This window comes from Haliotis cracherodii, unplaced genomic scaffold, assembly GCF_022045235.1.
Source record: "Haliotis cracherodii isolate W230 unplaced genomic scaffold, xgHalCrac1.p SCAF_25, whole genome shotgun sequence".
Lineage (NCBI taxonomy): Eukaryota > Metazoa > Mollusca > Gastropoda > Lepetellida > Haliotidae > Haliotis > Haliotis cracherodii.
In genome coordinates, this window is record NW_027266281.1 from 732052 (window position 1) to 804140 (window position 72089).

General features: G+C 42.9%; 2 protein-coding genes across 2 annotated transcripts; both read right to left on the reverse strand.

The window, feature by feature from the left end:
• Nucleotides 1-17180: 17180 nt before the first annotated feature.
• On the reverse strand, nt 17181-31059 carry LOC139472731 (uncharacterized). The gene is made up of 5 exons (XM_071255183.1): nt 30566-31059; nt 24904-24976; nt 18816-18875; nt 18279-18344; nt 17181-17723 (listed from the first exon to the last, which is right to left on the reverse strand). Exons 1-5 carry the CDS (start codon nt 31043-31045, stop codon nt 17323-17325), a joined length of 1080 nt encoding a protein of 359 aa, XP_071111284.1. The 5' UTR covers nt 31046-31059; the 3' UTR covers nt 17181-17322.
• A 40034-nt stretch (nt 31060-71093) lies between these two features.
• LOC139472592 (uncharacterized) lies at nt 71094-71720 on the reverse strand. The gene has a single exon (XM_071255055.1). The coding sequence runs from the start codon at nt 71718-71720 to the stop codon at nt 71094-71096; it is 627 nt and encodes a 208-aa protein (XP_071111156.1).
• Nucleotides 71721-72089: the final 369 nt, after the last annotated feature.

Below are 72089 nucleotides of genomic sequence, written 5' to 3' on the forward strand. Positions count from 1 at the left end.
GGTTCCATTGTTGGTTCGCCACGCATGGTTAGCGCAATTTAGTTTAGGTAGACAGGAACCAAGTCTGATGATTTCATGTTAGTCTGCAATCTCGGTCGAATCTGATTAAACAAAGAAAAAGGTAAATTCCGGAGCTCTAGATGAGCTGTGTATTTGCGACTCATCACTCCTCATCACTGACACACCATTTCCCATCACTGTTCCACCAGTCCCCATCACTGGCCCACCACTCTCAATAGTTGACCAACCACTTCCCATCACTAACCAATTACACCCCATGACTGACCCACCACTCCCCATGACTGACTCACCTCTCCCCATCAGTGACCCATAAGTCCCCATCACTGACCCACCACTCCTCATCTCTGACCCACCACTCCCTATCAATGACCCACCACTCCCCATAACTGACCAACAACTCCCCATCACTGACCCACAACTCCCCATCACTGACCCACCACTCCCCATCACTGACCCACAACTCCTCATCACTGAACCACAACTCCCCATCACTGACCCACCACTCCCCATCACTGACCAACAACTCCTTATCACTGACCCACAACTCCCCATCACTGACCCACCACTCCCCATCACTGACCCACAACTCCTCATCACTGACCCACCACTCCCCATCACTGACCCACAACTCTTTACCACTGACCAACAACTCCCCAGCACCGACTGATCTCTCCCCATCACTGACCTACCACTCCCCATAACTGACCCACAACTCCCCATCACTGACCCACCGCTCCTCATCACTGACCCACCACTGACCCACCACTCCCCATCACTGACCCACCACTCCCCATCACTGAACCACCAGTACCCATCACTGACCCACCACTCCTCATCACTGACCCACCACTCCTCATCACTGACCCACAAATCCTCATCACTGACCCACAACTCCCCATCACTGACCCACCACTCCCCATCACTGACCCACCAGTCCCCATCACTGACCCACCAGTCCCCATCACTGACCCACCACTCCTCATCACTGACCCACCACTCCTCATCACTGACCCACCACTCCTCATCACTGACCCACAACTCCCCATCACTGACCCACCACTCCCCATCACTGACCCACAACTCCTCATCACTGACCCACCACTCCCCATCACTGACCCACAACTCCTTACCACTGACCAACAACTCCCCAGCACCGACTGATCTCTCCCCATCACTGACCTACCACTCCCCATAACTGACCCACAACTCCCATTCACTGACCCACCACTCCCCATCACTGACCCACCAGTCCCCATCACTGACACACCAGTCCCCATCACTGACCCACCAGTCCCCATCACTGACCCACCACTCCTCATCACTGACCCACCACTCCTCATCACTGACCCACCACTCCCCATCACTGACCCACCACTCCCCATCACTGACCCACAACTCCTCATCACTGACCCACCACTCCCCATCACTGACCCACAACTCCCCATCACTGACCCACCGCTCCTCATCACTGACCCACCACTCCCCTTCACTGACCCACCACTCCCCATCACTGACCCACCACTCCCCATCACTGACCCACAACTCCCCATCACTGACCCACCACTCCCCATCACTGACCCACCAGTCCCCATCACTGACACACCAGTCCCCATCACTGACCCACCAGTCCCCATCACTGACCCACCACTCCCCATCACTGACCCACCACTCCCCATCACTGACCCACCACTCCTCACCACTGACCCACCACTCCTCATCACTGACCCACAAATCCTTATCACTGACCGACGACTCCCCAGCACCAACTGATCTCTCCCCATCACTGACTCAGCACTCCACATCACTTACCCGACCCCGACACTTCCCATCACTGGCCCCCAACTCTCTATCACTGAGGGGGATATAGAAATGGGCTCCGTCCGTGTGTGCGTATGTGCGTGCGTGTGTGCGTGTGTGCGTCCCGAAATCGTTTCCGGATCGTAACTCAAAAACCGTTAAATAACTTCTTACAACATGTTTACTAGACACATACTGAACTGGTGCCTTCTGCTATTAAGGAGTTTTATATATCTTTATGTTTTACGTTTCCATGGCAACAAGTTGGACTTAGGTTCTATAAGGGTGCTGTTCGTTTCCGGAGCGTAACTCAAAAACATTTTAATACTTTCTTAAAAAACTTTGCATGTCTACTAGGCACATACTAAACTGGTGCCTTTTGCTATTTAGGAATTTTATAAATGTTTATTTTTTACGTTTCCATGGCAACAAGTTGGACTTAGGTTCTATAAGGGTGCTGTTCGTTTCCGGATCGTAACTCAAAAACCGTTAAATAACTTCTTACAACATGTTTACCAGACACATACTGAACTGGTGCCTTCTGCTATTAAGGAGTTTTATATATCTTTATGTTTTACGTTTCCATGGCAACAAGTTGGACTTAGGTTCTATAAGGGTGCTGTTCGTTTCCGGAGCGTAACTCAAAAACATTTTAATACTTTCTTAAAAAACTTTGCATGTCTACTAGGCACATACTAAACTGGTGCCTTTTGCTATTTAGGAATTTTATAAATGTTTATTTTTTACGTTTCCATGGCAACAAGTTGGACTTAGGTTCTATAAGGGTGCTGTTCGTTTCCGGACCGTAACTCAAAAACCGTTAAATAATTTCTTACAAAACTTTGCATGTTTACCAGGCACATACTGAACTGGTGCTATTTGATATTAAGGATTTTTATAAATGTTTATTTTAGAATTTCCATTGCAGCTATTTTGACATGGCCTAAGATAAATGTTTGGTCAGTTACCTGGTTTGGGATCATAACGTGTTAAAATGGCGGGGGATATAGATGACTTCGTCGACTATACGCTTGTTTTGTGATTGGAATGCAATTTTCTCTTTGCTATCGCTGGCACCATTCTAAGCTCCCCACTGTGATAGGTGACCACAACCATGCTTGGAGTTCAACTCGCAACCGACTGACCATTTTGTTTATAAGCAAGTGACGACTTCCGTGACGCAGAATATACACTTACCCCAGCTAATAATTATTGCTTTGTCAATTTGAATTCTATTTCGAATCAACTATCATATCATACAATAAACGACAATTAAAAAACACAGGAACATTCAACATTCAAAGGAGGTACATTATAAGAATTTTATTTAAAAAACAAGTGTATTATAATGATATGGAAACAATATGAGAATTGAGCAACACTATGGTAATGTTGTACATACATGTACAAGGAATTTGTTTGTAATTGTTGATATGTTAACAGATCTTGGAAGTTGTTTCTGGATAACTGTTGGTAAACTTATTAAGAATCTGCCCCTTTCAACAGAGTGTACCAAATTCTTTATCATGATTGGGGATTATTTGTGATTCTCTTTCTTGATTGTATTATGTAAGACAGTGCGTAATGTTAACGTTGTTCATCTTCTGAGACATCACATGTTTCACAGAGACGATGTTCAAATGGGGTTGGTGTTTTTGTATATCTACAATTGTTTCAATTTTTAGTTTGTGATTACTTAAACGAAGTTTTGAGAAAAGTGACCTATGGCCTTTGTTTTTACAATATGTAAGATAATTCTCAATATTTATAGATAACGTGACCAAACTGTATGTTCCTAACTTGCTGCTAGATAAATGGGAGTCCATTAATGATTGCGTGAATTTTTACATTTGAACTGACGTATATTTAGAGTGGATCCATTTCATTTTTTGTGTTTACTATTTTAAAAGTTTGCTTTATTTAACCCAACCAACATTTTGACCAGAAATATTGATATTTGCTGCAAAAGCAAGCTTTAGAATGACATTTGTTGTTATCTATATAGGATTTTTTTTATTGGTACTAATAGTGGGTATATATCAAGTTTTGCCAGACAGGCCCAGTTTTCTTGCCTGGGTTTTCTTTGTGCTGACCAATTAAAGACACTGTTTCTTTTATTGTGCTTTCCAAAGAAGTACATTAATAACAACCAATTTGTACTTAACACAAATTCTCTCCTCCCATAGCTTACACTTCCTTCCTCTGCACATAACATTATATGGCGGGGAGCTATTGATGCTCTGTAGCAATCTCTACTTGTTGGTACAGTTGGAATGTAAGGGGCAAGTTTGGTGATTTTATTAAACTGGTTCCATTGTTGGTTCGCCACGCATGGTTAGCGCAATTTAGTTTAGGTAGACAGGAACCAAGTCTGATGATTTCATGTTAGTCTGCAATCTCGGTCGAATCTGATTAAACAAAGAAAAAGGTAAATTCCGGAGCTCTAGATGAGCTGTGTATTTGCGACTCATCACTCCTCATCACTGACACACCATTTCCCATCACTGTTCCACCAGTCCCCATCACTGGCCCACCACTCTCAATAGTTGACCAACCACTTCCCATCACTAACCAATTACACCCCATGACTGACCCACCACTCCCCATGACTGACTCACCTCTCCCCATCAGTGACCCATAAGTCCCCATCACTGACCCACCACTCCTCATCTCTGACCCACCACTCCCTATCAATGACCCACCACTCCCCATAACTGACCAACAACTCCCCATCACTGACCCACAACTCCCCATCACTGACCCACCACTCCCCATCACTGACCCACAACTCCTCATCACTGAACCACAACTCCCCATCACTGACCCACCACTCCCCATCACTGACCAACAACTCCTTATCACTGACCCACAACTCCCCATCACTGACCCACCACTCCCCATCACTGACCCACAACTCCTCATCACTGACCCACCACTCCCCATCACTGACCCACAACTCTTTACCACTGACCAACAACTCCCCAGCACCGACTGATCTCTCCCCATCACTGACCTACCACTCCCCATAACTGACCCACAACTCCCCATCACTGACCCACCGCTCCTCATCACTGACCCACCACTGACCCACCACTCCCCATCACTGAACCACCAGTCCCCATCACTGACCCACCACTCCTCATCACTGACCCACCACTCCTCATCACTGACCCACAAATCCTCATCACTGACCCACAACTCCCCATCACTGACCCACCACTCCCCATCACTGACCCACCAGTCCCCATCACTGACCCACCAGTCCCCATCACTGACCCACCACTCCCCATCACTGACCCACCACTCCTCATCACTGACCCACCACTCCTCATCACTGACCCACAACTCCCCATCACTGACCCACCACTCCCCATCACTGACCCACAACTCCTCATCACTGACCCACCACTCCCCATCACTGACCCACAACTCCTTACCACTGACCAACAACTCCCCAGCACCGACTGATCTCTCCCCATCACTGACCTACCACTCCCCATAACTGACCCACAACTCCCCATCACTGACCCACCACTCCCCATCACTGACCCACCAGTCCCCATCACTGACACACCAGTCCCCATCACTGACCCACCAGTCCCCATCACTGACCCACCACTCCTCATCACTGACCCACCACTCCTCATCACTGACCCACCACTCCCCATCACTGACCCACCACTCCCCATCACTGACCCACAACTCCTCATCACTGACCCACCACTCCCCATCACTGACCCACAACTCCTCATCACTGACCCACCGCTCCTCATCACTGACCCACCACTCCCCTTCACTGACCCACCACTCCCCATCACTGACCCACCACTCCCCATCACTGACCCACCACTCCTCACCACTGACCCACCACTCCTCATCACTGACCCACAAATCCTTATCACTGACCGACGACTCCCCAGCACCAACTGATCTCTCCCCATCACTGACTCAGCACTCCACATCACTTACCCGACCCCGACACTTCCCATCACTGGCCCCCAACTCTCTATCACTGAGGGGGATATAGAAATGGGCTCCGTCCGTGTGTGCGTATGTGCGTGCGTGTGTGCGTGTGTGCGTCCCGAAATCGTTTCCGGATCGTAACTCAAAAACCGTTAAATAACTTCTTACAACATGTTTACTAGACACATACTGAACTGGTGCCTTCTGCTATTAAGGAGTTTTATATATCTTTATGTTTTACGTTTCCATGGCAACAAGTTGGACTTAGGTTCTATAAGGGTGCTGTTCGTTTCCGGAGCGTAACTCAAAAACATTTTAATACTTTCTTAAAAAACTTTGCATGTCTACTAGGCACATACTAAACTGGTGCCTTTTGCTATTTAGGAATTTTATAAATGTTTATTTTTTACGTTTCCATGGCAACAAGTTGGACTTAGGTTCTATAAGGGTGCTGTTCGTTTCCGGACCGTAACTCAAAAACCGTTAAATAATTTCTTACAAAACTTTGCATGTTTACCAGGCACATACTGAACTGGTGCTATTTGATATTAAGGATTTTTATAAATGTTTATTTTAGAATTTCCATTGCAGCTATTTTGACATGGCCTAAGATAAATGTTTGGTCAGTTACCTGGTTTGGGATCATAACGTGTTAAAATGGCGGGGGATATAGATGACTTCGTCGACTATACGCTTGTTTTGTGATTGGAATGCAATTTTCTCTTTGCTATCGCTGGCACCATTCTAAGCTCCCCACTGTGACAGGTGACCACAACCATGCTTGGAGTTCAACTCGCAACCGACTGACCATTTTGTTTATAAGCAAGTGACGACTTCCGTGACGCAGAATATACACTTACCCCAGCTAATAATTATTGCTTTGTCAATTTGAATTCTATTTCGAATCAACTATCATATCATACAATAAACGACAATTAAAAAACACAGGAACATTCAACATTCAAAGGAGGTACATTATAAGAATTTTATTTAAAAAACAAGTGTATTATAATGATATGGAAACAATATGAGAATTGAGCAACACTATGGTAATGTTGTACATACATGTACAAGGAATTTGTTTGTAATTGTTGATATGTTAACAGATCTTGGAAGTTGTTTCTGGATAACTGTTGGTAAACTTATTAAGAATCTGCCCCTTTCAACAGAGTGTACCAAATTCTTTATCATGATTGGGGATTATTTGTGATTCTCTTTCTTGATTGTATTATGTAAGACAGTGCGTAATGTTAACGTTGTTCATCTTCTGAGACATCACATGTTTCACAGAGACGATGTTCAAATGGGGTTGGTGTTTTTGTATATCTACAATTGTTTCAATTTTTAGTTTGTGATTACTTAAACGAAGTTTTGAGAAAAGTGACCTATGGCCTTTGTTTTTACAATATGTAAGATAATTCTCAATATTTATAGATAACGTGACCAAACTGTATGTTCCTAACTTGCTGCTAGATAAATGGGAGTCCATTAATGATTGCGTGAATTTTTACATTTGAACTGACGTATATTTAGAGTGGATCCATTTCATTTTTTGTGTTTACTATTTTAAAAGTTTGCTTTATTTAACCCAACCAACATTTTGACCAGAAATATTGATATTTGCTGCAAAAGCAAGCTTTAGAATGACATTTGTTGTTATCTATATAGGATTTTTTTTATTGGTACTAATAGTGGGTATATATCAAGTTTTGCCAGACAGGCCCAGTTTTCTTGCCTGGGTTTTCTTTGTGCTGACCAATTAAAGACACTGTTTCTTTTATTGTGCTTTCCAAAGAAGTACATTAATAACAACCAATTTGTACTTAACACAAATTCTCTCCTCCCATAGCTTACACTTCCTTCCTCTGCACATAACATTATATGGCGGGGAGCTATTGATGCTCTGTAGCAATCTCTACTTGTTGGTACAGTTGGAATGTAAGGGGCAAGTTTGGTGATTTTATTAAACTGGTTCCATTGTTGGTTCGCCACGCATGGTTAGCGCAATTTAGTTTAGGTAGACAGGAACCAAGTCTGATGATTTCATGTTAGTCTGCAATCTCGGTCGAATCTGATTAAACAAAGAAAAAGGTAAATTCCGGAGCTCTAGATGAGCTGTGTATTTGCGACTCATCACTCCTCATCACTGACACACCATTTCCCATCACTGTTCCACCAGTCCCCATCACTGGCCCACCACTCTCAATAGTTGACCAACCACTTCCCATCACTAACCAATTACACCCCATGACTGACCCACCACTCCCCATGACTGACTCACCTCTCCCCATCAGTGACCCATAAGTCCCCATCACTGACCCACCACTCCTCATCTCTGACCCACCACTCCCTATCAATGACCCACCACTCCCCATAACTGACCAACAACTCCCCATCACTGACCCACAACTCCCCATCACTGACCCACCACTCCCCATCACTGACCCACAACTCCTCATCACTGAACCACAACTCCCCATCACTGACCCACCACTCCCCATCACTGACCAACAACTCCTTATCACTGACCCACAACTCCCCATCACTGACCCACCACTCCCCATCACTGACCCACAACTCCTCATCACTGACCCACCACTCCCCATCACTGACCCACAACTCTTTACCACTGACCAACAACTCCCCAGCACCGACTGATCTCTCCCCATCACTGACCTACCACTCCCCATAACTGACCCACAACTCCCCATCACTGACCCACCGCTCCTCATCACTGACCCACCACTGACCCACCACTCCCCATCACTGAACCACCAGTCCCCATCACTGACCCACCACTCCTCATCACTGACCCACCACTCCTCATCACTGACCCACAAATCCTCATCACTGACCCACAACTCCCCATCACTGACCCACCACTCCCCATCACTGACCCACCAGTCCCCATCACTGACCCACCAGTCCCCATCACTGACCCACCACTCCCCATCACTGACCCACCACTCCTCATCACTGACCCACCACTCCTCATCACTGACCCACAACTCCCCATCACTGACCCACCACTCCCCATCACTGACCCACAACTCCTCATCACTGACCCACCACTCCCCATCACTGACCCACAACTCCTTACCACTGACCAACAACTCCCCAGCACCGACTGATCTCTCCCCATCACTGACCTACCACTCCCCATAACTGACCCACAACTCCCCATCACTGACCCACCACTCCCCATCACTGACCCACCAGTCCCCATCACTGACACACCAGTCCCCATCACTGACCCACCAGTCCCCATCACTGACCCACCACTCCTCATCACTGACCCACCACTCCTCATCACTGACCCACCACTCCCCATCACTGACCCACCACTCCCCATCACTGACCCACAACTCCTCATCACTGACCCACCACTCCCCATCACTGACCCACAACTCCTCATCACTGACCCACCGCTCCTCATCACTGACCCACCACTCCCCTTCACTGACCCACCACTCCCCATCACTGACCCACCACTCCCCATCACTGACCCACCACTCCTCACCACTGACCCACCACTCCTCATCACTGACCCACAAATCCTTATCACTGACCGACGACTCCCCAGCACCAACTGATCTCTCCCCATCACTGACTCAGCACTCCACATCACTTACCCGACCCCGACACTTCCCATCACTGGCCCCCAACTCTCTATCACTGAGGGGGATATAGAAATGGGCTCCGTCCGTGTGTGCGTATGTGCGTGCGTGTGTGCGTGTGTGCGTCCCGAAATCGTTTCCGGATCGTAACTCAAAAACCGTTAAATAACTTCTTACAACATGTTTACTAGACACATACTGAACTGGTGCCTTCTGCTATTAAGGAGTTTTATATATCTTTATGTTTTACGTTTCCATGGCAACAAGTTGGACTTAGGTTCTATAAGGGTGCTGTTCGTTTCCGGAGCGTAACTCAAAAACATTTTAATACTTTCTTAAAAAACTTTGCATGTCTACTAGGCACATACTAAACTGGTGCCTTTTGCTATTTAGGAATTTTATAAATGTTTATTTTTTACGTTTCCATGGCAACAAGTTGGACTTAGGTTCTATAAGGGTGCTGTTCGTTTCCGGACCGTAACTCAAAAACCGTTAAATAATTTCTTACAAAACTTTGCATGTTTACCAGGCACATACTGAACTGGTGCTATTTGATATTAAGGATTTTTATAAATGTTTATTTTAGAATTTCCATTGCAGCTATTTTGACATGGCCTAAGATAAATGTTTGGTCAGTTACCTGGTTTGGGATCATAACGTGTTAAAATGGCGGGGGATATAGATGACTTCGTCGACTATACGCTTGTTTTGTGATTGGAATGCAATTTTCTCTTTGCTATCGCTGGCACCATTCTAAGCTCCCCACTGTGATAGGTGACCACAACCATGCTTGGAGTTCAACTCGCAACCGACTGACCATTTTGTTTATAAGCAAGTGACGACTTCCGTGACGCAGAATATACACTTACCCCAGCTAATAATTATTGCTTTGTCAATTTGAATTCTATTTCGAATCAACTATCATATCATACAATAAACGACAATTAAAAAACACAGGAACATTCAACATTCAAAGGAGGTACATTATAAGAATTTTATTTAAAAAACAAGTGTATTATAATGATATGGAAACAATATGAGAATTGAGCAACACTATGGTAATGTTGTACATACATGTACAAGGAATTTGTTTGTAATTGTTGATATGTTAACAGATCTTGGAAGTTGTTTCTGGATAACTGTTGGTAAACTTATTAAGAATCTGCCCCTTTCAACAGAGTGTACCAAATTCTTTATCATGATTGGGGATTATTTGTGATTCTCTTTCTTGATTGTATTATGTAAGACAGTGCGTAATGTTAACGTTGTTCATCTTCTGAGACATCACATGTTTCACAGAGACGATGTTCAAATGGGGTTGGTGTTTTTGTATATCTACAATTGTTTCAATTTTTAGTTTGTGATTACTTAAACGAAGTTTTGAGAAAAGTGACCTATGGCCTTTGTTTTTACAATATGTAAGATAATTCTCAATATTTATAGATAACGTGACCAAACTGTATGTTCCTAACTTGCTGCTAGATAAATGGGAGTCCATTAATGATTGCGTGAATTTTTACATTTGAACTGACGTATATTTAGAGTGGATCCATTTCATTTTTTGTGTTTACTATTTTAAAAGTTTGCTTTATTTAACCCAACCAACATTTTGACCAGAAATATTGATATTTGCTGCAAAAGCAAGCTTTAGAATGACATTTGTTGTTATCTATATAGGATTTTTTTTATTGGTACTAATAGTGGGTATATATCAAGTTTTGCCAGACAGGCCCAGTTTTCTTGCCTGGGTTTTCTTTGTGCTGACCAATTAAAGACACTGTTTCTTTTATTGTGCTTTCCAAAGAAGTACATTAATAACAACCAATTTGTACTTAACACAAATTCTCTCCTCCCATAGCTTACACTTCCTTCCTCTGCACATAACATTATATGGCGGGGAGCTATTGATGCTCTGTAGCAATCTCTACTTGTTGGTACAGTAGGAATGTAAGGGGCAAGTTTGGTGATTTTATTAAACTGGTTCCATTGTTGGTTCGCCACGCATGGTTAGCGCAATTTAGTTTAGGTAGACAGGAACCAAGTCTGATGATTTCATGTTAGTCTGCAATCTCGGTCGAATCTGATTAAACAAAGAAAAAGGTAAATTCCGGAGCTCTAGATGAGCTGTGTATTTGCGTAAAATACGCATTAAATAAACTGAACTACGCGGACAAATCCAATCCTTGCGTATCAAATACGCAACAAAAACTAAAATTTTTGCTCTTTAAATAAAATTTATGCTTATATTATAACTACTAGATAAAACGATTGTATATATTACAACTGTTTGATAACATGATTGTGTATCAGCCGATCGCCAAATTCACTTAACGTCAGTTACAATTGGAAAAGCGTTTGCCACAAACAAACTGATAGATGCCAAATGAAAAGCACACTGTGCCTCGTCAGTATACATTATACATATTGCGTCTTAAAACATGGGAAACGCAATCAAAATTAACCCGCTAGATGCCGAGTTTTTTTCTGACGCACATTTTCCTAAGATCGGAAAAGTGAAGGCTGTGCGACAATTGCGCTTATGCGGGACTGGATCTACCTCCAGCTATATAATTACGCAGAGTATTAAATTTCCTATCTGATGGTGTAAATCTAACTGCAGATATTAATCCGGTTTGAACAAAAGATACTGCCAAGTGTTGTCCGAAAACGTATTCAGGAAATTTCGCCGCTTTTTATCGTACACTGGTAGAAGTACTGTGCGACGATTATATTTTATTTAGCAGCTTTACGGAAACTGTGAGTAAACAAAATTCTGCCTTATATCTGAACGACATAAATATATATCAAATGGAGTTATATGCGTGTGTATAACGACATACATTCAATGCAAAAAATAGCCTGCCGTAAATGACGAAAACTGATTTTTATCCCCCGCCGGGCCAGAATGGCGAATGGGGATTATGTCGTGGCGCAGTCCGTCCGTCCGTCCCACAGAGGGTACTAGGCTTGTGAAATCTACTCCTACGGTTTCCAGAGAATATCCCTGACACTCTACACACAAGATGTCGACATGTTGATGATACGCATATCGCAGTCCCATTTCATTTCGACAAATTTTGACAGAGTTACTGCCCCAGTTTTACGGAGCTTCATGAAATCTACTCCTCCAGTTTCCAGAGAATATCACAATATCTAACTATAACTATAACTATAGTTAGTTTCCTTGTATAAGGCTTTTGTGGGTGAGCTACATCCTTATGGCATTAGCATTCAGACTAGATTACACCCAAAAAAATGTTCTGCACAATTTGTTTCAAATGTTCAGTGCCATCTACTGTTGTTATTTCATAAAATGCAAAGAAAATATGAACTCGTTGAAAAAATTCATGCGGGGGATGTTGTGCTCTAAGAACACTCTTATTCTCTATGACGTCAAAAGGCGGCAGAGAGGTTACACACGTAAAAAGAAAAGGGGGCATAACTCAACTATGCTTAGCTCCAGTTTATTTAAACTCAGCTAGGTCACTTGGTGAGAATTAGCTGTGGGCAAGGACAGTATATTTTCGTGGTATTTTGTTCACGAGTAACCAAACTATTCCAACACAAATATCGATATTGAAACTGTATACTCCCTTATTTTACCGTAAGAAATGATGAAATCGTACTTCATAAGTAATAGCGAAATGAATGGCCCTATCTAAGCTGAAAATTAGTCCTTAGATTACAACATTCTTCTGACTGTGCAAGTGATATTGGCTTATGTTGCACCATTATTAATGGAGCACTAGCCTTGTGATCAAATGTAATGAATTACTAAATAAATAACACCATTCTATTTGAGGGCATGGCTGGTTTTATGTCTTTGACAACGTCGGAAAAAGACGACACTGGTATTTTGATTAATATATATATACCTCCCCTAATTACTTTTTACAATTCTTGGAGAAAGAAAGTAAACAGTTTAATATCATGTGATCACAATATTTAGAAAAAGATGAACCCTTTGATTATATAATGCAAAACGAGAGGAATAATTCGTAAATCGTTTGTGACAAGCGCACCTGCGAATCGTTAGATATCACTGTTATGTATATCAAACGACCTAAAAAATAAATTTCCAAGACCAAGACCATTCTCCTGGAAATGTGTGCGTATATTTTAACGAATAATATTATCCATTTGGTTAAAGTAATATATTCAGTTTTAAAATAAAATGAAACGGCTATTCATGGAAATTGTTTATATGAACTTATGATATTGACTATTACACTCCCCCAAAAATACGTACATGTTGCAGTTACATTTACATTTCATCTCCAAAGGAAAGACATATCGTATAGGACACTATATATATATATATATATATATATATATATATATATATATATATATATATATATATATATATATATATAAACTTATCAATTTCTTATGTAAACAATGTTCAAACAAACACGAGATAATCGAAGGTTCATTCATACATGTCGTGGCCTATATTTACGTATGTCAATTGAACACTGACAAATATCCAAAGTGAAATTAATTGTGTGAAAATATGTACAAGAGATATGCAAAATCTACATCACACTTGAAACTGTAAACAGCAGGATACAATGATCGTGTGTGCTTTCATTCAAGGACATTCACCTTAAAGAAATTACCAAACATGTACAACAATTTTGACTTATGACCTCACTACCGATGACTGACTTTTACAAAATGACGTGTTCATTGTCAACAGTATGCGGGATTGTACGAGGTGACTCACGGATCGTATATATACTAGCCACATAAAGAAACTGTGCACGGAGAAAATATATTATGGATTGAAATACAACACAGCAAGAACAAAATGATGCAGACGCTGTAGCAGCTGAATGATCGGACCATAAGAAAATTTCACCGGGACCTGAACAACATCTGTTACGATGACGTCAGAAGATCAAAATGGAGTAGGGGGTCATACGACAAAGTCACAAAGTCAATAACGGGTATGACCACCCTGTGCGTGAATCACAGCAGTGCATCGGCGACGCATGGAGTCCACCAAATGGGCATGGAAGGCCTGGGGAATGGCCTGCCATATCCTCCTCAAATCCTGTGCCAAGTCACGGACGTTATCTGGAGGATGTGGAAGACGACGCAGACGGCGCTCCATTTCATCCCATACATGCTCTATTAGGGAGAGATATGGAGAAACTGCAGGCCATGGCAGTAACATGACATTGTTATGGTGAAGGAAATCCACTGCGACCCTAGCCGTGTGAGGACGAGCGTTGTCCTGTTGAAATGTCAATCCCGGGCCATGACGTTGCAGGAAAGGAATGACCACAGGCCTCAGAATCTGATCTCTGTAGCCAACACCGGTGAGATTGCCCTGAACAACCACCAAAGGGGTTCGGTGCCGTGCTGTTATCCCACCCCAAATCATCACAGAGCCACCTCCAAAACGATTCCTCCCCACAATACAGTTGCGTGCATAACGTTCTCCCAAACGCCGGTAGACACGTTGGCGCCCGTCACTGTGGGAAATGTTGAACCTCGATTCATCTGTAAAGACAACATTTCTCCACCATATTCGAGGTTGGCGAACATGATTTCGACACCATCTTAGACGGTTGACTCGATGACGGTGTGTCAGGATGGGACGTATGGCAGGGCGTCGTGGTCGAATCCCGTACTGACGTAAACGATTCCTGACAGTGTTGGGATGGATACGGCGCAGTCCAGGAATTGTCTGGGACGTCGTTACTGCCGTTTGGAACCTGTGTCGGAGATGTGTAACTCGAATCCATCTGTCCTGTCTTGTCGTCGTTACTCGGGGACGTCCTGAACGTGGGTGGTCGGCAACGTCATTTGTGTTCTGATAACTCCTCACCAATGCCGATATCGTGTTACGATGGCATTGGAAATGTGTTGCCACCTGTTGTTGCCTCATTCCCACTCGGATCATTCCAATGGCTTCATGACGCTGTGCAGGTGTCAATCTTGGCATGATTTGCTTGTGATATGCTTGTGTCTGCGCCTTAGAAGTTTTGAATTTTTGAATGACCACAGATCATGCTTTCCAAAGTGACAGCAAATTTTGAGTTGCACATGCTGTGTACAGCTGCACAGGATGCACGTGCAGTAACACATTGCACGTCCATAGGCCCCCATCAATGACGTCATATCGCATGGCACGTGCATGAGCGTTTGAATATCTCCAATAATTGCTGTGTTCAAACCTATATTTTATATATGGACGGTGTGCCCTTATATCTATATTTTCTCCGTGCACAGTTTCTTAATGTGGCTAGTATACATAAATGTGACATGTAAGTAATCAGAAACATTCTGACAATCTGTTTACTGTTATTTGTTGTAATATTGAAACAAACGGAAATAGTCAGAAATTCCGATAAATACCGTTGTCGTTGTGCGTGATTTTGCGTCAGTCATGGCGTCACACAGGACGGTAGCTTTGACAATTTCTGTTGAAAATATCAAATCATAGCAATATATCTATTTTTAATTCCCTAATTCTTCCTATCATTCTCTCTCCATGCATATTCTGAACGAATAGACGAATGGATAGCTCAAAATAGGGGGAAATGCTACACTGTAAAATCTGTATTTTGTAACACTGTAAAAAGTGCAGTTTTTCGAGCACAGCGTTCGTTTTCACACCTATCGATATCTTATTTTGCTTGCTTTTATCTAGGCACTTTGTATAGCTGACAGAGACCATGTGACATTTGATTCTAAAATGTATGAGGAATTCAAGGATGTATGTATCGCAGCTGAGTTTGAAATACACGTAATTTTACAGGCGTCTCGTTACCGGCACACGTGAAACGTGATTTTGTAAACACTTTCTAATATGGCGGAAAGTTCACTTTGGCGTTCGTGTTTGCGTATTTTCCAAAACATTCTAAACGATTCTAGGGTTATCGGCGACGTTTTGGATTGATCTTTGGTGGTTTGACAAAAGACATACCTGTGATCACTAAGATGCCAGTGGATGATATCACAGAACAGGGAATTTCTCAGAGTATACAAAACTGTGAAGTGTATCTGCGTGTCTGATGTATTTTGAATTTTATTCGACTTCCAAGTGAGGTTTGAAGAGGAGAGACATATATGTCCCTCTGGCATCCTGCCCCTGAGGGTGAAAAACAACAACAAATAACCCAGAGCCTATCTATAGCTCTGAATTCATCTGGGGAATCTGGTCAGTCGTGAGACGAGAGTGTAAAGGTGTCACGCGCTGGGAAGTAGCTTGATTGAAATGGTGAAATGGGAGAGAGAAAATAAATATCTCGCCAATCAGAAATATTTCTTTTTAAATTTCAGCAGCAATAATATGCAACACATCTCCGTTTGCTAAACTATATCGCCCACATGAGGCCTGTGCTGTACTTGCATATGCCGTGAAGCCAGCATTTAGCAGCCCTGTGAATTACCGATATCGTATTTAGCAGAGAAAACAGCCGGCAGCTTTAGTGTTTAGACCTAAGCTGGAATGCCGTGACGTCATCGACAGTGTGACGTCACTGTCATTGTACATTTGGCGCCACGTCAGCTGGGCGAACCTCGCCTCGGTCTGACGTCACCGAGTGCAGTGAGATGTAAACAAACAGGTTTGTTTGTGTTTTTCATGATTAATTACAAACTTATGGCGTAAAACTAACACAGAAATATATGACGGCATGCATGAACATATCACGAGGTGCGGTGCTTACATACCAATCACACATCGTCTCTATTTACACTCAGTTAACAATTTTCTTACCTGATCATGAGAACTTCCAAACACAACAAATGTCAAAATGTCTGACAAAGTTTTTACAAGTTTTATTCACATCCAAAGACAACAAACAGTTTCACGTAAATAAAGACATATGTACACACGACGACGTGAACGGCACACCACGTCACTGTCAGGTCTCCCCCCACCGTCCACACAAACACGACACTGACGTCACTGAGCGCCGCGGGACACGAGGAGATCCAACACTCGCGTCTGTCCCCTGAGTCTCGCCCAGTCCGCCGCCGTCCGCCCGTCGTTGTTCCTGGCGTCGATGTCCACCACGTGCAGAGACAGCACAAACTTCACCGTCTCCATGTCTCCTCCAATACAGGCGTAGTGAAGGGTGTTGTCACCGTCCACGTCCACCAGTGACACATCGGCCCCTTCACCCACCAGGAGCTCCACCACGTCTCTGTGTCCCCACCTTGCTGCCCACATCACCGGTGTCATGCTCCCCCACACCCTCCTACAGTTGACGTCCACGCCCCGAGACAGGAGCCGCTTCACCTCCTCCAGGTTCCCGGCATAGCTGGCGCCACTGAGGTCCTCGCAGTCTGCTGGTGATGGAGTCGCTGTAACACAAAGTAAACTCTGTACACTTCCAGACATCTTCGTCATACATCTACATGGTTCACACCTCAACGTGGTGACACGTGACACGGTACGTCATCAACCACTTCCAACATGGCTGACAACACAAGGATCAAGGGGAAGGACGACAGCTGGTTCATGTAATCAAGGATTATGTGGTCAATGTTTAGAATCTTTCTGTTACATCCAGTTGTTGTAACATTATTCTGTGTGTGGCTGGAGAGTGTCAACGTTTGATGAACTGAGCTTTATGAGATGATACTGTCAGTACAGTTGTTTGGAAATATCAGATAGATCTTATAAAACATGACATTGGAGTTTGTCAGTCTGTTTGTTTGCAGTAGTCCAGCAATAAGATGGCGGAGTCTGGTACAGAGAGACAGTCCAATGGTTGACAACATGAGCACCGATCGACAAACTGGAATACGATGACATGCAAGACGCAAGTCAGAACCCCCACGGGTCTATACCCCAGCTTGTTAATTGTTGGAGGGATTAAAGTGTGGGCTTTCTGCCTGCTGGGTTCTCCCACCTTCCCTGTGTAGCAGGCTTTTTTGTGGTCGTCACTGGTGTCCTCGTGGTCCGACTCGGGTCGCTCGAGGCTGAAACACAGAACATGCTGTTCAGAAAACAATACAAACCACATAAGCATTATACATATCAGATATTCGGCAAAGTTTAGGTTTTTATAATTGTGACTGATGAATACAATTTCAAAACCATTCATCTTAGTAGAGGTATTATTATGAGGTAGTCTAGTGACTAATAAATCACTCAAACGCCTATCATAAATATACAACACAAAAATTGAGATTGCTGTTCCTCTGAGCCGCGCGTCTGTACAGGCTTGTTGGATTGAGTCTTATGGTGGTACTGGCAATACAATTGACTTGTTTCAAATTATTAGAATAATAAGAGACTACATTTATCAGCTTGTTATTGTAGAGACTGTTCATATGAATGTTTTTGGAGTGAACTTTCAGGCTTATATTTGTTACATGTTGATGTGACCTCATCTCGTACAAAAGTTGGACAGTGACAGTATCTACCACCTGCTGGGTTCTCCCACCTACCGTGGGTCGTCACTGTCGTCATCTGTGCAGCCCTTTCTCTGTGGCTCGAGTCGTTCGAGGCTGAAACACAAAATATGCTGTTCAGTTGGGTTGGGTTTTACAGGTTCTTAGCAATATTCCTGCAATATCTGGGCGGGGAACACTAGGCATAGGCTTCACACATTGTAGCCATGTGGGGGAATCGATCTCGTGAAGAGCGAATGCTTTATTCACTAGACTACCCACCACCCCCATATATGCTGTTCAGAAAACTATATATTGCAGGTAAACATTACAACTACTGGCCTAAGAGAAGCTTTTGCCTTTCAACAAATGTGTGACTTTCAAATTTATTCACTGATAAACATGATATATAATACATTTGTTGTAGTAGAGGTATTATTGATATACCGTAGCATGGTGACTGACAAATTGTATTTATTAGATTTAGATTGCTGGAAAAAACACTCCCTGAATATATATAAATCTAAACTGCACACTGCCTCTGTGCTACCTGCTGAGATATATCTCTTCTCTTGGTTGAAGTTGCAGGAACTGAATAGATTGTTATTTTGTTGTCATAATAATATAATCATACACCATACAACATAAATGAACGTACATTACTACACCAGCGATAGAAATCGTCCTATAGTCCTTGCCAAACATCCCAATAGTTCAGATATCATAACGACTAGGCTAGTAGACATATGTCATTTTAAGGGTTTGATATGTTACCATTATGAGGACTAAGGACTAAACATGTTAGTTTATATTGCTGTACACAAGAAAGACCAGATCTCAAATAAATTGAAACACAGAATATGTGCATTTATCATATTGGAACATTACAACGTGGTATTACATCAGCTACCTACCTATTAGTATTTTAGTCTTCGTTAGTTGTGGGTGGAATTGTTATGACAATGAAACAGTCCCCGCAAGTTTGTGCGTTGTTGCACAATATCAATAACAATAACAAGTTGTTGTTTGAGTATCAATACTGTGAAGAGCAAATCTACATAATACATACAAATACTGAACATTGTTTTCTAATTTTCATTGCCTGCTATGTTATTACTGTATATTTAAATTATTCTCAGGTATTTGTTGTCAGTGAGAACCAATGCACATCGTTATATATATTTTGACCAGGATATGACGCCCACCAGTGTAATTCTGGAGGAAAATATATTTTTCGTGCATTTCAACGTCTGTGGATACATCGTCAAATAGACAACTGTCTTGATGGTTTCTCTGTGTCCATATTGCTTTTTGCTAAATGATGATAACAGGCTACTAAATGTAGAGTGCTGCGACCTATCGTAAATTATTTGTTGTTCCGAGTGACTTTGCTTGATGTTTTAGTCCCCAAACTCCCCGATACAAACACTCTCTTAACTAGACTCTGAAACTGGTGCAATTTACGTCGTTTGATGTCTCGGACTACACAGTATTACAAACAACGATATACGAAATGCTACAGAATAATATTTCAGTTATAAACTTTTCATGATGATGCAATAAATGTAAAAGAGCAACAGGTCTACATGACTCAGCGCGTGTGCAACACTGTGGTAATTCAGTGTCAGGAAAATTCTTTGCAACACTGTCATAATTCAGCATTCCGAGCGATGGCGGCAGTACATCCATCACAGATCAGCTTACTAGATTCTATCTGAGGCAGAAACTGTCGCCGGCACTACAAGATGTTTGATACGGTGTTTGGTTGTGTAAAGAAGGAAATAAACACGTACGTTTTAAGATTGAAATGCCGATTGCCAGTGTGCCAAGCGCCAAATTGTTTTCGCATTTAACGTCCGTTCTAACTTAGTCATAAAATAATGAGAATCATGCACATTTGCCCTTATATATTCTACATTTCCTTGCCATCCTTCAAAAAACTATGTGGGTGCCCTGCAAAAATACATTTATTCCACATAAGATATTCCGGATTAGAAGGACAAAGCTGAGTGTTAAAATAATGAGGCTGATACATTTAGCCCTGGTCTGTAGTGGGGATGTATTTCAGTAGATTTCTGCCATTATATGATGCAGAACAACGTATTAAAACATATGAGCGAAAAAACATAGCAGACACTATGACTGAACAGATTTAGAAAAAATCTCATATCATCTAGTCTTCAGTCTCAGTTGTAAATAGTTCTTATTAGTTCAGAGGATAAAACTTACAAGCATATTTTTGCAATATACTGATTAAAATAGAACAAACAAGCTTTTCAGTTGAAACGAGGTATGAATGTTTCCATCCAGACGTTTGTTTATCCCCGGTGGCAGGCTAAACAAACGTCTGGGTGTAAACATTGTGTGAAGCAAGCACCTGGTTCCTTCAAAATGTATTCTGTTGTACATCAATCTTACTATATTTACAATGTCTGTTTCATTTAATATCCTAACAAAATTCTGAACTACGAACTGAAAACTTACCCACCGTTTACGTCCTAACACGAGCGACACATCTCACTGCCAGTGAAGAAACGCCTTGACTAGCGAAGGGGCGAGCTATGACGTCAGTGTGACGTGTCTGGTTAGGAGCATGTCATAGTTTGGCGCTCGGCTGCTTGTGCCGATCACGTTAAGATAATACAGTGTGGAGTGATACTAGATCTACAAGTCTTACTACAGTCTTACCTTATTTCGTTTCAGATTGCATGTTGAGGTAAAAAATTAAGCCTACTTCATTGGTTAAATAAATCTACCTCATCATCATGCATAAAATATGTCTTTATTTTTATTCTAAGATGCTTCGCTAAAAGATCAAAGGCACCGACTATACTTTATCCTGCGACAAAGCATTGTTTCCGCGTGAAGATCCGGAGTAGAATAAGGTCTTGAGCAACCCATGCTTGGCGTAAAAGGCGACTATGCTTGGCGTAAGAATCGAGGACGGGTTGTCAGGCTCGTTTACTTGGTTGATGCATGTCATCGATCCCAATTGCGTGGATCGATGTTCATATAAATTAATCACTGGATTGTCTGGTCCAGACTCGATTTTTTACAGACTGCCGTCATTTAGCTGGAATATTGCTGAGTGCGGCGTTAAACAACAAACCAACCAAATAAACCATGCGACAACAGTCACAAAATTGTTCGATGCGGGCGTTGGTGCCCTACGAATTAAGTATGTCTTCAGCATGGATCGATGCTCATGACATCAATCACTGTAACGACTCGATCTATTGACTGTAACGACTCGATCTAGTGACTGTACCGACTCGATCTAGTGACTGTACCGACTCGATCTAGTGACTGCAAGCCTGCTCTTCTCACTTTACCATGGGAACATATTTTTAAACTGGTCGAGCCCGACTTGCCTGGCCCTTGCCCTGCCTGCATGAGACATCATTCTGGTTTGTTAAGAACCATCAGACCATGAACTCATGTTTGTGTTTTGATCGGAAAAATACCAAGAACTACTGACCAGTTCCTCAACCTTATCACAAACAAACATAGCATCGAAGCTATCGCGACGGTAGCCACCATGATGAATGTTGTATTTGTAAAACATGTCGGCCGCTGACATAGTGATGAAGTACGTGTTGCCTTGTCGCTGTTACATTTCGTATTGCTTATTTTAAATTTTTTTACTGGACATGAAATTTGATTGTAGATGAATGCGCCCAGGTATTTAACTCAGTCACGGCAATAACACATGTGCATACTTAAGTCCGTTAAGTAGGAACTAAATCTGTGGGTTAAAAGGTCGTTGGTTATCTGACATACTAGTAATTTATCGATAAAGGATCGTCAAAAAGGATACCCTGAATGACTATTATTTCGCGCCGCTCTTAACAGTATTTCGGTTATACCACGGTGTGTCAGCTTGATGTGGGAGGAAAATACGAAATATTGTATAGTGCTGGGATTCGAATCTACGATTATAGATTTCTTGCACGCCTAGGGGACGCAACCCTCCACGGCGAATTGTGCCGCATAAAACGACTTGGTCAACCGTGTCTGTCTGTCTGTCTGTCCCTTTGTATAAATAAGATAACTATATTTAAGGGACTAAATTTTACTCAACTGGACTCTCCTGAAAGTGTCAATACACGGGTGACACGGGTGGCCCAGTCGTCTATAGGGCGCGATTGTGGGTTCGAATCCCTGTTTCCCGATCACGTTTCTAGGTTTGTCAGCACCATACCCGTGCTCGTGGGTTTCACAGAAGTGGTAGACGTCTGAGACCTGCATCACTTTGGGCTTACCTCCCACATTAAGCTGACACGCCGTGATATAACTTGAATAATGTTTAAAGCGGCGTTAAAACCAACTCACCCACCACATGTGCGGCGGAAGGATATTTGCTGATCAATTTCCGTCTATGACTTGTCACAGATTCTTGTTACTTCGCGTGCCTCGCCGTGATATTGCTGGAATAATGCTAAAAGCATACTCACTCACTCACTAACTTTGCGTGAGATACCTTTCACAGATATGCCAGGCACCTTTATCACTCTAACGTCGGATTCATAATCAATTGATAACATTTTCATTTATGCTTCAAAATATTTTTCTACTTTAATGTTTTGACAAGGGGGGTTCCACCGCCACTGAAACCCTCTGCGCTGTCTGTGTAAGAAAATACGGATCTGCAGACAGCGTTCGGCTTCGACCGTAATAAAGAACTGCGCATGCGTGGAACGTCTTTCAGCATTCAACAACTTCCCTACAAACATAAAAACGTTCGTTCCGGTCTGGGGACCCCACTACTGACATCTACGCCTATGTCTGTATTCCAGTGTTACTATTCGGGCGCTTTTAAAGCTGAATGTATTTGGTGATAAATGTCACCGTTTAGCAAAATGTCTATATTAATGGCAAACCAAATCAACGCCAAATGAAAATGGCAGCCAACATTCCATGCAACTAGGCCTTGCGTATTTAGCACGAAAACAAAACTATTGTGTCTATATCATAAGCCTCCAGGGGACATTTGCCATCTCAAGGAACCACCTGTCATTGTGTACTATAGATCAGCTTTTACGTTGTGTTTTTCCACATTTACACGAACGATCAAGCTGATCGAGGTAAGGCCAAGTGATGAAACTAGACTCGTGACTGTAAATAGATAAGATCTAGATTATCCGCCGAAACAGATTCCATTTTGTGTAGAGGTCAAAATAGCGGTAAAAAGTATGTGAATGACCACTGAAAATCAGTGATGACACCAGGTGTTCGCGAAAATGATAATCATGTCCTGACCTACGGCTAGCGCCCACACAATATGATGACATATGCTCTTACCGCAATAAAATTTTCTCCCTTGAACAGTTTGTTTTTTCAACTGTATGTAATAGTTTTCTGAAAAATCTATGGAATGTGTTGGTAATGGAAATAATGCCTTATGGGTAATTGAGTAGAAAGTACATGCATTTCTATTTCTTTATACAATTGCCAATAACATGTCACATTTAGTCTGGAAGATTTTTAATTTTCGACTTTTGTAAGCTGTTCAACCCTGAAATGCATGACATTTGTAAGAAAGTTTACCGCAATAATGAGCGCGAGACAGTGAGATCATCGTCCTGTAGAAATATTTTGACATGCAGGTAAAAATTGTCCCTTGGAAATAGCTGAGTTAATAGTAACAGGGCATCCCTTAATCCTTTAATAGGGTGTGCCTTCACGAAAAGGACAGATTGTGAATGAATGATAAAAGAAACAAAACGATACGGTTTTGTGCGCTTCCCGCCGCCATTAGAAACACAGGACTGGTGTATCATGTCTACTGTACAGTGTTAGAAGTGTTAATGACGCTTCTCGCTGCCTTTAGAAACACGGGACTGGTGTATCATGTCTATATTCCATCAGCTCCAGCCTTTGGTTTTTACATTTCACAATTTTTGAAGCATGCTCTTTCTGCCAAGATCTCAAAGACCGTAATCTGACTCTTGTTGTTTAGTCAGGGTTTCAGGTTCGAAAAGCCTAATGGTAAACGTGAAGGACATTTCCAAATTTGACACGTCAGTGACACAAATGATGTCCGACACAATTCCCTCATTTGACCCTTTTGGCAAAGACCTGGTATCATCACATGCTGATGATAAAGACAGTTTACAATGTTGCCAACAGATTATAGAAATCCAACCTTTCTGTTTTTGTTCCGTCAAGTCTTGGATGTGTTTCTCACGCAGCGCATCACGTTTCTCAAGTTCCTGTATCTGTAATGATGAAAGCTCAGTTTAGTCTGGTAGATCAATTTATCGACAAACTCAAACCAATAACACAAACACAAAGACAATATTATGACGAAATCAGTAGAACTGGGAGTGAGTGGGTGAGGTTTAACGCCTATTTTAACAATATTCCAGCAATATCACGGCGGGGGACACCACAAATTGGCTTCACACATTGTCCCCATGTCGCGAATCGAACCCGGTCTTCGGTGTGACGAGCGAATGTTTTAACCACTAGGCTACCGGACTGCCCCCGCAAAACTGGGACAACGGTCCAGTATGTCATTAGGCGTGGTCACCATGGCAACTGAAACTTAGTCACAACGTTTATAAAATTCGAAAATTCGAAAGATTAAAAAAACAAAGTAACCTGAGTATTTATCTGACAGGTTGAGTATATACAGGAGTATTTACCTGACAGTTTGAGTATAAACAGGAGTATTTAACTGACAGTTTGAGTATAAACAGGAGTATTTAACTGACAGTTTGAGTATATACAGGAGTATTTACCTTACAGTTTGAGTATATACAGGAGTATTTAGCTGACAGTTTGGGTATATACAGGAGTATTTAGCTGACAGTTTGGGTATATACAGGTGTATTTAGCTGACAGTTTGAGTATATACAGGAGTATCTATCTGACAGTTTGAGTATATACAGGAGTATATTCCTGACATTTTTTTTAATCTTGAAGTGTGGTTACGTGGGTTTTTTTCGCACATGTCGCACATATTTACACCAAGTACAACTTAGCCTGTGTGATAATGTACTGTGTTCTCACAGGTACAGATAAGATATCCGGAACCATGCTTCCTATTCAAATAGGAGTAAAATATCCATTGTTAATGGTGGTGCAAGGTCTCTGATTGGTTGTGTTATATGGCAATGTTGTTAATGGTGGTGCAAGGTCTCTAATTGGTTGTGTTATGTGGCAATGCTGTTAATGGTGATGCAAGGTCATTGTTGCAGCTGGGTGAATATTATTATCGCTGACTTTATTGCTATTACCATTGCTATCAATTTTATATTTTGTACTGCCATTACTGCAGCTTGGTGAATATTATTATCTCTGACTTATATTGCTGTTACCATTGCTATCAATTTGATATTTTGTACTGCCATTGTTGAAACTTGGTGAATATTACTATCTCTGACTTTATTACTGTTACCATTGCTATTAATTTGATATTTCATACTGTCATTGAATCTCACTAGGTTTTTGGCAGTATGTTTTACAGATTTGTAAACCTAGTAGACATTTTCCTGTAGAAATTGTGAATGGCACATTTCTTTGTTACTTGCTGGCTTCACACTTTTATGTACACATTTCTGGTTTAACTTTTTGTTCTAATCTGAAATCGACACTAAACAGTGGTTATGTTGAAACACTCTCGAGTAGTACCTTTTATCGATATTGCAGTGTAAACAGGGAACTAATTGTATGTAAACTAGTAAACCCTACGTCGACATGCCCAGTAGACCCTACGGCGACATGCCCTGTAGACCCTACGTCGACGTGCCCTGTAGACCCTACGGCGACGTGCCCTGTAGACCCTACGGCGACGTGCCCAGTAGACCCTACGGCGACGTGCCCAGTAGACCCTACGTCGACGTGCCCAGTAGACCCTACGGCGACATGCCCTGTAGACCCTACGTCGACGTGCCCAGTAGACCCTACGGCGACGTGCCCTGTAGACCCTACGTCGACGTGCCCAGTAGACCCTACGGCGACGTGCCCTGTAGACCCTACGTCGACGTGCCCAGTAGACCCTACGGCGACGTGCCCTGTAGACCCTACGTCGACGTGCCCTGTAGACCCTACGGCGACGTGCCCTGTAGACCCTACGGCGACGTGCCCAGTAGACCCTACGGCGACGTGCCCTGTAGACCCTACGGCGACGTGCCCTGTAGACCCTACGGCGACGTGCCCTGTAGACCCTACGGCGACGTGCCCAGTAGACCCTACGGCGACGTGCCCTGTAGACCCTACGGCGACGTGCCCTGTAGACCCTACGGCGACGTGCCCTGTAGACCCTACGTCGACGTGCCCTGTAGACCCTACGTCGACGTGCCCTGTAGACCCTACGTCGACGTGCCCTGTAGACCCTACGTCGACGTGCCCTGTAGACCCTACGGCGACGTGCCCTGTAGACCCTACGTCGACGTGCCCTGTAGACCCTACGTCGACGTGCCCAGTAGACCCTACGGCGACGTGCCCTGTAGACCCTACGTCGACGTGCCCTGTATACCCTACGGCGACGTGCCCTGTAGACCCTACGGCGACGTGCCCTGTAGACCCTACGTCGACGTGCCCTGTAGACCCTACGGCGACGTGCCCTGTAGACCCTACGGCGACGTGCCCTGTAGACCCTACGGCGACGTGCCCTGTAGACCCTACGGCGACGTGCCCTGTAGACCCTACGTCGACGTGCCCTGTAGACCCTACGGCGACGTGCCCTGTAGACCCTACGTCGACGTGCCCTGTAGACCCTACGGCGACGTGCCCTGTAGACCCTACGTCGACGTGCCCTGTAGACCCTACGTCGACGTGCCCTGTAGACCCTACGGCGACGTGCCCTGTAGACCCTACGTCGACGTGCCCTGTAGACCCTACGGCGACGTGCCCTGTAGACCCTACGGCGACGTGCCCTGTAGACCCTACGGCGACGTGCCCTGTAGACCCTACGGCGACGTGCCCTGTAGACCCTACGTCGACGTGCCCAGTAGACCCTACGTCGACGTGCCCAGTAGACCCTACGGCGACGTGCCCCCTGTAGACCCTACGGCGACGTGCCCTGTAGACCCTACGGCGACGTGCCCTGTAGACCCTACGGCGACGTGCATGTAGACCCTACGGCGACGTGCCCTGTAGACCCTACGTCGACGTGCCCTGTAGACCCTACGGCGACGTGCCCTGTAGACCCTACGGCGACGTGCCCTGTAGACCCTACGGCGACGTGCCCTGTAGACCCTACGGCGACGTGCCCTGTAGACCCTACGGCGACGTGCATGTAGACCCTACGGCGACGTGCCCTGTAGACCCTACGGCGACGTGCCCTGTAGACCCTACGGCGACGTGCCCAGTAGACCCTACGGCGACGTGCCCTGTAGACCCTACGGCGACGTGCCCTGTAGACCCTACGGCGACGTGCCCTGTAGACCCTACGGCGACGTGCCCAGTAGACCCTACGGCGACGTGCCCTGTAGACCCTACGGCGACGTGCCCTGTAGACCCTACGGCGACGTGCCCTGTAGACCCTACGTCGACGTGCCCTGTAGACCCTACGTCGACGTGCCCTGTAGACCCTACGTCGACGTGCCCTGTAGACCCTACGTCGACGTGCCCTGTAGACCCTACGTCGACGTGCCCTGTAGACCCTACGGCGACGTGCCCTGTAGACCCTACGTCGACGTGCCCTGTAGACCCTACGTCGACGTGCCCAGTAGACCCTACGGCGACGTGCCCTGTAGACCCTACGTCGACGTGCCCTGTATACCCTACGGCGACGTGCCCTGTAGACCCTACGGCGACGTGCCCTGTAGACCCTACGTCGACGTGCCCTGTAGACCCTACGGCGACGTGCCCTGTAGACCCTACGGCGACGTGCCCTGTAGACCCTACGGCGACGTGCCCTGTAGACCCTACGGCGACGTGCCCTGTAGACCCTACGGCGACGTGCCCTGTAGACCCTACGTCGACGTGCCCTGTAGACCCTACGGCGACGTGCCCTGTAGACCCTACGGCGACGTGCCCTGTAGACCCTACGGCGACGTGCCCTGTAGACCCTACGTCGACGTGCCCTGTAGACCCTACGTCGACGTGCCCTGTAGACCCTACGGCGACGTGCCCTGTAGACCCTACGTCGACGTGCCCTGTAGACCCTACGGCGACGTGCCCTGTAGACCCTACGGCGACGTGCCCTGTAGACCCTACGGCGACGTGCCCTGTAGACCCTACGGCGACGTGCCCTGTAGACCCTACGTCGACGTGCCCAGTAGACCCTACGTCGACGTGCCCAGTAGACCCTACGGCGACGTGCCCCCTGTAGACCCTACGGCGACGTGCCCTGTAGACCCTACGGCGACGTGCCCTGTAGACCCTACGGCGACGTGCATGTAGACCCTACGGCGACGTGCCCTGTAGACCCTACGTCGACGTGCCCTGTAGACCCTACGGCGACGTGCCCTGTAGACCCTACGGCGACGTGCCCTGTAGACCCTACGGCGACGTGCCCTGTAGACCCTACGTCGACGTGCCCAGTAGACCCTACGTCGACGTGCCCTGTAGACCCTACGTCGACGTGCCCTGTAGACCCTACGTCGACGTGCCCAGTAGACCCTACGGCGACGTGCCCTGTAGACCCTACGGCGACGTGCCCTGTAGACCCTACGGCGACGTGCCCTGTAGACCCTACGTCGACGTGCCCTGTAGACCCTACGGCGACGTGCCCTGTAGACATGCCCTGTAGAGCCTATGGTGACATGCCCTGTAGACCCTATGGTGACATGCCACACACGGGTATAAAGATCCTGCGCCGCAGACGGACCGTCGCGGGATGGTCCAAGTTGGCATTAAACGGAACTGTGGTGAACGTTAAAATGACGTGCAACGGGTGATTGTTCAGCCTCTAGTTGTTCAAGGGCACAAAATCTTGGCATATCGAATGACACAAAAAGGTGAAAGCTATGTTCTATGGTGTCATCCCTGTACACCCCTCGTCTTGGAGCAGAACTTCCCAAATGTTCACGTGCATCACGCTTTGTGATCCTTTTCCACTTCATGCAATTGGAAAATGGCCTGTTTAGGGTTAATGTTTCATCAGGTGGTGTGTTTTAGTGGTTGGTTGATTTGCGGTGGAAACCAATTATTTCATAGTTTCAATTTACATGAACTAAATTCAACATTTCACCTGTGCGTTTCTTTTTTGGGAGAGTATATTTACTTTGTTAAAACCGTATATAACTCTTTTTTTCCCATGGTTTCAAATGAAAAATAGAACGGCATGATCTTAAGGCATGTAATTGCTCGGCTAAATAGCCTATTGAATGTCTGTTGAGTAGCCTGTTGAGTAAATGGAATTAAGCAAGGCTAGCTGCTGCTTTCGAAACATGTTTTCCAAACAGTCGACAACTTCTTTGCTTCATTACATCAACACCATATGCATTGCTACTACAAGCATTCCTGTCAGTGTGAGTCATAGCTCCATCGTAAAACGCACTACCTTATATGGAATTCATTATCATCCGTTGTTTTCAGTGGAAAACGAACAAATTTATGGATAACAACTTCTGGTTTATTGCATATAGCAACGTTTCGATGTATATTCTAACACCGTTATCAAGCTGAAGCGACAACAACCGAGCGATGAGATATATATATGCATGACATCGTGTGATAAGCAGCAGATTAACATTGACAACAACAAGTGATAGATAACAAATACACACAGGCTTATGAATATTCATAGAGCACCTTGTGGTAGGTTCCTTGCTTATTAAATAGACTGGTTCTGATTAATAATACCAGGCTCTGATATAGGTGAAGGTGTAAAGTGTGTGAGTGCTTGTACTCACCCTTTGCTGTATTCCCTGAAAGTCTTTGGTCAGCTCGACACGTAATTTGCCAAGACTCTCTTTGTAAGAGTCTCTTTCCTGTGTTACTTGTCTTAACTGGCGTTTAACTGATCGAAGTTGTGACTTTGTATAATGAATACTGGACTTAAGACTGTTAACCTCATCAAGAACACGTCCGCGGACAATGTTCCCTATGTATTCTTCTTTGAGGATGCCAGTAATCGATTGCTGCACTAGAGACGTTATCAAGGCAGGGATGAACGTGTTAGTTAGTTCTTCTTTCAGTGATAACTCCAGCATGTCAAAGTTGTTATTCGTTTCAATCCCCAAATCAGCAACTGTGCCTTTCCACGATTTGATCTCTCTGTCAAGCATGTTTAGTTTTCTAGAGAAGGCTGCCAAATTGGTATCAGCATGTACGTCTCTGACACCACACAACGACACAAGAAAGATGAATACAACGCTTGTTAGTTCCATCATGTAGGGATGTTGTACAGCTCGCCACAGTTATGAGATTACTGCGTTGGTGCTGGATAAATATACCCCAGCCTGACTCACGTGTTTGACAAAAAGCCAACTCAGGAATGCTCTGACAGAAAATTTCTGTGCGTACACTTGGCACCACAGCAGCAAATAAGGCGGGCAACTTCATCAGACTATCGTGTTTCATACCAAGTAGGTTGCTACAATAGTCTCGTGTTGAGAGTATCATTACTATTAAGTAACTTTAAAAATATTAGATTTCTTGTTTACTGTAACTAATCTCGATCTAACCCCATTAACATTAATAATGTGCGTAAATTACTTCTCTTTGTCTCACGCTGCGGAACTTACTTATTACCCATCCCTGACACCAAGGTCTAAATGTCCAATAGACAACATATGCCTTTGATCCACCCGTAGCAGACACCCAGGTATCTATGCCACATGCAGTCTCACGTATACCTTTCTCCTCCAATCCCCCACCCCCAAAAACCCCTCCCTCTTTCACCATGGCTAACAATCATTCTGTTTCTATTTGGATACAAGTTCGTTTGATAAGGCTAATACATATGCTGATTCCTAATGATCGAAGTTACAGATCATGAACCAATCAAATTGGTATGTCCAGATCTGTTCATGGCCATTGTGGGGAGGTGAAATGTGACACGTTTGCGCAGTGGAGCTCTTCTGGTGGAATGTGTGAGGACTCTGAACTATTGCCGGGACAAAAATCAAGTTTAGTCTGTCAAACGTGTTACCAGAAAGGATGATAAATCTACTACTGTTCAAACGAACACATATTTATTCACTTTTGCCCGTTGACCTTTTCCCAATTCAATTAAAGCTGGTTATGTCAACATTGGAGTTGAGGTGTATGTCCCCAATACACTCCGATGCTTTAAATGTAAAAAAAGTGGACATGGTTCGAAAACCTGCACACATCCCATGGTTTGTCATCGTTATGGTGACAACCATGAAAGTGCAGATTGTCCTCAAGATGTGAAATATTCAGAATGTGATGGGCAACACATATCCACCTCCAAGTTCTGCCCTGTTTATCAAACAGAAATCAAAATTCTTAAACTAAACAAGAACGAAACATCAGCTTTACCGTCGCCAGGCAGCTTAATTCTTCTTCTGCTGTAGCCACTGCTGCTAAAACCTCTTCATCTGTTCTGTGCCAGACTGAGTTGACATGGGTCAAGTCTGATCAACCTGCCGTAGTTTCGTCTGTCTCTCAGTCAGAAAAAGCTGACAATCAATCTGAATCAACATTTTCTCCCTTTCAGACTGATACTGAGATATTTCATGTCGAACCAGCAAATGCAGAACAAAAGTTATCAAAAAAAGAAAGAAAAGGGTGAAATACAAATTAAATGTCCATCAAACACCCAATACCCTCTCATCCTCGGAGATTTTGTCTCCACAACCGCTTTGGTGCTCATGTTCATATGAAAGATTACCATTTGAGCCACCAAGGCCCCAGCATCAAGTATAATACAATGGAACTGTAGAGATCTTAGGAATAAATATAATGACTTACAACTCTTAATTCAAGATTTCAAACCAGGTGCAATTTGTTTACAAGAAACATACTATTAAGACACTGATATTATCAACTATTTCTCAACTCCTGAAGCATTTACCAGACCCATGTTTAGAATCCCTTTTTGTTTTTTTTTATGACATATGGACATCAGGTAAGTTTCTTTCCTCATGATGTCAAAGCTATCAAAAAAGAAAGAACAAGGTGAAACAAAAATTAAACCTTTCTGTCACACCTTAATTACTTAAAAAATAAATGCCTGAAGCCACTTGCTCCATTGAAAGTCGTTTCTGATTCAAAGCGGGCAGGGGATCAGAAAAAAACCTGCTCCAACTGTAGAGCGCTCTAAACTTGATTAAATCAAATATGGTGGAAGTTGTAAACGTGAGTTTAAAAAAACTAGATTCTATTCATCATCAGAGACTGAGGCTTTGCCTTTGAGCCTTAAGAGCTTCTCTGAAACAAAATCTGTATGTGGAGGCTGGTTATGTTTTTAATCCTCTATATACAGAATGCTGTAATAAAAAAGGTCATCTCTTACTCTAATCATCAATACTCTGCTTCTGTCACATTTAGTCGACCGATGTTGGAGGTATAGAGAATAAGAAACTATATCTGTGCTCTAAGGAGCATGGCATTATAGCGCCACACTAACACACCTGTTAAACGAGACATACATGCATAATCGACGTCAGTACTCTGCATGTCAGATTGACCCGTTTGAACTTTGGGACATTAAGATTTAGTTAAATGCATATTAGTTATTTGTGGAAACATTAATGGGCATCACATGTTTCAAGAAAATATGGATTTCGGCCAGATGACTTCACATTAAGTTTAGCCGATGTCAGAGTGACCTGTACGAAACTCGGTACAGGATGTTGGCACTTTTCATTTGACTTGCTCAACATTAAGATTAGGTTTAATGAAAATAACCCAGGACATCTGCTATTGAGCTACCCCTAACTTTTGCAGTTCGAGACACATTTGACATCAACAACACTCACTCACTTACTCCTGGCTACACCTCTAACTAATCTAGTATTAGACACATATGACATCAACAACAACACTCACTCACTCACTCCTGGCTAAACCCCTAACTACTCGAGTATAAGACACATATGACATCAACAACAACACTCACTCACTCACTCTTGGCTAAATCCCTAACTACTCTGGTAAGAGACACATGTGACATCAACAACAACAACACTCACACATTCCTGATTAGACCTCCAACTAGGGGTAGCCTAGTGGTTAAAGCGTTCACTCGTCACACCGGAGACCAGGATTCGATTCCCGACATGGGTACAATGTGTGAAGCCCAGTTCTGGTTTCACCTGCGGTGATATTGCTGGAATACTGCTTGAGCATCGCAAAAATAACACTCACTCACTCCAATTACTGTAGTTCGAGACACATGTGTTAATCGGCAGCAACAATATTCCTTTCCAAAGTCCTGTGACGTCATTACTGGTGAAACTGATGACTTGTGTAGTGTGATACATTAGCACAGAAAAAAACTAGCGATGGGGATAATGTGCTCCTCCAATATCAAAGAAGAGAAAGCGAGAACAAAACAAGACATTGGAGTAGTTGTCATATACACAGAACAATGACAAAACACTGGAGTAGCTGTCGTCATGTACACAGAACAATGGCAAAACATTGGATACATTGTCGTCATATACACAGAACAATGGCAAATCACTGGAGTAGCTGTCGTCATATACACAGAACAATGGCAAATCATTGGAGTAGCTGTCGTCATATACACAGAACAATGGCAAATCATTGGAGCAGCTGTCGTCATATACACAGAACAATGGCAAAACATTGGAGTAGTTGTCACATACACAGAAAAATGGCGAAACAAGGCAATAGCTGTCGTTATATAAACAGAACAATTGCAAAACACAGGAGAAGCTGTCGTCATATACATAAACCAATGGCACAACACTGGAGTAGATGTCGTCATATACACAGAACAATGGCAAAACATTGGAGTAGTTGTCACATACACAGAAAAATGGCGAAACAAGGCAATAGCTGTCGTTATATAAACAGAACAATTGCAAAACACTGGAGAAGCTGTCGTCATATACATAAACCAATGGCAAAACACTGGAGTAGATGTCGTCATATACACAGAACAATGGCAAAACATTGGAGTAGTTGTCACATACACAGAAAAATGGCGAAACAAGGCAATAGCTGTCGTTATATAAACAGAACAATTGCAAAACACTGGAGAAGCTGTCGTCATATACATAAACCAATGGCAAATCACTGGAGTAGATGTCGTCATATACACAGAACAATGGCAAAACATTGGAGTAGTTGTCACATACACAGAAAAATGGCGAAACAAGGCAATAGCTGTCGTTATATAAACAGAACAATTGCAAAACACTGGAGAAGCTGTCGTCATATACATAAACCAATGGCAAATCACTGGAGTAGATGTCGTCATATACACAGAACAATGGCAAAACATTGGAGTAGTTGTCACATACACAGAAAAATGGCGAAACAAGGCAATAGCTGTCGTTATATAAACAGAACAATTGCAAAACACTGGAGAAGCTGTTGTCATATACATAAACCAATGGCAAAATACTGGAGTGGATGTCGCCATATAAACAGAACAATGGCAAATCATTGGAGTAGATGTCATAATATACACAGAACAATGGCAAATCATTGGAGAAGCTGTTGTCATATACACAGAACATTGTCAAAGCATTGGAGTATCTGTCGTCATAAAACAGAAGAATGGCAAATCATTGGAGTAGCTGTCGTCATATACACAGAACAATGACAAAACACTGGAGTAGCTATCGTCATATACACAGAACAATGACAAAACACTGGAGTAGCTGTCGTCATATACACAGAACAATGGCAAATGATTGAGAAGCTGTCGTCATAAAACAGAAGAATGGCAAATCATTGGAGTAGCTGTCATCATATACACAGAACAATGGCAAATGATTGAGTAGCTGTCGTCATATACACAGAACAATGGCAAATCATTGGAGCAGCTGTCGTCATATACACAGAACAATGGCAAAACATTGGAGTAGTTGTCACATACACAGAAAAATGGCGAAACAAGGCAATAGCTGTCGTTATATAAACAGAACAATTGCAAAACACAGGAGAAGCTGTCGTCATATACATAAACCAATGGCACAACACTGGAGTAGATGTCGTCATATACACAGAACAATGGCAAAACATTGGAGTAGTTGTCACATACACAGAAAAATGGCGAAACAAGGCAATAGCTGTCGTTATATAAACAGAACAATTGCAAAACACTGGAGAAGCTGTCGTCATATACATAAACCAATGGCAAAACACTGGAGTAGATGTCGTCATATACACAGAACAATGGCAAAACATTGGAGTAGTTGTCACATACACAGAAAAATGGCGAAACAAGGCAATAGCTGTCGTTATATAAACAGAACAATTGCAAAACACTGGAGAAGCTGTCGTCATATACATAAACCAATGGCAAATCACTGGAGTAGATGTCGTCATATACACAGAACAATGGCAAAACATTGGAGTAGTTGTCACATACACAGAAAAATGGCGAAACAAGGCAATAGCTGTCGTTATATAAACAGAACAATTGCAAAACACTGGAGAAGCTGTCGTCATATACATAAACCAATGGCAAATCACTGGAGTAGATGTCGTCATATACACAGAACAATGGCAAAACATTGGAGTAGTTGTCACATACACAGAAAAATGGCGAAACAAGGCAATAGCTGTCGTTATATAAACAGAACAATTGCAAAACACTGGAGAAGCTGTTGTCATATACATAAACCAATGGCAAAATACTGGAGTGGATGTCGCCATATAAACAGAACAATGGCAAATCATTGGAGTAGATGTCATAATATACACAGAACAATGGCAAATCATTGGAGAAGCTGTTGTCATATACACAGAACATTGTCAAAGCATTGGAGTATCTGTCGTCATAAAACAGAAGAATGGCAAATCATTGGAGTAGCTGTCGTCATATACACAGAACAATGACAAAACACTGGAGTAGCTATCGTCATATACACAGAACAATGACAAAACACTGGAGTAGCTGTCGTCATATACACAGAACAATGGCAAATGATTGAGAAGCTGTCGTCATAAAACAGAAGAATGGCAAATCATTGGAGTAGCTGTCATCATATACACAGAACAATGGCAAATGATTGAGAAGCTGTCGTCATAAAACAGAAGAATGGCAAATCATTGGAGTAGCTGTCGTCATATACACAGAACAATGACAAAACACTGGCGTAGCTGTCGTCATATACGCAAAACAATGACAAAACACTGGAGTAGCTGTCGTCATATACACAGAACAATGACAAAACACTAGAGTAGCTATCGTCATATACACAGACCAATGTCAAAACATTGGAGAAGCTGTTGCCATATACACAGAACATTGTCAAAGCATTGGAGTATCTGTCGTCATATACACAGAACAATGGCAAATCACTGGAGTAGCTGTCGTCATATACACAGAACAATGGCAAATCATTGGAGTAGATGTCGTCATATACACAGAACAATGGCAAAACATTGGAGTAGTTGTCACATACACAGAAAAATGGCGAAACAAGGCAATAGCTGTCGTTATATAAACAGAACAATTGCAAAACACTGGAGAAGCTGTCGTCATATACATAAACCAATGGCAAAACACTGGAGTAGCTGTCGCCATATACACAGAACAATGGCAAAATACTGGAGTGGATGTCGCCATATAAACAGAACAATGGCAAATCATTGGAGTAGCTGTCGTCATATACACAGAACAATGGCAAAATACTGGAGTGGATGTCGCCATATAAACAGAACAATGGCAAATCATTGGAGTAGATGTCATCATATACACAGAACAATGGCAAATCATTGGAGTAGCTGTCGTCATATACACAGAACAATGGCAAAATACTGGAGTGGATGTCGCCATATAAACAGAACAATGGCAAATCATTGGAGTAGCTGTCGTCATATACACAGAACAATGGCAAAATACTGGAGTGGATGTCGCCATATAACCAGAAGAATGACAAATCATTGGAGTAGCTGTCATCATATACACAGAACAATGGCAAATGATTGAGAAACTGTCGTCATAAAACAGAACAATGGCAAATCTTTGGAGTAGCTGTCGTCATATACAGAGAACAATGGCAAGAAGTTGGAGTAGCTGTCGTCATATACGCAGAACAATGGCAAAACATTGGAGTAGTTGTCGTCATATACACAGGAACCATGGCAAAACAATGGACTAGCTGTCGTCATATACACAGAACAATGGTTTCATTGGAGAAGCTGTCATAAAGAAGAACGATTGCAAAGCTCTGGAATAGCTGTCGTCATATACACAGAACAATGGCAAATCATTAGAGTAGCTGTCGTCATATACACTGAATAATCATTGTCAAATCATTGGAGTTGTTGTCGTCATAAAGCAAAGCAATTGCAAAACACTGGAATAGCTGTCGTAATATACACAGAACAATGGTAAAGCATTAGAGTAGGTGTCTTCATATACACAGAACAATGGCAAAACACTTGAGAATCTGTCGTCAAAAACAAAAAATGGCAAATCATTGGAGTAGCTGTCGTCATAAAACAGAAAAATGGCAAATCATTGGAGTAGCTGTCGTCATATACAGAGAACAATGGCAAATCATTGGAGTAGCTGTCCTCATATACACAGAACAATGGCAAAACATTGGAGAAGCTGTTGTCATATACACAGAACATTGTCAAAGCATTGGAGTATCTGTCGTCATATACACAGAACAATGGCAAATCACTGGAGTAGCTATCGACATATACACAGAGCAATGGCAAATTATTGGAGAAGCTGTTGTCATATACACAGAACAAGGGCAAATCACTGGAGTGACAGTCGCCATATACACAGAACAATGGCAAAGCAATGGACTAGCTGTCGTCATGTACACAGAACAATGGCGAAACAAGGGATTAGCTTTCGTTATATACACAGAACAATTGCAAAACACTGGTGAAACTGTCGGGATATACAAAAAAAATGGCAAATCATTTGTGTAGTTGTCATAAAACAGTACAAAGGGGATAACACTGGAGTAGATGTCGTCATATACACAGAACAATGGGCAAAACATTGGAGTAGCTGTCGTCATATACACAGAACATGGGCAAATCATTGGAGTAGCTGTCGTCACATACACAGAACAATGGCAAATCATTCGACTAGCTGTCGTCATATGCACAGAAAAATAGCAAATCATTCGTGTAGCTGTCGTCATATACACAGAACAATGGCAAAACACTGGAGTAAATGTCATCATATACACAGAACAATGGCAATTCATTCAAGTAGCTGCCCTCATATACACTCAACAATGGCAAAACAATGGAGTAGCTGCCCTCATATACACAGAAAAATGGCAAATCATTGTAGTAGCTGTCGTCATATACACAGAACAATGCCAAAACACTGGAGTATCTGTCGTCCTATACACAGAACAATGGCAAAGCATTGGAGTAGCTGTCGTCACATACACAAAACAATGGCAAAGTATTGGAGTATCTGTCGTCATATACACAGAACAATGGCAAAACACTGGAGCAGCTGTCGTCATATACACAGAACAATGGCAAATCAATGGAGTAGCTGTCGTCATATACACAGAACAATGGCAAAACACTGGATACGCTGTCGTCATGTACACAGAACAATAGCAATGGAGTAGTTGTCACATACACAAAACAATGGCAAAACAATGGCAAATCATTGGAGTAGATGTCATCATATACACAGAACAATGGCAAATCATTGGAGAAGCTGTCGTCATAAAACAGAAGAATGACAAATCATTGGAGTAGCTGTCATTATATCCACAGAACAATGGCAAATGATTGAGAAGCTGTCGTCATAAAACAGAAGAATGGCAAATCATTGGAGTAGCTGTCGTCATATACACAGAACAATGACAAAACACTGGAGTAGCTATCGTCTTATACACAGAAGAATGACAAAACACTGGAGTAGCTGTCGTCATATACACAGAACAATGGCAAATGATTGAGAAGCTGTCGTCATAAAACAGAAGAATGGCAAATCATTGGAGTAGCTGTCATCATATACACAGAACAATGGCAAATGATTGAGAAGCTGTCGTCATAAAACAGAAGAATGGCAAATCATTGGAGTAGCTGTTGTCATATACACAGAACAATGACAAAACACTGGCGTAGCTGTCGTCATATACAGAGAACAATGACAAAACACTGCAGTAGCTGTCGTCATATACACAGAACAATGACAAAACACTAGAGTAGCTATCGTCATATACACAGACCAATGTCAAAACATTGGAGAAGCTGTTGCCATATACACAGAACATTGTCAAAGCATTGGAGTATGTGTCGTCATATATACAGAACAATCGCAAATCACTGGAGTAGCTGTCGTCATATACACAGAACAATGGCAAATCATTGGAGTAGCTGTCGTCATATACACAGAACAATGGCAAGACGTTGGAGTAGATGTCGTCATATACACAGAACAATGGCAAAACATTGGAGTAGTTGTCACATACACAGAAAAATGGCGAAACAAGGCAATAGCTGTCGTCATATAAACAGAACAATTGCAAAACACTGGAGAAGCTGTTGTCATATACATAAACCAATGGCAAAACACTGGAGTAGCTGTCGCCATATACACAGAACAATGGCAAAATACTGGAGTGGATGTCGCCATATAAACAGAACAATGGCAAATCAATGGAGTAGCTGTCGTCATATACACAGAACAATGGCAAAACACTGGATACGCTGTCGTCATGTACACAGAACAATGGCAATGGAGTAGTTGTCACATACACAAAACAATGGCAAATCATTGGAGTAGATGTCATCATATACACAGAACAATGGCAAATCATTGGAGAAGCTGTCGTCATAAAACAGAAGAATGACAAATCATTGGAGTAGCTGTCATTATATCCACAGAACAATGGCAAATGATTGAGAAGCTGTCGTCATAAAACAGAAGAATGGCAAATCATTGGAGTAGCTGTCGTCATATACACAGAACAATGACAAAACACTGGAGTAGCTGTCGTCATATACACAGAACAATGGCAAATGATTGAGAAGCTGTCGTCATAAAACAGAAGAATGGCAAATCATTGGAGTAGCTGTCATCATATACACAGAACAATGGCAAATGATTGAGAAGCTGTCGTCATAAAACAGAAGAATGGCAAATCATTGGAGTAGCTTTTGTCATATACACAGAACAATGACAAAACACTGGCGTAGCTGTCGTCATATACAGAGAACAATGACAAAACACTGCAGTAGCTGTCGTCATATACACAGAACAATGACAAAACACTAGAGTAGCTATCGTCATATACACAGACCAATGTCAAAACATTGGAGAAGCTGTTGCCATATACACAGAACATTGTCAATGCATTGGAGTATGTGTCGTCATATACACAGAACAATGGCAAATCACTGGAGTAGCTGTCGTCATATACACAGAACAATGGCAAATCATTGGAGTAGCTGTCGTCATATACACAGAACAATAGCAAGACGTTGGAGTAGATGTCGTCATATACACAGAACAATGGCGAAACAAGGCAATAGCTGTCGTCATATAAACAGAACAATTGCAAAACACTGGAGAAGCTGTCGTCATATACATAAACCAATGGCAAAACACTGGAGTAGCTGTCGCCATATACACAGAACAATGGCAAAATACTGGAGTGGATGTCGCCATATAAACAGAACAATGGCAAATCATTGGAGTAGCTGTCATCATATACACAGAACAATGGCAAAATACTGGAGTGGATGTCGCCATATAAACAGAACAATGGCAAATCATTGGAGTAGATGTCATCATATACAGAGAACAATGGCAAATGATTGAGAAACTGTCGTCATAAAACAGAACAATGGCAAATCATTGGAGTAGTTGTCGTCATATACAGAGAACAATGGCAAAACATTGGAGTAGTTGTCGTCATATACACAGGAACCATGGCAAAACAATGGACTAGCCGTCGTCATATACACAGAACAATGGCAAATCATTAGAGTAGCTGTCGTCATATACACTGAATAATCATTGTCAAATCATTGGAGTTGTTGTCGTCATAAAGCAAAGCAATTGCAAAACACTGGAATAGCTGTCGTAATATACACAGAACAATGGTAAAGCATTAGAGTAGGTGTCTTCATATACACAGAACTATGGCAAAACACTTGAGAATCTGTCGTCAAAAACAAAAAATGGCAAATCATTGGAGTAGCTGTCGTCATAAAACAGAAAAATGGCAAATCATTGCAGTAGCTGTCGTCATATACAGAGAACAATGGCAAATCATTGGAGTAGCTGTCCTCATATACACAGAACAATGGCAAAACATTAGAGTAGCTGTCGTCATATACACAGAACAATGTCAAAACATTGGAGAAGCTGTTGTCATATACACAGAACATTGTCAAAGCATTGGAGTATCTGTCGTCATATACACAGAACAATGGCAAATCACTGGAGTAGCTATCGACATATACACAGAGCAATGGCAAAATATTGGAGAAGCTGTTGTCATATACACAGAACAAGGGCAAATCACTGGAGTGACAGTCGCCATATACACAGAAGAATGACAAATCATTGGAGTAGTTGTCGTCATATACACAGAACAATGGCAAAGCAATGGACTAGCTTGTCGTCATGTACACAGAACAATGGCGAAACAAGGGATTAGCTTTCGTTATATTCACAGAACAATTGCAAAACACTGGTGAAACTGTCGGGATATACAAAAAAAATGGCAAATCATTTGTGTAGTTGTCATAAAACAGTACAAAGGGGATAACACTGGAGTAGATGTCGTCATATACACAGAACAATGGCAAAACATTGGAGTAGCTGTCGTCATATACACAGAACATGGGCAAATCATTGGAGTAGCTGTCGTCACATACACAGAACAATGGCAAATCATTCGACTAGCTGTCGTCATATGCACAGAAAAATAGCAAATCATTCGTGTGGCTGTCGTCATATACACAGAACAATGGCAAAACACTGGAGTAAATGTCGTCATATACACAGAACAATGGCAATTCATTCGTGTAGCTGCCCTCATATACACTCAACAATGGCAAAACAATGGAGTAGCTGCCCTCATATACACAGAAAAATGGCAAATCATTGTAGTAGCTGTCGTCACATACACAAAACAAAGGCAAAGTATTGGAGTATCTGTCGTCATATACACAGAACAATGGCAAATCAATAGAGTAGCTGTCGCATGTACACATAACATTGGCAAAACATTGAAGTAGGTGTCGTCATATACACAGAACAATGGCAAATCAATGGAGTAGCTGTCGTCATATACACAGAACAATGGCAAAACACTGGATACGCTGTCGTCATGTACACAGAACAATGGCAATGGAGTAGTTGTCGTCACATACACAAAACAATGGCAAAGTATTGGAGTATCTGTCGTCATATACACAGAACTTTGCCAAAAAACACTGGAGTAGCTGTCGCCATGTATACAGAACAACAGTATATCATTGGAGTAGCTGTCGTCATATACACAGAACAATGGCAAAGCATTGGAGTAGTTGTCCTCATATACACAGAATAATGGCAAAACACTGGATACGCTGTTGTCATATACACAGAACAATGGCAAAACACTGGATACGCTGTCCTCATATACACAGAACAATGGCAAAACATTGGATACGCTGTCGTCATATACACAGAACAATGGTAAAACAATAGTAAAACACTGGATACCCTGTCGTCATATGCACAGAACAATGGCAAAGTATTGGAGTATCTGTCGTCATATACACAGAACTTTGCCAAAAAACACTGGAGTAGCTGTCGCCATGTATACAGAACAACAGTATATCATTGGAGTAGCTGTCGTCATATACACAGAACAATGGCAAAGCATTGGAGTAGTTGTCCTCATATACACAGAATAATGGCAAAACACTGGATACGCTGTTGTCATATACACAGAACAATGGCAAAACACTGGATACGCTGTCCTCATATACACAGAACAATGGCAAAACATTGGATACGCTGTCGTCATATACACAGAACAATGGTAAAACAATAGTAAAACACTGGATACCCTGTCGTCATATGCACAGAACAATGGCAAATCAATAGAGTAGCTGTCGCATGTACACATAACATTGGCAAAACATTGAAGTAGGTGTCATCATATACACATAACAATGGCAAAACACTGGAGTATCTGTCGTCATATACACAGAACAATGGCAAATCATTGGAGTAGATGTCGTCATATACACAGAGCAATGGCAAATCAATGGGGTAGCTGTCGTCATATACACAGAACAATGGCAAATCATTGAAGTAGCTATCGTCATATATACAGAACAATAGTAAACCATTGGAGTAGCTATCGTCTTATACACAGAACAATGTCAAAGCATTGGAGTAGCCGTTGTCACATACACTGAACAATCATTATGTCAAATCATTGGAGTTGCTGTCGTCATGAAGCAGAACAATTGCAAAACACTGAAATAGCTGTCGTCATATACACAGAACAATGGCAAATCATTGGAGTAGATGTCGTCATATACACAGAACAATGCCAAATCACTGGAGTAGCTGTCGTCATATACACAGAACAATGGCAAATCATTGGAGTAGCTGTCGTCATATACACAGAACAATGGCAAGACGTTGGAGTAGATGTCGTCATATACACAGAACAATGGCAAAACATTGGAGTAGTTGTCACATACACAGAAAAATGGCGAAACAAGGCAATAGCTGTCGTTATATAAATAGAACAATTGCAAAACACTGGAGAAGCTGTCGTCATATACATAAACCAATGGCAAAACACTGGAGTAGCTGTCGCCATATACACAGAACAATGGCAAAATACTGGAGTGGATGTCGCCATATAAACAGAACAATGGCAAATCATTGGAGTAGATGTCATCATATACACAGAACAATGGCAAATCAGTGGAGAAGCTGTCGTCATAAAACAGAAGAATGACAAATGATTGAGAAACTGTCGTCATAAAACAGAAGAATGACAAAACACTGGAGTAGCTATCGTCATATACACAGAACAATGGCAAATCATTGGAGTAGCTGTCGTCATATACACAGAACAATGGCAAGAAGTTGGAGTAGCTGTCGTCATATACACAGAACAATGGCAAAACATTGGAGTAGTTGTCGTCATATACACAGGAACCATGGCAAAACAATGGACTAGCTGTCGTCATATACACAGAACAATGGCAAATCATTGGAGAAGCTGTCATAAAGAAGAACGATTGCAAAGCTCTGGAATAGCTGTCGTCATATACACAGAACAATGGCAAATCATTAGAGTAGCTGTCGTCATATACACTGAATAATCATTGTCAAATCATTGGAGTTGTTGTCATAAAGCAAAGCAATTGCAAAACACTGGAATAGCTGTCGTAATATACACAGAACAATGGTAAAGCATTAGAGTAGGTGTCTTCATATACACAGAACAATGGCAAAACACTTGAGAATCTGTCGTCAAAAACAAAAAAATGGCAAATCATTGGAGTAGCTGTCGTCATAAAACAGAAAAATGGCAAATCATTGGAGTAGCTGTCGTCATATACAGAGAACAATGGCAAATCATTGGAGTAGCTGTCGTCATATACACAGAACAATGGCAAAACATTAGAGCAGCTGTCGTCATATACACAGAACAATGTCAAAACATTGGAGAAGCTGTTGTCATATACACAGAACAATGGCAAATCACTGGAGTAGCTATCGACATATACACAGAGCAATGGCAAAATATTGGAGAAGCTGTTGTCATATACACAGAACAAGGGCAAATCACTGGAGTGACAGTCGCCATATACACAGAAGAATGACAAATCATTGGAGTAGTTGTCGTCATATACACAGAACAATGGCAAAGCAATGGACTAGCTGTCGTCATATACACAGAACAATGGCGAAACAAGGGATTAGCTTTCGTTATATACACAGAACAATTGCAAAACACTGGTGAAACTGTCGGGATATACAAAAAAAATGGCAAATCATTTGTGTAGTTGTCATAAAACAGTACAAAGGGGATAACACTGGAGTAGATGTCGTCATATACACAGAACATGGGCAAATCATTGGAGTAGCTGTCGTCACATACACAGAACAATGGCAAATCATTCGACTAGCTGTCGTCATATGCACAGAAAAATAGCAAATCATTCGTGTAGCTGTCGTCATATACACAGAACAATGGCAAAACACTGGAGTAAATGTCGTCATATACACAGAACAATGGCAATTCATTCGTGTAGCTGCCCTCATATACACTCAACAATGGCAAAACAATGGAGTAGCTGCCCTCATATACACAGAAAAATGGCAAATCATTGTAGTAGCTGCCCTCATATACACTCAACAATGGCAAAACACTGGAGTAGCTGTCGTCCTATACACAGAACAATGGCAAAGCATTGGAGTAGCTGTCGTCACATACACAAAACAAAGGCAAAGTATTGGAGTATCTGTCGTCATATACACAGAACAATGGCAAAACACTGGAGCAGCTGTCGTCATGTACACAGAACAATGGCAATGGAGTAGTTGTCGTCACATACACAAAACAATGGCAAAGTATTAGAGTATCTGTCGTCATATACACAGAACATTGGCAAAACACTGGAGTAGCTGTCGCCATGTATACAGAACAACAGTAAATCATTGGAGTAGCTGTCGTCATATACACAGAACAATGGCAAAGCATTGGAGTAGCTGTCGTCATACACACAGAACAATGGAGTAGCTGTCGCCATATATACAGAACAATAGTAAATCATTGGAGTAGCTGTCGTCATATACACAGAACGATGGCAAATCATTGGAGTAGTTGTCGTCATATACACAGAACAATGGCAAAACACTGGATACGCTGTCCTCATATACACAGAACAATGGCAAAACATTGGATATGCTGTCGTCATATACACAGAACAATGGTAAAACACTGGATACGCTGTCGTCATATGCACAGAACAATGGCAAATCAATAGAGTAGCTGTCGCATGTACACATAACATTGGCAAAACATTGAAGTAGGTGTCGTCATATACACATAACAATGGCAAAACACTGGAGTATCTGTCGTCATATACACAGAACAATGGCAAATCACTGGAGTACATGTCGTCATATACACAGAACAATGGCAAATCATTGGAATAGATGTCGTCATATACACAGAGCAATGGCAAATCATAGGGGTAGCTGTCGTCATATACACAGAAGAATGGCAAATCATTGAAGTAGCTATCGTCATATACACAGAACAATAGTAAACCATTGGAGTAGCTATCGTCTTATACACAGAACAATGTCAAAGCATTGGCGTAGCCTTTGTCACATACACTGAACAATCATTATGTCAAATCATTGGAGTTGCTGTCGTCATGAAGCAGAACAATTGCAAAAAAATGAAATAGCTGTCGTCACATACACAGAACAATGGCAAATCATTGGAGTAGCTGTCGTCATATACACAGAACAATGGAGTAGCTGTCGCCATATATACAGAACAATAGTAAATCATTAGAGTAGCTGTCGCCATAAAAAAGATGAATTGCAAAACACTGGAGTAGCTGTCGTCATATACACAGAACAATGGCAAAACACTGGCGTAGCTGTCGTCATATACACAGAACAATGGCAAATCATTGGAGTAGATGTCACCATAAAACAGAAGAATGGCAAACAAGTGATTAGCTGTCGTCATATACACAGAACAATGGCAAATCATTGGAGAAGCTGTCGTCATATACACAGAACAATGGTAAAGCATTGGAGAAGCTGTCGTCATATACACAGAACAATGGTAAAGCATTGGAGTAGATGTCTTCATATACACAGAACAATAGCAAAACACTGGAGTAGCTGTCGTCATATACACAGAACAATGGCAAATCACTGGAGTAGCTGTCGTCATATACACAGAACAATGGCAAATCATTGGAGTAGCTGTCGTCATATACACAGAACAATCGCAAATCACTGGAGAAGCTGTCGTTATAAAACAGAAGAATGGCAAATCATTGGAGTAGCTGTCGTCATATACACAGAACAATGGCAAAACACTGGAGAAGCTGTTGTCATATACATAGAACAATGTCAAATCATTGGAGTAGCTGTCGTCATATACACAGAACAATGGCAAAACACTGGAGTAGCTGTCGTCATAAACACAGGAAAATGGGAAAACATTGGAGAAACTGTTGTCATATACACAGAACAATGTCAAAGCATTGGAGGATCTGTCGTCATATACACAGAACAATGGGAAAACACTGGAGAATCTGTCATAAAACAGAAGAATGGCTAATCATTGGAGTAGCTGTCGTCATAAAACAGAAGAATGGCAAAGCATTGGAGTAGCTGTCGTCATATACACAGAACAATGGCAAATCATTGGAGAAGCTGTCGTCATATACACAGAACAATGGTAAAGCATTTGAGTATCTGTCGTCATATACACAGAACAATAGTAAATCATTGGAGTAGCTTTCGCCATATACACAGAAGAATGGCAAATCATTGGAGTAGCTGTCGTCATAAAACAGAAGAATGGCAAATCATTGGAGTAGCTGTCGTCATATACACAGAACAATGGCAAAACACTGGCGTAGCTGTCGTCATATACACAGAACAATGGCAAATCATTGGAGTAGATGTCACCATAAAACAGAAGAATGGCAAACAAGTGATTAGCTGTCGTCATATACACAGAACAATGGCAAATCATTGGAGAAGCTGTCGTCATATACACAGAACAAAGGTAAAGCATTGGAGAAGCTGTCGTCATATACACAGAACAATGGTAAAGCATTGGAGTAGATGTCTTCATATACACAGAACAATAGCAAAACACTGGAGTAGCTGTCGTCATATACACAGAACAATGGCAAATCATTGGAGAAGCTGTCGTCATATACACAGAACAATGTCAAAGCATTGGAGTTGCTGTCGTCATATAAGCAGAACAATTGCAAAACACTGGAGTAGCTGTCGTCATAAACACAGGACAGTGGCAAAACATTGGAGAAGCTGTCGTCATATACACAGAACAATGGGAAAACACTGGAGAATCTGTCGTCATAAAACAAAAGAATGGCAAAGCATTGGAGTAGCTGTCGTCATATACACAGAACAATAGCAAAACACTGGAGTAGCTGTCGTCATAAACACAGGACAATGGCAAAACATTGGAGAAGCTGTCATATACACAGAACAATGGGAAAACACTGGAGAATCTGTCGTCATAAAACAGAAGAATGGCAAAGCATTGGAGTAGCTGTCGTCATATACACAGAACAATGGCAAATCATTGGAGAAGCTGTCGTCATATACACAGAACAATGGTAAATCATTTGAGTATCTGTCGTCATATACACAGAACAATTGCAAAACACTGGAGTAGCTGTTGTCATAAACACAGGACAATGGCAAAACATTGGAGAAGCTGTCATATACACAGAACAATGGGAAAACAGTGGAGAATCTGTCGTCATAAAACAGAAGAATGGCAAATCATTGGAGTAGCTGTCGTCATAAAACAGAAGAATGGCAAATCATTGGAGTAGCTGTCGTCATATACACAGAACAATGTCAAAGCATTGGAGTTGCTGTCGTCATATAAGCAGAACAATTGCAAAACACTGAAATAGCTGTCGTCATATACACAGAACAATGGTAAAGCATTGGAGTAGATGTCTTCATATACACAGAACAATAGCAAAACACTGGAGTAGCTGTCGTCATATACACAGAACAATTGCAAAACACTGGAGTAGCTGTCGTCATATACACAGAACAATGGCAAATCATTGGAGTAGCTGTCGTCATACACACGTAACAATGGCAAAACACTGGAGTAGCCAAACGTAAGTGGGCTTACTATTGACTATCAATTCTGATATAGGTTTCCGTTTTCAAAATACTTTCATGGTTTAGATTAACATGTTTGACATAAATTGATACACAACCTCTTGTTTCCTTAGTGATTTATTTGTTTCATGCTTTGATGGTTAGGTCTTTTGATTTTCTGGTCATGCCATCCGTTGGAATACGAAACCAGTGTTTCTATTTATAGCCAAGCCTGCCACGGTGCTGCACTGCTTGAACGTGTTGCTCATCACCTCACAACACAACAGGTTTTATGCCATTCCATTCTGAAAGCACTTGAACATGAACCACGTATACCACTATGATTGTGTCCACCTAATACCTCTTGTTCCTTGAAAACAATAAAAATGTTTCAGGAAGTCATTGCTGTGAAAACATTACTAGCTTTGATTCAAGTCATGTTTGTTTTCTATTTTTCTATTACCCTAATATCAAAACTCATGTCATGTTCTCCTTTCCTGATTCTGATGGTAGCACATGTAATTAGCATATAGTACAGGGTAGAACTTGCAAAGTTCAAACACATTAATAGTGTTCATCATTAAACGTACAAGATTGATACTAGGGAAACAAGCGGCAGTGATGAAGCTATAGCTGTTGTATTCTGAAAGGAAACGCACACGATCAGACAGTATTGGAGGCGGTGCAGTCATACACACAATAATTAAAGATATATATTACAGGTAGATTGCAGAATATTAGTGCAACATAATAAGAGGCAATGGCCACACCACGACAAGTGTTCATTAATGCAATATGGAATATTTACTTTCAGTGTTTATATAGGCCTCTCGCTCCTACGGCTATTATTGTTGGGAGTGTCTGTATATGTTTAACAACGAAAAAATAAAGAGATTTGATGGCAGGGTTTATTTGCCTTGAAACTGTGCAGTTTCATTAATTTGAATTATACTTAAAGTTACGACACTGGCAATAGAGGTTCATCTTCGTACACAAACCATAGGGTAGACTTTGTATAGATATAATTACATGACATTTAGGTACTGCTAACACATCCGACAAAGTCTAGATTTTTTTTCATGATATTAATCGTTGAAAACTTTTCAATTAGTGTTTAATTCTTCCAAGAAGTGGGCATCACACCTGGTGAGATAAGGGCAGGTTGCGTTAACTCTGACCACAGCCTTGGAATATGGTGACGGAGACTAGCCGCAAGTCTATGTAACCAAAATCTCGCGATCACACTTGCTTCACGCTTACCGACACTTCTCAGTGGCTCCCCGCACACATCACATCGCAGCCTTCCCTTACTTACAGATCGCTATGTGGGAAACGTGGACCAAGTTTCGTGTTGGAAGGAAAACAACTTTTTCGACAGCCTGATCAACTTACCTGTCAGACTACAGCAGTACACTGACAGTGTGTTAAAACTTCAGGGAGGTAACTCTTATAGAGAAGAATGATTCAAGGTTACATAAAACATATTCACTCACAAAAATACGCGCAGATATGTTGCAAACATTATCATGTGCCAAGAAAACAGTTTTTATACCATTCCATTCTGAACACACTTTAAACATATATCATGTATACCACTATGATTATGTCAATCTAATACCTATTGTGTCCACTGGGGTGAAATTGGGTTTAACGTCGCGTCCAAGATTATTGCACTTATATAGCGACGTGTACGCACGTGTGTGTCTGTGTGGCTATGTGGCAGCTTGTACTAGTCCGGAATGATGCCGATTTATAGTGCTAGCTCACTGAGATACCATGCTGCAGTTTAACATGAATACCCCACTCAGACACAGTATACTGACTCCGAGCCGACCAGTCCTTGTTTAAGCCCCTTAATGCCGAGCGCCAGACAGGGTAACAACAAGTACCATATTTTAACGTCTTTTGGTATGACGCGGTCGGGGATCGAATCTCGGACCTTCTGCTCTCCGGACGAACGCTGTACCTCTGGACCACGGAGGCGGTGAAAACCTGAAATGTTTCAGGTAGTCATTGATGTGAAAACGTATCACTAGTTTTGCTTTGAATTTCTTTTTGTTTTTTTTCTGTTGTACTTATTATTACCTAAATTTTTAAACTCATGCCATGTTCACATAACCTGATTCTGAATTTACCATTCGGTTTACCTTCTGGGATACGTATGTGCGCTTTCTGACAGTATAGGTACTTACATTGCATCAGTAGGTATGTATCTACAAAATATCTTTGCAGCAGTAGGTATGTATCTACAAAATATCTTTGCTCCGCGCCTTTAGACATCGTCTTCGGGGAGCATTGTATACGATATGCAGTTATCAGGTGCTAAAAAGGCCCCGAAAAGTAAATTTGTATTCATGAATAGGAAATGGCGATTCCTAAACTGTTATCTTCATGTAATTTTCATAATCGACACCGGAATGTAAGAGAAACAAAAAACAACACAGTCGAACATAATTCTCTGATTTTCAACACGTGTCACTATTCTTCTTCTTATTATTATATACTGACAAGATTCAATGCAAAGTTATGTTGTGAATTTGCGTTTTCTTCTTGATGTTTTGGAAGTCTGTCTTTTGGTGTTGTGTGTATTCCGTTGTGTGTTGTGTTGTGTCATCTGTGTGTGTGTGTGGGACCACATGTACCTGGCACAGACATCTAGGAGTTTGCCATCTGTGATGGGTGTTCTCCGTGCTGTGTGCTGTGCTGTGTGCTGTGTTGTGTACTGTATTGTGTGTTGTGTGATGTGTTCTGTGTTTTGTGCTGTCTGATGTGTTTTGTGTTGTGTGCTGTGTTGTGTGCTGTGTTGTGTGCTGTGCTGTGTGCTGTGCTGTGCTGTGTGCTGTGCTGTGTGATGTGCTGTGTGCTGTCTTCTGTGATGTGTGTTGTGTTCTTGGCTCTGAGATGTTTTCTGTGATGTGTTCCCTGCTGTGTGAAGTGTTCTGTGCCGTGTTATGTGTGATGTGTGCTGTGTTATCTGTTCTGTGATGTGTGCTGTATTTTGGGCTGTTCTGTGTTCTGTGTTCTGTGTTTTGTGTTCTGTGCTGCGCGCTGTGTTCCGTGTTGTGTGCTGTGTTCTGTGCTGCGCGCTGTGTTCTGTGTTCTGTGTTCCGTGTTGTGTTCTGTGCTGCGCTCTGTTCTGTGTTCTGTGTTTTGTGTTCTGTGCTGCGCTGTGTTCTGTGTTCTGTGTTCTGTGCCGTGTTCCGTGTTTTGTGTTCTGTGCTGCGCTGTGTTCTGTGTTCTGTGCTGTGTTCCGTGTTGTGTTCTGTGCTGCGCGCTGTGTTCTGTGTTCTGTGCTGTGTTCCGTGTTGTGTTGTGTTGTGTGTTCTGTGCTGTTTTCTGTGTTGTGTTGTGTGTTGTGTGTTCTGTGCTGCTCGCTGTGTTCCGTGTTGTGTGCTGTGTTGTGTGCTGCTCGCTGTGTTCCGTGTTGTGTGCTGTGCTGCGCGCTGTGTTCTGTGTTGTGTTCTGTGTTCCGTAATCTGCGCTGTGTTCTGTATTCTGTGCTGTGTTCTGTGTTTCGTGTTGTGTGTTCTGTGCTGCGCGCTGTGTTCCGTGTTGTGTTATGTGCTCTGTGCTGCGCGCTGTGTTGTGTGTTCTGTGCTGTGTTGTGTGTTACGTGTTGTGTTATGTGTTCTGTGCTGCGCGCTGTGTTCTGTGTTGTGTGCTGTGTTCAGTTATCTGTACTGTGTTATGTGCTGTGTTCTGTGTTCTGTGCTGCGCGATGTGTTCTGAGTATTCTGCTGTTCTGTGTTCAGTGTCATATGCTGTGTTCTGTGCTGTGTGATGTGTTCTGTGCTGTGTTCTGTGTTCTGTGCTGTGTGATGTGTTCTGTGCTGTGTGATGTGTTCTGTGCTGTGTTCTGTGTTCTGTGCTGTGTTCTGTGTTCTGTGCTGTGTTCTGTGTTCTGTGCTGTGTTCTGTGTTCTGTGTTCTGTGTTCTGTGCTGTGTTCTGTGTTCTGTGCTGTGTTCTGTGTGCTGTGTTCTGTGCTGTGTTCTGTGCTATGTGTTGTGTTCTGCGTTCCGTGCTGTGTGATTTGTTCTATGTTGTTTCCTGTGTTCTGTGTGATGTATCATGTGCTGTTTGCTGTGTAAAGTAATCTGCGTGCTCTGTGCTGTGTTCTGTGTTGTCTTCTGTCAAACTGTGAATTTATATCCAGCAAGAAGCCATGCACGCCACGCGCATGCACCGTTCATGCATGTCTATCATTTGTCAACCAATTACAGTGTGTGTGTGGGGGCGGGGTCGGGCATATAGACAAATTGGTTAAACGACGGTATGCACACCAGCTTTTGATGAAAAAGACTTGTTATAGGAGCCACGTGACACTGTAATTTGTGGTAGCGTGGGGCGACTCACTTACTCACTCACCCACCCACTCACTCACTCACCCAACCACCCACCCACTCACTCACCCAACCACCCACCCACTCACTCACTCACCCAACCACCCACCCACTCACTCACTCACCCAACCACCCACCCACTCACTCACTCACTCACCCAACCACCCACCCACTCACTCACTCACCCAACCACCCACCCACTCACTCACTCACTCACCCAACCACCCACCCACTCACTCACTCACTCACCCACCCACCCACCCACTCACTCACTCACCCAACCACCCACCCACCCGGACAGTGTTGGCCGGACAGTGTTCTTTGGATCGGGACGCTGTCGTGATGAACAGGCATGATTTGGAGAAATTGTTCATTGCCGTTTCTTGTCGATTGAGTCCTGATTGCGTCCTGATTTTGAGGAATGCGAACCGTCTTTGTCGGTTCACTGTCTGGTCACTGTCTGATCGCATTCGGGAGAATGGGGTCGCTGTCGGGTCAGATTCGGTCGTTTTTTACCAAGCGGAAGATACAAATCGGATCAGGTTCGGATTGACAACGGGAGAATCGGGACGAATTCGGCTGGAAACGGTTGAATCGGGACGCTTCCTGAACAATATCTGATTGTTGTCGTGATTAAGTAAGTTATTTACAAATTTGTGAACTTACCGCCCCGAATTACAGGATCTAGATTAGGATTTTGACAAATTTTAATCGGGAATAAGCCTATCAAGGACAGCCGTACCAATCCTGAATGTGTGACTCAGTCCTTAGCTTATACAAATAAAATTGCAGATTGCAACGCCATTGAAAAATAACAACAACAGCAACAACGTGATTACTCTTTTCTAGCACAACAGCTACAGCATAAAAACATTAATGATGCGATAGAATGTCATACGGTAATCAAGAGTTCACTAAACATCAATCATTTGTGAATGTAATCTTCATTACATTTCATACGAAATGCACAAAGGTGGAAATACGAACCGTATCGTGTTATGTTAACATATTCCATTTTCGGAGGAGATTTTGTATTACATTGTATATACATTCATAAATAGTTATCAATAATTATCTTGCACAATCAAAGATGTCACATGTACATGTACATTAGACAAACGATATTTACTATTTCAGCAAAGCAATCATAACGCCATTATCCCAGTTTCAAAGAAAAGAAGAGCAAATCAAACTTTACAGTGCACTCAGTCTATAACTTGTGAACTGGTCAACTATAGTTGTCATCAAGTTAAGTGGATGTTTTTAGTGGTTGTATTATTTCTCTACCGCGTGTTTCATTGACAAAAACTGGGGCCGAATTACCACATGTGAAACCGACGTTGACACAATTTGTTTACATTATGGCGTCGACTCACATTTAGTTGTTGTGGACACTTTTAAAATCTCCTTTTGCGATAAAATGTGAAATGGTTTTGGAAACTCATTTACATGGTCACGAATTTGGATCATTAACACGAAACTTTTGGTAATTTCACATAAAACAACATCAACAGTTTTTGTCAAAACGGGCGTGCATTTATACGACAATTGTCTGCACAATAATCTGCAGTTTTTGATTCTAGCGCCCGACAAATCGCCAAGAGACACATTCGATAAAATATGCTATACTTGAAAACAACTTCTCTTGCGGAGTAAACGTCAGTAGACCATTTTTAACGCATGTGCCAAACACTCATGCTTGCGCCATTGGGTTCTTGCTACTTTGTTGACAGATGGCTGACTCACTTGTTGAAAAGGAAAACAATTTATTTTCTTAAAGTGTTGCTCTCTCATTTCACTTGTGAGTATTGTTTCATTTAAAATGTCACAGTCATTCTTCCTTTCGTGCTTTGATCATCTGTGGTTCCTAAGCCCTGCCCTTAAATTTAGATATTGTGCTTCTCAGCTTAAATCTGCTTATTCCATAATACGCCCAAGGCTAAGATTTCGGTACTTTTCTTGACCAGTCGTTGTTTTATCAAGGTTACTACATTCAAGGCCTCAGTAAAGCTTTCAAAAAGTTTTATAGTACACCTTTCCAAATATGACGCATCAGTGACAAAAATGATGTCTGATGCAATTCCCCATTTTGACTTGTACAATGTGTTCCCGTGTTGTTTCAGGTGAACAACTGACTTGCCTTTGCATGCATTTGTGACGGGTGCCACCGGTGGGACAGGCCACGCTCACCTTTTCGCGAACACCTGGTTTCATCACTATTTGATAGTGCGCCATAAACACATGCTCATGATACAGTCGGAATCGTACAATCGACACTGCTTTATGCAGAGAATTATATTTGGCTGTGGAAAGGGTGTTATTGCTTTTCTTTCGGTTTGCTTGACATTTACGTTTGTGTCGTTCAAAGTATTGCTGATGAACAATTGCTGTGAGCCAGATTTGAAACCGGTAATTTCATTGAAATGGTTAAAAGTGTGAGAAACACATGCCTCACTGGTCATATTTATTTTATTTTATAAATTTCAGCACCAACAATTTGCAACACAACTCTAGGGGAAAAAATGTATATTTTCCCTTAGTTAAACTATGCCGACTTGTGTATGCAAATGCCATGACGATGAGATTGTGAATTACCGAGATCGTATTTGGCAGAGAAAACCGTCTACTTTAGACAATGTCGTAAGGTCATTAGCATTGTGACATCGTTGTTTGTGTACTTTTGTGGCACATCAGCTGATCGAACCTCAGTTCAGCCTTAGGTCACAGAGTGCAGCGAGATGTAAACAAATGTTTTATGTTTCACGACGTGCAGCTAAGACAGATTATATAACGGCATGCATAAATACATTACGAGGTGCGATGTTTACATACCAATCACACATGATCTCTATTTACTCTCTGTTAACACATCCTCGCAACTAAAGTTCCAAACATAACAAAGGACAATGTCTGAAAATATTTTAAAATTTTTCATTTATCTTCTAAAACAACACACATTTTCGCCTTAATCATGAAATGTTTACACACGACAGCGTGAACGGCACACCACGTCACAGTGACAATATCCTCCTTCACCCACTACGCAAACACAACGCTTTACTTCACGTAGCGCCGCATCTATAGAACCTCGGGGCCACGGCGGGGGGAGGGGCCACCGCGATTCGCTGTGCAGATTTGCGTCCATTGGGCACGCCAGAAACCGATGATTGTGGGTTCGAATCCCAGTTCACTCGATTATCTTTACAGGCAGCCCTGTTGTTGACAACATGAGCACCCATCTACACAACTGAGATACGATAGCATGCAAGAGGCAGCCCTGTTGTTGACAACATGAACACCCATCTACACAACTGAGATATGATAGCATGCAAGAGGCAGCCTTGTTGTTGACAACATGAACACCCATCTACACAACTGAGATACCATAGCATGCAAGAGGCAGCCCTGTTGTTGACAACATGAACACCCATCTACACAACTGAGATACCATAGCATGCAAGAGGCAGCCCTGTTGTTGACAACATGAGCACCCATCTACACAACTGAGATACGATAGCATGCAAGAAGTAGCCCTGTTGTTGACAACATGAGCACCCATCTACACAACTGAGATACGATAGCATGCAAGAAGTAGCCCTGTTGTTGACAACATGAACACCCATCTACACAACTGAGATACCATAGCATGCAAGAGGCAGCCCTGTTGTTGACAACATGAGCACCCATCTACACAACTGAGATACGATAGCATGCAAGAGGCAGCCCTGTTGTTGACAACATGAACACCCATCTACACAACTGAGATATGATAGCATGCAAGAGGCAGCCTTGTTGTTGACAACATGAACACCCATCTACACAACTGAGATACCATAGCATGCAAGAGGCAGCCCTGTTGTTGACAACATGAACACCCATCTACACAACTGAGATACCATAGCATGCAAGAGGCAGCCCTGTTGTTGACAACATGAGCACCCATCTACACAACTGAGATACGATAGCATGCAAGAAGTAGCCCTGTTGTTGACAACATGAGCACCCATCTACACAACTGAGATACGATAGCATGCAAGAAGTAGCCCTGTTGTTGACAACATGAACACCCATCTACACAACTGAGATACCATAGCATGCAAGAGGCAGCCCTGTTGTTGACAACATGAAAACCCATCAACACAACTGAGCACCAATCTACACAACTGAGATACCATAGCATGCAACAGGCAGCCCTGTTGTTGACAACATGAACACCCATCTACACAACTGAGATACGATAGCATGCAAGAGGCAGCCCTGTTGTTGACAACATGAACACCCATCTACACAACTGAGATACGATAGCATGCAAGAGGCAGCCCTGTTGTTGACAACATGAACACCCATCTACACAACTGAGATACGATAGCATGCAAGAGGCAGCCCTGTTGTTGACAACATGAACACCCATCTACACAACTGAGATACGATAGCATGCAAGAGGCAGCCCTGTTGTTGACAACATGAACACCCATCTACACAACCGAGATACCATAGCATGCAAGAGGCAGCCCTGTTGTTGAGGACATGAACACCAATCTACACAACTGAGATACCATAGCATGCAACAGGCAGCCCTGTTGTTGACAACATGAGCACCCATCTACACAACTGAGATATGATAGCATGCAAGAGGCAGTCCTGTTGTTGACAACATGAGCACCCATCTACACAACTGAGCACCCATTTACACAGCTGAGATACGATAGCATGCAAGAGGCAGCCCTGTTGTTGACAACATGAGCACCCATCTACACAACTGAGATACCAAAGCATGCAACAGGCAGCCCTGTTGTTGACAACATGAGCACCCATCTACACAACTGAGATACCAAAGCATGCAAGAGGCAGCCCTGTTGTTGACAACATGAGCACCCATCTTCACAACTGAGCACCCATCTTCACAACTGATATACGATAGCATGCTAGAGGCAGCCCTGTTGTTGACAACATTAGCACCCATCTTCACAACTGAGCACCCATCTACACAACTGAGCACCCATCTACACAACTGAGCACCCATCTACACAACTGAGATACGATAGCATGCAAGAGGCAGTCCTGCTGTTGACGACATGAACACCCATCTACACAACTGAGATATGATAGCATGCAAGAGGCAGCCCTGTTGTTGACAACATGAGCACCCATCTACACAACTGATATACGATAGCATGCAAGAGGCAGTCCTGCTGTTGACAACATGAGCACCCATCTACACAACTGAGATACGATAGCATGCAAGAGGCAGTCCTGCTGTTGACGACATGAACACCCATCTACACAACTGAGATATGATAGCATGCAAGAGGCAGCCCTGTTGTTGACAACATGAGCACCCATCTACACAACTGAGATACGATAGCATGCAAGAGGCAGCCACGACGGGTCTTTACACCAGCTTGTTATTGTATGAAGGATTTAGGAGTTGGCTCTCTGCCTGCTGGGTTTCCTCACCTACCTTCTGTGTAGTCACTGGGAGACGTTGAACCCTCTCGCGTCGTTTCGCAGCACACGAGGCTGAAACACAGAAATATGCTGTTCAGAAAACCATATAAACCACACAATCATTATACATAAAAGTCATGGCCGTTCGACAAATGTTATGCATCTAAATATTTTCAAAGATTAAACCAATTGTAAATATGTTTTTTGTAGTTTAAATATCAGGTGATTGAGTGATTGGCAAATCAGTGAAGCAACTATCGCTTATCGCTTATGGGGCTTGCTATGCTAACCATCAACAGTCGGCGCACCTCAAAGTCTGTACAGATATCACTTATGGGATTTGCTATGCTAACCATCAACAGTCGGCGCACCTCAAAGTCTGTACAGATATCGCTTATGGAGCTTGCTGTGCTAACTATCAACAGTCGGCGCACCTCAAAGTCTGTACAGATATCGCTTATGGAGCTCGCTATGTAACTATCAACAGTCGGCGCACCTCAAAGTCTGTACAGATATCACTTATGGAGCTTTCTACGCTAACTATCAACAGTCGGCGCACCTCAAAGCCTGTACAGATATCACGTATTGAGCTTTCTATGCTAACTATCGACAGTCGGCGCACCTCAAAGTCTGTACAGATATCGCTTATGGAGCTCGCTATGCTAACTATATATCAACAGTCGGCGCACCTCAAAGTCTGTACAGATATCACTTATGAAGCTCGCTATTCTAATTATCAACAGTCGGCGCACCTCAAAGTCTGTACAGATATCACTTATGGAGCTTGCTATGCTATCAACAGTCGGCGCACCTCAAAGTCTGTACAGATATCGCTTATGGAGCTCTCTATGTAACTATCAACAGTCGGCTCACCTCAAAGTCTGTACAGATATCACTTATGGAGCTCGCTATGTAACTATCAACAGTCGGCGCACCTCAAAGTCTGTACAGATATCGCTTATGGAGCTCTCTATGTAACTATCAACAGTCGGCGCACCTCAAAGTCTGTACAGATATCACTATTGAGCTTTCTATGCTAACTATCGAAAGTCGGCGCACCTCAAAGTCTGTACAGATATCGCTTATGGAGCTTGCTATGCTAACTATCAACAGTCGGCGCACCTCAAAGTCTGTACAGATATCACTTATGGAGCTCGCTATTCTAACTATCAACAGTCGGTGCACCTCAAAGTCTGTACAGATATCACTTATGGAGCTTGCTATGCTAACTATCAACAGTCGGCACACCTCAAAGTCTGTACAGATATCGCTTATGGAGCTTGCTATGCTAACTATCGACAGTCGGGGCACCTCAAAGTCTGTACAGATATCACTTATGGAGCTTGCTATGCTAACTATCAACAATCGGCGCACCTCAAAGTCTGTACAGATATCACTTATGGAGCTTGCTATGCTAACTATCAACAGTCGGCGCACCTCAAAGTCTGTACAGATATCACTTATGGAGCTTGCTATGCTAACTATTGACAGTCGGGGCACCTCAAAGTCTGTACAGATATCACTTATGGAGCTTGCTATGCTAACTATCAACAGTCGGCGCACCTCAAAGTCTGTACAGATATCACTTATGGAGCTTGCTGTGCTAACTATCAACAGTCGGCGCACCTCAAAGTCTGTACAGATATCACTTATGGAGCTCTCTATGTAACTATCAACAGTCGGCGCACCTCAAAGTCTGTACAGATATCACTTATGGAGCTCGCTATGTAACTATCAACAGTCGGCGCACCTCAAAGTCTGTACAGATATCACTTATGGAGCTCGCTATGTAACTATCAACAGTCGGCGCACCTCAAAGTCTGTACAGATATCGCTTATGGAGCTCTCTATGTAACTATCAACAGTCGGCGCACCTCAAAGTCTGTACAGATATCACTATTGAGCTTTCTATGCTAACTATCGAAAGTCGGCGCACCTCAAAGTCTGTAAAGATATCGCTTATGGAGCTTGCTATGCTAACTATCAACAGTCGGCGCACCTCAAAGTCTGTACAGATATCACTTATGGAGCTCGCTATTCTAACTATCAACAGTCGGTGCACCTCAAAGTCTGTACAGATATCACTTATGGAGCTTGCTATGCTAACTATCAACAGTCGGCGCACCTCAAAGTCTGTACAGATATCGCTTATGGAGCTTGCTATGCTAACTATCGACAGTCGGGGCACCTCAAAGTCTGTACAGATATCACTTATGGAGCTTGCTATGCTAACTATCAACAATCGGCGCACCTCAAAGTCTGTACAGATATCACTTATGGAGCTTGCTATGCTAACTATCAACAGTCGGCGCACCTCAAAGTCTGTACAGATATCACTTATGGAGCTTGCTATGCTAACTATCGACAGTCGGGGCACCTCAAAGTCTGTACAGATATCACTTATGGAGCTTGCTATGCTAACTATCAACAGTCGGCGCACCTCAAAGTCTGTACAGATATCACTTATGGAGCTTGCTGTGCTAACTATCAACAGTCGGCGCACCTCAAAGTCTGTACAGATATCACTTATGGAGCTCTCTATGTAACTATCAACAGTCGGCGCACCTCAAAGTCTGTACAGATATCACTTATGGATCTCGCTATGTAACTATCAACAGTCGGTGCACCTCAAAGTCTGTACAAACATCGCTTATGGAGCTCTCTATGTAACTATCAACAGTCGGCGCACCTCAAAGTCTGTACAGATATCACTTATGGAGCTCGCTATGTAACTATCAACAGTCGGCGCACCTCAAAGTCTGTACAGATATCGGTTATGGAGCTCTCTATGTAACTATCAACAGTCGGCGCACCTCAAAGTCTGTACAGATATCACTTATGGAGCTCGCTATGTAACTATCAACAGTCGGCGCACCTCAAAGTCTGTACAGATATCGCTTATGGAGCTCTCTATGTAACTATCAACAGTCGGCGCACCTCAAAGTCTGTACAGATATCACTTATGGAGCTCGCTATGTAACTATCAACAGTCGGCGCACCTCAAAGTCTGTACAGATATCACTTATGGAGCTTGCTATGCTAACTATGAACAGTCGGCGCACCTCAAAGTCTGTACAGATATCGCTTATGGAGCTCTCTATGTAACTATCAACAGTCGGCGCACTTCAAAATCTGTACAGATATCACTTATGGAGCTCGTTATGTAACTATCAACAGTCGGCGCACCTCAAAGTCTGTACAGATATCGCTTATGGAGCTCTCTATGTAACTATCAACGGTCGGCGCACCTCAAAGTCTGTACAGATATCACTTATGGAGCTCGCTATGTAACTATCAACAGTCGGCGCACCTCAAAGTCTGTACAGATATCGCTTATGGAGCTCTCTATGTAACTATCAACAGTCGGCGCACCTCAAAGTCTGTACAGATATCACTTATGGAGCTCGCTATGTAACTATCAACAGTCGGCGCACCTCAAAGCCTGTACAGATATCGGTTATGGAGCTCGCTATGTAACTATCAACAGTCGGCGCACCTCAAAGTCTGTACAGATATCACTTATGGAGCTCTCTATGTAACTATCAACAGTCGGCGCACCTCAAAGTCTGTATAGATATCACTTATGGAGCTCGCTATGTAACTATCAACAGTCGGCGCACCTCAAAGTCTGTACAGATATCGCTTATGGAGCTCTCTATGTAACTATCAACAGTCGGCGCACCTCAAAGTCTGTGCAGATATCACTTATGGAGCTCGCTATGTAACTATCAACAGTCGGCGCACCTCAAAGTCTGTACAGATATCACTTATGGAGCTCGCTATGTAACTATCAACAGTCGGCGCACCTCAAAGTCTGTACAGATATCGCTTATGGAGCTCTCTATGTAACTATCAACAGTCGGCGCACCTCAAAGTCTGTACAGATATCACTTATGGAGCTCGCTATGTAACTATCAACAGTCGGCGCACCTCAAAGTCTGTACAGATATCACTAATGGAGCTTGCTATGCTAACTATCAGTCGGCGCACCTCAAAGTCTGTACAGATATCGCTTATGGAGCTTGCTATGTAACTATCAACAGTCGGCGCACCTCAAAGTCTGTACAGATATCACTTATGGAGCTCTCTATGTAACTATCAACGGTCGGCGCACCTCAAAGTCTGTACAGATATCACTTATGGAGCTTTCTACGCTAACTATCAACAGTCGGCGCACCTCAAAGCCTGTACAGATATCACGTATTGAGCTTTCTATGCTAACTATCGACAGTCGGCGCACCTCAAAGTCTGTACAGATATCGCTTATGGAGCTCGCTATGCTAACTATATATCAACAGTCGGCGCACCTCAAAGTCTGTACAGATATCACTTATGAAGCTCGCTATTCTAATTATCAACAGTCGGCGCACCTCAAAGTCTGTACAGATATCACTTATGGAGCTTGCTATGCTATCAACAGTCGGCGCACCTCAAAGTCTGTACAGATATCACTTATGGAGCTCGCTATTCTAACTATCAACAGTCGGTGCACCTCAAAGTCTGTACAGATATCACTTATGGAGCTTGCTATGCTAACTATCAACAGTCGGCGCACCTCAAAGTCTGTACAGATATCGCTTATGGAGCTTGCTATGCTAACTATCGACAGTCGGGGCACCTCAAAGTCTGTACAGATATCACTTATGGAGCTTGCTATGCAAACTATCAACAATCGGCGCACCTCAAAGTCTGTACAGATATCACTTATGGAGCTCGCTATGTAACTATCAACAGTCGGCGCACCTCAAAGTCTGTACAGATATCGGTTATGGAGCTCTCTATGTAACTATCAACAGTCGGCGCACCTCAAAGTCTGTACAGATATCACTTATGGATCTCGCTATGTAACTATCAACAGTCGGTGCACCTCAAAGTCTGTACAAACATCGCTTATGGAGCTCTCTATGTAACTATCAACAGTCGGCGCACCTCAAAGTCTGTACAGATATCACTTATGGAGCTCGCTATGTAACTATCAACAGTCGGCGCACCTCAAAGTCTGTACAGATATCGGTTATGGAGCTCTCTATGTAACTATCAACAGTCGGCGCACCTCAAAGTCTGTACAGATATCACTTATGGAGCTCGCTATGTAACTATCAACAGTCGGCGCACCTCAAAGCCTGTACAGATATCACTTATGGAGCTCGTTATGTAACTATCAACAGTCGGCGCACCTCAAAGTCTGTACAGATATCACTTATGGAGCTCGCTATGTAACTATCAACAGTCGGCGCACCTCAAAGCCTGTAGAGATATCGGTTATGGAGCTCGCTATGTAACTATCAACAGTCGGCGCACCTCAAAGTCTGTACAGATATCACTTATGGAGCTCTCTATGTAACTATCAACAGTCGGCGCACCTCAAAGTCTGTACAGATATCACTTATGGAGCTCGCTATGTAACTATCAACAGTCGGCGCACCTCAAAGTCTGTACAGATATCGCTTATGGAGCTCTCTATGTAACTATCAACAGTCGGCGCACCTCAAAGTCTGTACAGATATCACTTATGGAGCTCGCTATGTAACTATCAACAGTCGGCGCACCTCAAAGTCTGTACAGATATCACTTATGGAGCTCGCTATGTAACTATCAACAGTCGGCGCACCTCAAAGTCTGTACAGATATCGCTTATGGAGCTCTCTATGTAACTATCAACAGTCGGCGCACCTCAAAGTCTGTACAGATATCACTTATGGAGCTCGCTATGTAACTATCAACAGTCGGCGCACCTCAAAGTCTGTACAGATATCACTAATGGAGCTTGCTATGCTAACTATCAGTCGGCGCACCTCAAAGTCTGTACAGATATCGCTTATGGAGCTTGCTATGTAACTATCAACAGTCGGCGCACCTCAAAGTCTGTACAGATATCGCTTATGGAGCTCTCTATGTAACTATCAACGGTCGGCGCACCTCAAAGTCTGTACAGATATCACTTATGGAGCTCTCTATGTAACTATGAACAGTCGGCGCACCTCAAAGTCTGTACAGATATCACTAATGGAGCTTGCTATGCTAACTATCATCAGTCGGCGCACCTCAAAGTCTGTACAGATATCGCTTATGGAGCTCTCTATGCTAACTATCAACAGTCGGCGCACCTCAAAGTCTGTACAGATATCACTTATGGAGCTCTCTATATATGTAACTACCAACAGTCGGCGCACCTCAAAGTCTGTACAGATATCACTTATGGAGCTCTCTATGTAACTACCAACAGTCGGCGCACCTCAAAGTCTGTACAGATATCGCTTATGGAGCTCGCTATGTAACTACCAACAGTCGGCGCACCTCAAAGTCTGTACAGATATCGCTTATGGAGCTTGCTGTGCTAACTATCAACAGTCGGCGCACCTCAAAGTCTGTACAGATATCGCTTATTGAGCTTGCTATGTAACTATCAACAGTCGGCGCACCTCAAAGTCTGTACAGATATCACTTATGGAGCTCGCTATGTAACTATCAACAGTCGGCGCACCTCAAAGTCTGTACAGATATCACTTATGGATCTCGCTATGTAACTATCAACAGTCGGTGCACCTCAAAGTCTGTACAAACATCGCTTATGGAGCTCTCTATGTAACTATCAACAGTCGGCGCACCTCAAAGTCTGTACAGATATCACTTATGGAGCTCGCTATGTAACTATCAACAGTCGGCGCACCTCAAAGTCTGTACAGATATCGGTTATGGAGCTCGCTATGTAACTATCAACAGTCGGCGCACCTCAAAGTCTGTACAGATATCACTTATGGAGCTCGCTATGTAACTATCAACAGTCGGCGCACCTCAAAGCCTGTACAGATATCACTTATGGAGCTCGTTATGTAACTATCAACAGTCGGCGCACCTCAAAGTCTGTACAGATATCACTTATGGAGCTCGCTATGTAACTATCAACAGTCGGCGCACCTCAAAGTCTGTACAGATATCGGTTATGGAGCTCGCTATGTAACTATCAACAGTCGGCGCACCTCAAAGTCTGTACAGATATCACTTATGGAGCTCTCTATGTAACTATCAACAGTCGGCGCACCTCAAAGTCTGTACAGATATCACTTATGGAGCTCGCTATGTAACTATCAACAGTCGGCGCACCTCAAAGTCTGTACAGATATCGCTTATGGAGCTCTCTATGTAACTATCAACAGTCGGCGCACCTCAAAGTCTGTACAGATATCACTTATGGAGCTCGCTATGTAACTATCAACAGTCGGCGCACCTCAAAGTCTGTACAGATATCACTTATGGAGCTCGCTATGTAACTATCAACAGTCGGCGCACCTCAAAGTCTGTACAGATATCGCTTATGGAGCTCTCTATGTAACTATCAACAGTCGGCGCACCTCAAAGTCTGTACAGATATCACTTATGGAGCTCGCTATGTAACTATCAACAGTCGGCGCACCTCAAAGTCTGTACAGATATCACTAATGGAGCTTGCTATGCTAACTATCATCAGTCGGCGCACCTCAAAGTCTGTACAGATATCGCTTATGGAGCTCTCTATGCTAACTATCAACAGTCGGCGCACCTCAAAGTCTGTACAGATATCACTTATGGAGCTCTCTATATATGTAACTACCAACAGTCGGCGCACCTCAAAGTCTGTACAGATATCACTTATGGAGCTCTCTATGTAACTACCAACAGTCGGCGCACCTCAAAGTCTGTACAGATATCGCTTATGGAGCTCTCTATGTAACTACCAACAGTCGGCGCACCTCAAAGTCTGTACAGATATCGCTTATGGAGCTTGCTGTGCTAACTATCAACAGTCGGCGCACCTCAAAGTCTGTACAGATATCGCTTATTGAGCTTGCTATGCTGACTATCAACAGGCACCGCATCTCAAAGTCTGTACAGATATCGCTTATGGAGCTTGCTGTGCTAACTATCAACAGTCGGCGCACTTCAAAGTCTGTACAGATATCGCTTATGGAGCTTGCTATGCTATCAACAGTCCGCGCACCTCAAAGTCTGTACAGATATCGGTTATGGAGCTTGCTATGCTAACTATCAACAGTCGGCGCACCTCAAAGTCTGTACAGATATCACTTATGGAGCTCGCTGTGCTAACTATCAACAGTCGGCGCACCTCAAAGTCTGTACATTCACGAATCATGTGGAAAGGGAGAACTAATAATCTTGGAATACCAAACATATGAACATGAAGAGTAACAAGGTCTTCAGTTCTTTCTTATTAATCTACATAGACATAGATATTTTTGGACACATTTCTTATATCTTTTAACCTATTGGGTGATATAGTTCTGCAAAGTTTAATTTTGTTTGACAACGTGTAGTATTGTTTGGAATATACGGAGTTCTTATGTTGAGTTGACAAAGTCGTTCTTCTCTTGTTATATTCTCCCATCGGCCAGTCTCAACGGGCAAGTTATGATTTGAAGTATTAGGGAGTAACAGATAATTTACTTACTTTTAGTGTTTATAGTATATACCCTTTGGACTCGACTCCATACTTTCCCTCGACTTTTGTATAAACGGATCCTTAAGTGTCTTTTCGACCGTTGAAACTATCAAATTGGTAGTGCGTATGTACGGTTTATGTAACACTTCAGTGAGTCCAACATCGTTTAGTATGTAATGTAGCGATACAAAAAATGTGATATTTTATGCATGCAATTTCGGCAACTCAGTTTGTGTCAGTAGGTTATCATACTTTTAAACAGTTTAATATAAATTGGTCAAGTTCTCCACATACCATACAATTTCGCGTTTAATTTCTTAATCGTGCTGCAAGTTTCAAGAATTTTAAGGGTATTTTTTCAATTGCTTCTAATTTTCAAAACCCCATTCATCTGAACAATATTAAAGTTTTGGAGCAGCCATTATATCAAAAGCAATTAGAAGACATTCGCATGGTAAGTTTATATTTCTGGCATTTTTTAATAAACAGGTCATCACTTTCGCTGCGTTTTCAATCAAAGCTTTTATTCCCACAACATGTTATTTTTCAATGTAATATTATTCCTTGGTTGGTATGGGTATCTTCTTTTTTCTAGGGGCCCTTTACTTATAAAAAAAATATGACTTTTGATTATTAAGCTTGTTCACCTAAAAAAATTAAAACCTTGGTTTTAGATACACACACTTCAAAAAAGAAACGCATAGGTAGTATTGAGTTCATTGAATCTGACTACACAAAAAATCCGGCATATTAATTTGATATATGCTAATTGGAAAATATTGGTGGCCTGATATTCGACAAACGGTGTGTCAAAACGAAGCCATTGTCGATTTGCAATGTCTTAAACGGCATTGTTTTCACACTTTTTCAACAATGTCATGGAGGAAAACAGTAAAGCAAATGCACGTGCATGTTAGGGAATTCGTAACTCGTGGCAGAGGCTATAAAAAAGGCAAGCATAAGCGAATAATTTGTAATTCAATTGTCAACATTTTTCAAGTTCGAGAATGCAGAGACTCAGCGCCGCCAATCGGGACATTGCCATAGGACGTATCCAAAGAGGGGGGATCGCAGTCGTCTGTTGCACTCCTCTTCAACCTCCACCACAGCACCATTTGTCGCCTTTGTGACCGATACACACAGTTCAATTCCACTGCAGACCGTCCGACCAAGAGTAGCCAACCCTGCACAGGATCGCTACATTCGACTGTTCCACCTACGTCATCGCAATGCTACAGCTACGGAGACTGCAGGACGCATCCCTGGTTTTAGGGGGATATCGGACCAGACTGTCAGAAGCCATATTCGCAGGGATGGAATCCGACCCAGAAGACAAGTTATCATCCCTGTTTTGCAACAGATCCATCGACAGCGACGCTTGCGTTGGTGCCATACCTCACAGCCTTGGAATAAGAGAAACTGGAGACGTGTGTGTTTTAGCGATGAATCACGATTTCTGCTTCACCGGCGAGATGGAAGACAATGTGTTTATCGTTGTCGAAATGAGCGTTTTGCCCAGCATTGTGTACGTGAATTCGACAATTTCGGTGTCGGTAGTGTCATGGTGTGTGGGTGTGTGGGGTGTGTGTGTGGGGTGGGTGTGTGTGTGTGTGTGTGGGTGGGGTGGGGTGGGGGGGGGGGGGGGTGGGTGGGGGGGGGGGGGGTTTTGGGTTTGGGGCTGGGTTGGGTGGGGGGGGTGTTATCCGACACAACAAAATTTGAATTGGTTGTGGTTCAGGGAATTTTGATAGCAAATCGATACATGAATCAAATTCTTCAACCTCACCTTCTTGCAATCAGTTGACGCCGGAGAGAGCTGTTTCAACAGGACAACGCTCCACCGCACGCATCTCGCATTTGTCCATCTTTAGAAAACGAAAGAAAGCATTTTTTACACAGATTCTACTACATTGAACCCAATATGCATAAAATGAATTTTCTTTGCAATAATTCACGACTAGGAACATTGAGAAAACTGTAAAAATTATGTAAAATCATCATGTCATTGTTTAAACCTATCAAGTAACTCTCCCTCTTTTTGAATTGCACATATATTGCTGTCATAGTAAATCTGTATAAATATGAATGCATGCTCGGCCAAGATGTTTTTGTATGTATTCTATATTTATATGTGTTCACTTCAAAAATCACACTTATACTTTTCAAATGAAAACAATTCAATCTTTGAATTTCTGCCCTATTTCATGTCAATGCATGTCATTTCATCCCATGTCATGTCATTTCATGTCATTTCACGTCATTTCATTTCACTTCACTTCATTTCATGATTGACTGCAAATAAAGCATAAATACCATTACTTTAGATTGTAAATACAAATAAACTATACTCAAAAACATTTCTTTGCAAAAGAACATTGATTTTAGGACACATTAGGAAATTAATGGTAATTACAAAATGTTATTTACCAGAAGCAATGTAATTAATTCAAATACATAATATCACAATAATACATCCAAAACTAAAGATATTAGTAAAAATGCTGTTGAATTTACCTAGTTGTTGACCAGTTTTATCAACTCATGTGGCTACCTAGCCAGCTGCCGTGCGGCTCTGTGCACGCCTTTCATGCCTTGATTACATGCATCTACAAATAGACTACTGCACAGCGCACCCTATTGGGCTTAAGAAAAGGAAAATAGTCTACCTTGATACCCAACTGAAGCATCATAAAATGAAGACATCTTTTAAGTGTATGACCATTACAGTAATGATATAGCTTTATAATACATGTTGCGAATTTGGAAAGTCAGGGGCCGTGGATCAGTGATGGGGAGTGGTGGGCCAGTGATGGGGAGTGGTTGGTCAGCCTTGGGGACATATTTTAAGTGTATGACCATTACAGTAATGATATAGCTTTATAATACATGTTGCGAATTTGGAAAGTCAGGGGCCGTGGATCAGTGATGGGGAGAGGTGGGTCAGTGATGGGGAGTGGTGGGTAAGTGACGGGGAGTGGTGGGTCAGTGATGGGGAGTGGTGGGTCAGTGATGGGGAGTGGTGGGTCAGTGATGGGGAGTGGTGGACCAGTGATTGGGAGTGGTGGGTCAGTGATGGGGAGTGGTGGGTCAGTGATGGGGAGTGGTGGGTCAGTGATGGGGAGTGGTGGGTCAGTGACGGGGAGCGGTGGGCCAGTGATTGGGAGTGGTGGGTCAGTGACGGGGAGTGGTGGGTCAGTGATGGGGTGTAGTTGGTCAGTGCACATTACTGGGAGTGGTGGGTCAGTGACGGGGAGTGGTGGGTCAGTGACGGGGAGTGGTGGGTCAGTGATGGGGAGTGGTGGGTCAGTGATGGGGAGTGGTGGGTCAGTGACGGGGAGCAGTGGGCCAGTGATTGGGAGTGGTGGGTCAGTGATGGGGAGTGGTGGGTCAGTGATGGGGTGTGCTGGGTCAGTGATTGGGAGTGGTGGGTCAGTGCACGTGATTTTGAGTGGTGGGTCAGTGATAAGGAGTTGCAGGCCAGTGATGGGGAATGGTGGGTCAGTGATGGGGTGTGGTGGGTCAGTGATTGGATATAGGGGGTTAGTGAATGTGATTGGGAGTGGTTGGTCAGTTCATGGGAGTGTTCGGTCAGTGATGGGGAGTGGTGGGCCAGTGATCGGGAGTGGTGGGCCAGTGATCGGGAGTGGTGGGTCAGTGATGGAGTGTGGTGGGTCAGTGATGGGGATTGGTGGGTCAGTGCACGTGATTTGGAGTGGTGGGTCAGTGATAAGGAGCGGCGGGCCAGTGATGGGGAGTGGTGGTCTAGTGATGGGTAGTGGTGGGTCAGTGATGGGGAGTGGTGAGTCAGTGATGGGGAGTGGTGGGTCAGTGATGGGGAGTGGTGAGTCATTGATCAGGAGTGGTGGGTCATTGATGAGGAGTGGTGGGTCAGTGGATGGGAGTGGTGGGAAAGGGATTGGGAGTGGTGAGTCACTGATGAGGAGTGGTGAGTCAGTTATGGGGAGTGGTGAGTCAGTGATCAGGAGTGGTGGGTCAGTTGATGGGAGTGGTGGAACAGTAATTGGGAGTGTTGAGTCAGTGATGAGGAGCGGTGCGTCAGTGATTGGGAGTGGTGGGTCAGTGATTGGGAGTGGTGCGTCAGTGATGGGGAGTGGTGCGTCAGTGATGGGGAGTGGTGGGACAGTGATGAGGAGTGTTGGGTCAGTGATGGGGAGTGGTTGGTCAGTGATTGGGAGTGGTGAGTCAGTGATTGGGAGTG

Excerpts from the sequence above, each read along its gene's own strand:
- LOC139472731 (XM_071255183.1), bottom strand. The coding sequence starts at position 31,045 with ATGATGGAACTAACAAGCGTTGTATTCATCTTTCTTGTGTCGTTGTGT. Across the intron at positions 18,345-18,815 it reads GACGACAGTGACGACCCACG|CCTCGAGCGACCCGAGTCGG; the intron begins GTAGGTGGGAGA and ends TCTGTGTTTCAG. Across the intron at positions 17,724-18,278 it reads AAAAAAGCCTGCTACACAGG|CGACTCCATCACCAGCAGAC; the intron begins GAAGGTGGGAGA and ends TTTGTGTTACAG.
- LOC139472592 (XM_071255055.1), bottom strand. The coding sequence starts at position 71,720 with ATGACTCACCACTCCCCATCACTGACCCACCACTCCCCATCACTGACT.